Source organism: Corvus moneduloides, chromosome 6 (genome assembly GCF_009650955.1).
Source record: "Corvus moneduloides isolate bCorMon1 chromosome 6, bCorMon1.pri, whole genome shotgun sequence".
NCBI classification, from domain to species: Eukaryota; Metazoa; Chordata; class Aves; order Passeriformes; family Corvidae; genus Corvus; species Corvus moneduloides.
This window is the reverse complement of record NC_045481.1, coordinates 8,151,452-8,222,227: the sequence shown is the minus strand read 5'-3', so window position 1 is coordinate 8,222,227 and position 70,776 is coordinate 8,151,452. Positions and strand designations below refer to the sequence as shown.

At 43.0% G+C, this 70,776-nt stretch overlaps 3 protein-coding genes and 1 pseudogene across 17 annotated transcripts; 1 reads left to right on the top strand and 3 right to left on the bottom strand.

Moving 5' to 3' along the window:
• Positions 1–10,913: 10,913 nt before the first annotated feature.
• Positions 10,914–24,084, top strand: CLBA1 (clathrin binding box of aftiphilin containing 1). 6 transcript variants are annotated; one of them, XM_032112860.1, is made up of 6 exons: positions 10,914–11,058; positions 14,978–15,662; positions 19,089–19,237; positions 20,730–20,859; positions 22,197–22,310; positions 23,291–24,084. In XM_032112860.1, the coding sequence occupies exons 2-6, from the start codon at positions 15,204–15,206 to the stop codon at positions 23,456–23,458; spliced, it is 1,020 nt and encodes a 339-aa protein (XP_031968751.1). In that variant the 5' UTR covers positions 10,914–11,058; positions 14,978–15,203; the 3' UTR covers positions 23,459–24,084. The 6 variants fall into 6 exon arrangements, with proteins under 6 accessions (XP_031968751.1, XP_031968750.1, XP_031968752.1 ...); XM_032112859.1 differs by lacking the exon at positions 10,914–11,058 and adding an exon at positions 13,202–13,421; XM_032112857.1 differs by lacking the exon at positions 10,914–11,058 and adding an exon at positions 14,110–14,404.
• Positions 24,085–28,842: 4,758 nt separating this feature from the next.
• On the bottom strand, positions 28,843–43,324 carry LOC116445515 (SERTA domain-containing protein 2-like). Of its 6 annotated transcripts, none has more exons than XM_032112164.1 (5): positions 43,208–43,324; positions 41,826–42,025; positions 41,242–41,652; positions 40,161–40,279; positions 28,843–32,420 (listed from the first exon to the last, which is right to left on the bottom strand). In XM_032112164.1, exon 5 carries the CDS (start codon positions 32,414–32,416, stop codon positions 31,565–31,567), a length of 852 nt encoding a protein of 283 aa, XP_031968055.1. In that variant the 5' UTR covers positions 32,417–32,420; positions 40,161–40,279; positions 41,242–41,652; positions 41,826–42,025; positions 43,208–43,324; the 3' UTR covers positions 28,843–31,564. The 6 variants fall into 6 exon arrangements, with proteins under 6 accessions (XP_031968055.1, XP_031968056.1, XP_031968059.1 ...); XM_032112165.1 differs by lacking the exon at positions 43,208–43,324 and having other exon boundaries at positions 41,242–41,340; positions 41,547–41,652; positions 41,826–42,892; XM_032112168.1 differs by lacking the exon at positions 41,826–42,025 and having other exon boundaries at positions 41,242–41,340.
• A 5,911-nt stretch (positions 43,325–49,235) lies between these two features.
• On the bottom strand, positions 49,236–58,910 carry CDCA4 (cell division cycle associated 4). 5 transcript variants are annotated; one of them, XM_032112322.1, is made up of 6 exons: positions 58,786–58,910; positions 57,961–58,135; positions 55,214–55,294; positions 54,890–55,042; positions 53,083–53,360; positions 49,236–52,926 (listed from the first exon to the last, which is right to left on the bottom strand). In XM_032112322.1, the coding sequence occupies exons 5-6, from the start codon at positions 53,083–53,085 to the stop codon at positions 52,171–52,173; spliced, it is 759 nt and encodes a 252-aa protein (XP_031968213.1). In that variant the 5' UTR covers positions 53,086–53,360; positions 54,890–55,042; positions 55,214–55,294; positions 57,961–58,135; positions 58,786–58,910; the 3' UTR covers positions 49,236–52,170. The 5 variants fall into 5 exon arrangements, with proteins under 5 accessions (XP_031968213.1, XP_031968214.1, XP_031968215.1 ...); XM_032112323.1 differs by lacking the exon at positions 54,890–55,042; XM_032112324.1 differs by lacking the exons at positions 54,890–55,042; positions 57,961–58,135.
• A 2,036-nt stretch (positions 58,911–60,946) lies between these two features.
• On the bottom strand, positions 60,947–64,039 carry LOC116445908 (annotated as a pseudogene).
• Between the last annotated feature and the right edge of the window lie 6,737 nt (positions 64,040–70,776).

Genomic DNA, 70,776 nt, shown 5'->3' with positions numbered 1-70,776 from the left:
TGGAAACAATTGCAAATTGACTTTTGGCAGACATTTTTGGCAGAAGTGATATGAAATACCAGAGAGAGCCTCACAGGATTGGGATCTGTTTGCTGCACACAGCATTTGCCCATTGATTCCTGGAGAGGCCGAGGGACAGAATCACAGAGTTGGTAAGGCTGAACTGTCCCACAGAGATGGACTGTATTCCTTTCATGTCTGCCAAGCACTCACTTGCTCTTCCTTGAACTCACTTCTGCTGCAATTCCTTCAACCCCACACTCTGTGCCACATTTCCTTCCCACATTTCACAAGTTAAGTTTCATTACTTGTTTAATAGGCTCTCTGGCTGCTTTACCCTTGTGTAATCCAAGGACAACAATTTTAAGTGCCTTGCCATTTCAGGTGCTTCTTGGAATTTTTAGGATTTCAGATGAAGATCCATGAAAAAATTCAATTCCTTCAGTCTTCTCATGCTCTGAAGCCTTGGCCTTCTGATGCAGTTTGCATTGTAGGTCCCAAGTGATTTGCTGTCTCATTAAAAAACAAAACAAAACACAAACAAACCAACAAAACAGGAAAAAAAAAAGAGAAAGGAAAATGATATTTATGTGTCTAGGCAAGGAAATGACACACATCCACCTCCTTTCTCAAGCAAACAAACAGCTTCAGAGTGGTTGTTTGAGTCACAGCTGCCCAAAGAGAGCTGAGTGCTGAGCTTCAGACTTGCTCACTCAGGACATGAGAGAGATGCTGTCCCTTGTTGTAACCAGCAAGCAGAGCTGAACCAGTGGCAGTCTGACCATGCAGAGATACAAATCTGTCTGTCACTTAGTTCTGCACAAGCCCATATTTTAAGTAACTGTACACAAAAGCCACTGCAGCCATAGCAACACTTTTTAAACAAACTGCTCCTCAATATAGTTTTTTATACATTTACGTAACCCCTTCTTAGGCAAATGTAGGGGGGTGTGTCTCTCTAGTTAGAGTTTAAACATGCATATATACCCATTGATAAACATATAAAGATACAGATACATACAGGTACATACATGTAATGCAGAGTTATGGCAATGCCCTGTAAGTCAGAGTTCTGTGAAGATGCTCAGTGACTCAAAGCACTGCTCATCACCCTGTGAGAGGGAGGCCTACCTAGAGAAGGCCAGGTCACCCCATTGCCAGCTCAGCCACCAGCCTGGCAGCAGATTAACCCAGCAGAAAAACAGGGAATCTTTTTCTTCAGTGTTAGAAAGCTGATCTGGCTGGTGGGAAAGCCCAGAGAGTATAAGAGCAAGCTGGAGGGAGTAGACAGACTGGAGGAAGAGACGTTGCTCTTTCAGCATTTTTTAGTGAGATCAATTCACTGAATCCACAGCCCCAGTTGCTCTGCTGGAAAGCCTTTTTCTCTCTCCCTTGGCTGTGGAAAGAGCCCAGGGAAACAAGTCTTCCTTGTCTAGGCCTTACTAAGTATCCCTCATATTGCTTACATCAGGATTTATGACAGCTTAACTAAACAGATCACGGGACCGATTAAAGCAAATCCATGGAATTCAGGACACATGAATTTCCACACTTCAACCACATCTGTTGGCTTTAATTTCTTCTCTGTTCTTGTCCTCTTTTGCAACATGTCCGAAGGAGCATTGCATGGCCCTGAAGCTTGAGGGTTCTTCAAGCTGTTTCTGTTATTTGAAGACAACTTGTAATGGGAGGGTTTCAGAGGAACAGCTCAGAGAGAATATTAACACACTTCAGAGTGGAATTATGTGGCTGTGACAGCGAGAACAGCTTGGACATTTCACCCCAGGCCTCTCACAAGTCGGAAGATAGGAACACAATCCCCCCCAAGGCAAAATACCATAACATTTCTTACTTGACACCCTGTACCCATGAAAAATGCCTTTCAAAATTACTCAAATAATAGCAAAATAAACATTAAATGTTCTTCAAATGTGTTTTCTTTAAGATTACTATTCTGTAATTTTATATATACACTGTGAATAACTTAGTCTGATTATTTAAACTGCTGCATACACACCTACTCTTTAGCACAATAAATCCACCTCAGAAATGTAAAAATCTGGATTAATTCATGCAAAAGCTCACCTTGCAAGTCTATAAAATGACTCAATTCATTTTTATATTACAGAAAGATCAGCTGGGGAAAACTGTTGGATCAAATGGAACAACCAGATTTTGATGTGAATTTATCATATTGTGCAGTTATTTCATATGTTATATTAGAGTAAATTGCTGCCTAAGAGAAGGGAAGAATATTCTAGAATGGACTTTGCAAATCTTTTTCCTGATCTTAATTATTCCAAACTCGTGATTATGCTGGTGGAAAATCTGAGCAAATGAAGGAAGGATTTTTACTGAAACACACAAGGAAGAGCTCTGTAGCCACAGAACAGACACAGTATTCTCAAGTCTGTTGCTGAGCCTTATTTTTTAGAGAGTCAGGGGCTTCAGGACTGATCTCTAGAAAGCACAGTTGTAAAATCATGGATCCTATGTCTTGTTGAAAAACTTCCTTCAGTTCCTGTGAAAAGCATAGAGACGGAAAAGGGTACAGTGCTAGAATCACGCTTCACTTATGTACACGCATCATTTTAATTGATTTTAATTGATTCAAGACTCTATCCATGCTATAGACCAGACATTTAAAATCGGTAGTTTTGTCTGGTTCACTGACTGCTGAAATCCTTGCCACGAATGAAGCCAAATCAGCAGATTTTTTTGAGTAATAAAAGAAAAGGGTAAAAATAAGAGCAAAACCAGGACAGAAGAGACAACTGCCTTACACAGAGTACTCAGAATGGCAGACTGCTGGCATGGCTTTCTGAGGAATGAGGTGCAAAGCATCTATTTATGCCCTTGGCTGAACCACCATCTCACGGACAGCTAAGTTTGAGAAGAGGAGCAAGGGACGGGTAATCAGGTTTTTATCCTCATACCAGTGGGTGAGAAAGGAAAGAATCTCTTGCAGCCCATCCTCAGGGTGGACGGACACTGAGGGACACCGGGCATGGCTGGGCTCACGGTGTCCTTGTGCAGAGCTGGGTGAAACCTGAGCAGCAGATAACAGCCCTCTGCACAAGGAGTGATCCACCAGCAGCCACCTGCTGCTACTGAACAGGTGGAACACAGATCCTCTCCAGACCTACAGCTCATGCTCTGCTGGGTTAGCAAAATCCCCAGTGTGGGGGCAAAACAAATACACAGGCTCCAGCTGAGCTAACCAGTCTGCCCAGCAGCGACCAAGCCTCGTTCAGTGTATCAGCAGGATGGAGGGATGGCTGCTGGACCCAGCTCTTTGGATGCTTGTGACCTAAGACCAGCAGATTTTGGCATGTGGCTCACAGCACGAGAGGGTCAGAGAGCTCCCACCACGATGGCTCCATGGCTAAGCTGGCATTTCCCTGGTACCACTGACATTTCCCCTGCAGCACCAACATTTCCCTTGCAGCACTGTGTCTGAGGATCATTTTCAGTCTGTGGAACTACCTGGGATGCTTTTTCCTATATTACAGGCTCTACTTTGCTGCTTTTCTCTTCCCCCAGCACTATTGGCCCTTCCAATACTCTGCAGTCCTGCAATGAGATTTTCTAGCCATACTTTGCCCCATTGGGGAGCATGGAAAACAGGATGCTGTAACACACACAAAATACACCATCAGTCTCAACTGAGGGCTGATGAAAATTGCACTGCTGTCCTCCACGAGGCTCCAGCCTGGAAAACAGCAGCTTGAAGCTGGCTGTGGCCAGGAAGGGCGCCCTGCAGCAGAGCTGTTGGGATGTGCTGATCCAGATGCGCTGACTGCGAGCATTTCCTGTCTAATGTCACTGACTTCCAAGCCTCTCCTTGGGACTCTCTGGAAGTTGCTTTGTGCTGCCATAGCCCTTCATGCAGATGTTGCCAAATGAATTCACAGCCCTTACTTAGTAAGGAGCTCCCATTAACTGGAACTAAATTTAGCCCAATACTTCTGTGTTGAAAGATGCTGCATATAAATGCAAAATGAACACATTAAAAATTAAACAAGGCAAAGATCTAATACTAACCTTACTACAATATATTCAGTTCAGTCTTCCCTGTATTCACAATATTTTTGCCAATCAGCCCTTCCATATAAATTTATTTAAATATGGAAGCCTTGGTGTCATTATTTCAAAACAGAAGATCCAATCTTTTTTCCAATTATAACTAATGAACTGATCTCACTGACTGTAGGGAGAACAACATCCAGGTGTTAGCAATTAACTCAGAAATCTGAAGTGTTCTAGTCACCTTATTCTGCAAGGTTCCACTCCTAAACAGCTTGTAGGAAAAGAGCAACTGGTGAATAGACTGACAGGCTAGTGTGTATGGTTAGGTATTTTATAAAATTTAATGTCTCACTAGATTTACTTTGAAAGAGGGTGTTATATAATAAAATGCCTTTTCTTGACATGTTCCTATCCATACATAACTCGTGTTTTTCCCTGACACATTCATACCCTTGTAAATCATGTCTGTATTGAAGCTAATAATAAATTTAAGCACTTTTATATAATATTAAAAAATGAAAATTTTTTTAAAGTGCGATTGAACTTCTCGACAAATGCTTTTTTTTTTTTTAAATGTACTATTGGTGTGTCTGTGCATCTCAAGTTTATATTTTGCTGTATTATTAATTGACACGAACTGTGTGCTTTGATGTCTGAATTGAACAGCCTTTTACTGCAACTGTTTCCTTTAATGTAAAATGTGTGTGGCATAATTCTCATTGCTAATTGCAACCTTATGATAATATTCTGCAGAGTCCTGCTGACCTCATTTACAATAGCATAAGAAGCTGAGGCCAGCTGCTAATAGATGCGTGCTAAGCCTTTTTTCTTTGGTGGGGTTTTTTAGCATAAATAGAAATGAACATCTAAATCTTAAAATGCAAGTCCTTGGGTACTTGGGGAGAGTTTGGACCTAGACCCAAACTTTGAATTTCCAGGCCAGACCCATGTGCTGCAGCAGAGGTTCCCTGCTTTTGCCTCTGATTTGTTTTGCTCTCAGAAATGTGACCTCAGCATGGAGCAGTATAAACCATTAAATAAAACACATGCTGCCCTCTTCCAGCTGGAGCTGTGATAGCGTTGTTAGCGCAGGAGGGATTGGCTGTGTTCACTCCTCTGCCCTCTTTTGATTTTGCTGTAAGTTGTCCAGCCTTATATTTATGGTGTTACGGACATGGAGCTGGGAGCAACTGCCTTTCCCCAGCCAGCTCCTGGCTGTCAGCTCCAGCCTCGGAAGTTTAAACAGTTTTCTCTGCAAAAACAACTACCTTGTGATCCATTTAGCTGTGTTTAGTTTTACCACTTGCAATACAGACAAAACGAGGCTAAAGCCTGCCTTCTTATGAACTGTATGCTGCAAAGAGCATCTGGAAACACGGCTCAAGGAGGTGCTTGAATGAGGCTTTAATGCAGTCCATATGCTGCAGGCACAGTTCTAAAACAATTGTGGTGTGGCAGACACTGTGTTTTTAGCTGTGAGGGGAAGGGATAGACAAGGTGAGAGAACATGAAGAAGTAGCAAAGGTGGGAGAGAAGGACTTGTTCCCATAGACCCTTCCAACACCCTCAGACACATGGGGTGTCATTCCTGGGGTTGTCCTGTGCAGAACCAGGAGCAGGACTTGATGATCCTTGTGGTTCCCTTTTATCTCAGGATACTGTATGATTCTATGGTTCTGTGGCAGCCTGCCTGGCTGCTTTGGGCTCACCTGCATCCCAACGTGATGGAGTTACTGCAGCTTCACCAGCTGCCATCTGTCACCTGTCCTAGCCCCAGGACACACATTGTCAGCTCACCCAGCTATGTTTGAGATAGCACATTCCCACCTCCTAGGGGCATAAGCAGGCAGAGCAGGGGTTTGGAAGTACAGGGGGCAGTTCAGCTTCAGAAATTGTCACCTGTTTTATTTGACAGCTAAGCCCTTGCCAGCTGTGTGTACTGCAGCCATGCTGCTTTACTGGAGAGGTGGGACTATCTGGTAAGAAAGGCTGGTGACTGTCTTACATATGCAAAACTCAAGCCAATTCTTTTTGCCATTTCATTCCACGTTTTTATTTTCTTTCAAGGATCACAGAATCACAGAATGGACCACAGTGGGTCTTCTGGTCCAACCTCCCTGCTCAAGCAAGGCCATCTCAGAGCACATGGCACAGTAGTGCACCCAGGTGGTGCTTGAATATCTCCAGTGGGAGGGACTCTAGACCCTCTCTGGGCGACCTGTTCCAGTGCATGGTCACTACACAGTAAAGAAGTTCTTCCTCATGTTCAGGTGGAACTTCCTGGGCATCAGTTTCTGCCAGTTGCCTCTTGTCTCATGGCTTGGCACCACCAAGCAGAGCCTCGTCCATTCTCTTGCCACCCTCCCTTCAGATACTGATAGGCATTGATGAGGTCCCCTCTCAGCCATCTCCTCTCAAGGCTGGACAGGCCCAGCTCCCTCAGCCTTTCCTCGTAAGAGAGATGCTCCAGTCCCTTCATCATCTTTGTCACCCTGCTGGACCTGCTCCAGGAGCTCCATGTCTCTCTCGTCCTGAGGAGCCCAGAATGGACACAGCACTCCAGATGTGCCTCACCAGGGCTGAGCAGAGGGGCAGGATCACCTCCCTGGCCTGCTGGCGATGCTCTTCCTGATGCAGCCCAGGATACCATTGGCCTTGTTGGCCACAAGGGCTCACTGCTGGCTCATGGACAGCTTGCTGTCCACTGGGACACCCAGGTCCCTCACCACAGAGCTGCTTCCCAGCAGGTCAGCCCCAGCCTGTGCTGGTGCCTGGGATTGTTCCTCCCCAGGTGCAGGACCTGCTGTTGCGTTTGTTGAATTTCAGCAGGTTCTTCTCTGCCCATCTCTCCAACCTGTTGAGCTCTTTCTGAAGTGTTGAGCTTGGATGGGGTACCCTTCTTTCTCGGACTAGGGTAAGAGAGCAGAGGAGGCTGCTGTTCTGCTAAGTTCTTTATTTGATAGTCTCACAGCTTTCTTTAAGGCAGAGTTCGAAGGGGGTTACATGATAAAGTCAAGCAGCAGCAGCAAACAGCAGGCAGAAAACAGCTGCTTCTTCTAATTCTATATGCTCTATATTTTTTCTTACAGAAGTGTGGATTATATTTGTTAACTGACAAATAAGATTAACACACGATTCTAGTTTATCTTTTCTTAACTTATCTTGGTTTAATTCAACAGTCGTAAGCCTTACACCAGTGTTACATAGGTATTACACAGATTTGAGTATACAGTTTCTATCAGTTCTTATTGTTTATATGAACACTCTATCTAAAAAATGTAAACAGTATAATTCTATCTATATTTTGTCTAAAATAAAAAAATTCTGCGAAAAAGTAACACTGCTGCAGCAAAAACTGTATTTAAAGTCTCAGCTGCAGCTTTTTAATGTTTAAAGCACTTAACATATATTTCTACTAAAAAATTTTAAAAATTATATTTTTATTTCACTTTAATGTGACTTGATGTATCTCAGCTTATCCAAAAGTTTTAATTCAACCTCTGTACTTTGACTTCCCTCTAAGCCTAAGTCCAAAAAAGCTTTCCCTATAACACAGAAGGGCTGCACAGCCCTCTGGGGCATTGGCCACTCCTCCCAGCATGGGAGGATAGCATGCATTATTCTTTCATACTGCAGTGCTACATTTTAAGCAATAAAATGACACCTTTGCTGACAATTTAATTTCACAGGGTTTGGGACATGGAGACATCCATCAGAGATTTTGTGTCTTCTTTTAGGGGCAGATAACTTAAACTATCTTTAATTGTGTTTTCCACGGTGCAAGGCAGAGCAGTGATGTTTCCCCCTGTGCAAAGTGCAGTGATGACCACTAGTGCACCAAGCTTATGGCCCCTGCAGAGCTCACTTGGAGAGTGAAGAAGCAAGATCCTCGTAATTAAGGAGCTAAGAAGATGCTAATTATCATGATTTGGGATTCTTTCAAGTGCTGCTTGAAATGGGGAATTGAGTTTTTAAAATATTTTTATGCTAATGCTTTATTTGATTCTTTTTCCTAGAGATTTGCTAAGTGTCAAATGTAATGACTTCAAGTTGAAGCACAGCACTTCTAATGGAGTGTGTGACCTTTCTACAACCTCACTGAACAGCACCGATGAAATCTCCAGGCAAGCTAATTAATACACTGGTACAGCACCAGGCGGGTGTACCTCTAGCAGCTTAACTCTCAGCTGAGAGGATGAAATCCTCCTGCCCTCCCCACACCCACATCTCTCTAACAATGATGGATTTGGGACCTAATCAGGCATTAAAACAGAGGATTAGTGAGCTGCAGACCGCAGAGATCACGGCTTGGTTTACAGGGCATGCAGGGGACTGGCAAAAATTGCCAAGCATGCTCCCAGTAAATTAATGTCTACATACCTGAAAAACCTCTGTGGGCAGCAGAGACTGTTGAGCTTAATATATACATGTGATGATTTTGAAAGATCAGCAGAAAAAGCGACACAGAACAAGAGCTTAGTGGGAAATTTTAATAGTGGAGCAGGTATAGGTAGGTGAGTGTGAAGCACCAAACACAATCCAAGTGTGGCACCACACCCTACTGTCTTACATTTAAACAACTCCCTTTTTGAAGATGTGGCTTATGTAGCAGGTTCGGGGAGTGTAGGGACCACTTTCACCTGTGTCCAGAAAAGGAAAATATATGCTACTAGTTTTTCTGCTTTGACTACACTCAAGGCAAGGGGAAATTGAAGTAAGAAAAGAATACAGCATTAAGAGAAGCAGGAGTTGGAGGTTTCAGAGCTAAAAGAAATGTGTAATTATCTGCTTTAGGATCCTTTTCTTGGCTGAGTTGATCATAAGAAGCAAGACATTTAGATGGCCAATGCTATCCATACAATTACAAGTCATTTGGTGGAATAAGTGCTGGGCCTGCACATCAATCATGGAAGGTGCTGAACTCCCTCCTCCTCCTGCCACAGGCCTTCCTGCAGGATGTGTGTGCAACAACTTGGTGGCCCTGGAGGAAGACACTGCTGTGGGGCTGTGCCACCTCTCCAGGGCCTCTAGAAGCTGGTCTGGCACCTTGGGTAGCTGCCAGCCCTGCCGATTGAGGGAAGGAGCCATCCCACCATTTGTTTTACACAAACATGGCAACGTTTGCTGCATGGCTTTGAGGCAAAGCCGTCCATCCTGGATCAGGGCTGGGCAGGCAGATCTGATCATTGTTGGTATTTTTCACGTAGCTGCTTTGTGAATTATTTCTCCTGCAGCTCGTAGCCCCTGTGGAATTGCTTTTAGAGGTGTGCCAGCACTCCTGGGCAGTCTGGTGATATTTATCATTTCCCTGCAGATCTGAGCCCAGAGCTGAAATTCCTTCAGAAGGTTTGCCCCCCTGCCAAGCAGCCTGTATAGAAAAGCAGTACTCACTGTGTTTGAAACAGGAGTGTGGATACACTTGGTTCCAGCCAAGGAGGGGAGGAGGTGAAAAAGGCATGTTACAGTATGGCCTTGAAGGAATCTTCTTTGGGACCCAAGAATAGCACCCTGGAGCCACATCAAAGCACTTCTCCAGTCATTTCTCCAGGTCCTGCAGCATGGTGGCAGAGCCCGTGTGAGCAGCTGCTGCTGTGTTGTGCTCTCATAGTAGGTGTGTGTCTACGGTGCCCTCAGTGCACTGTAATAGGACTTCAAGAGGATCACCTTTATTCTCTGAAATCTGCTGCTGGCCAGTGCTCTCATACCAAGAGCAGTCATTAGCAATCTCCTGCTTCTACCAGCAAATTATTCTGCTACCCAGGAAACCTTTGTCCCTCTCATGTCCCACTCACTGAATAAAAAGCGCCACCACTTCCATCAGGGGCCCAAGTCACAGCTCTCTGAGTTTTCAGGAGGCTGAAGGCAGAAAAGAGAACAGTTGGCAAATGGATAATAAGAAAAAGATCTGATAAAATGATTGAGGGGTTCAGCAAGTGGGACTGACAACAGAAGGGAAAGCAGCTGAAGAGAGGAAAGGATTTCACCCCAGAAGTGTCAGTGGATGATGAAGTGGTGGCAGAGTGGAAGGCAGGCAAATACTGGCAAATGGGAAGGTGCCTGTGGCAATTGGCCCTTTTCATATAGGCACAAAACCCACTTTGGGATCTTGTGGGGGCTCTGATTGGTTTGAGAGTCTTCTTATAGCACATGTGCTATGTGAACTGCTGGAAGATCCTAAAGTAGTGCTGCCCACAGGATTTGAAAGACAATGTTTCCATGAAGTGCCAGAGTGGAATGGTGTTTCGTTGCCTTTCCCCAGTTTGTGCTCCCCAAAACCACTCTGAGAACCAGACTAACTGTCAAAGCAGATGTTCGGAGCCACACTGATGGGCAAACAAAAGCCCTGAAGGCAGCCACTGAACCCAGGGCGCTGATGCCTCTTGCACATCTTGCTTTTTTCAGAGGTGGATTACAGCTCCCTTATCTTCCACAGCTGAGACAAGAAGAGAGGGACCTAAAGTACATCTTACAGCTCCTGGCTCAGGATGTCACTTTCTTTATGGGTAGATCCTTCTACACTGACAGCCCATCAATGAAGGGGTCCCGTGGAATGGATTTTCTGTGTTCAGCACATAAAGTAGGAGGTCCAATACCTTTATAATGTGGAGTGTAGAGGGGATTAATTACTTCCCCTGCTCAGGAGAGCTGACAGATGTGTTGTGTGCACGAAAGAGAGACAAGGGAGAGCTGCCATCTGCTGTTGGAAAAATCTTGGTTCGTCTTTTAGCCCAGGCACTGCTAAGAGCCGCAGGTGGTTCATTCATGCCAGCAGCTCCCATCACACTGGTTTAGCACACAGAGCAACATTCCACAGGGAAAACAGGAATCTGCACCCGCCCTGAACTGGGGAGGAGTAAAATTTGCCCTGAGGATCTGCTGTTCTCGTGTGTAAATCAAGAAAAAGACAACGGATTTACCGACCTTTCGAACCACCTATACCAGCAGCAAAGCAAAGAGGGAGGAAGGCATGGCAAACCCACTGTGCCTCCAGGAGGGACTTCAGTGGAAAAATCAACCACATCTTCAAATGTAAGCCACAGATAGTTAATTAGATCAGTATTTAGACCTGGTATCTGCAGTGGATTTTCAAAAAGCTCAGCATTCTGTATTACTATGGAAACGAAAGAATTGATGATGTCCTACACGTCTAAAATCTGGGTACTTAGGGTGAAAAAAAAATATTAATCATTGACTAAAAAGGCAGTTAATTTATTGAAATGTCATTTTGAGTCATTCAAAGTAATTTATTTGCTTCTGAAAACATGTTTACTTTTGTTTTAAAATGACATTTTACATCAGTTTAGCTAAATGTAACTGTAATATTTATACAAGAAAAGGTATCCAAGTATTTAATACAAGTTAAAGAAAATATTTCAGTCCTTTAAATAGCAAGGTAATCTTGTTTAAAACTTCAATTAAAAAACCCAAACAAACAAATTTGAAAATTCTGTACACAAAAGCATCTCTTGCTTACATTTTTTTTCCAAAAGAAAAAATGAATGAAGAAAAAAGGTATCCATATCATCCTGGTCATTTACAGGGGAACCACACAATTCAATAATCCAGGACCAGATCTTTCACAAGCAAACACAAATTCATAATACAGCAGCATGGTGCTGATTTGACCTGAAAGTACTTTTCAGTTATTATGTTGAATTTTTTCACAGCAAATTGATATTTTTCTGAAGGATAAAATGAAAAAGATAATAATTCTAGAGTATGTGTACTAAGCTCAAATGATTTTCCAGTAGGAATGCTGGGAGGAGCAGTAATAGTAGTTAAAGATGAGTGTTCAGTTACTTCAGTTGTTTGCATTGGTGAGTTTTTGAGTAATGATATTCTGCTCTAGTAAATTCATATATGTGTGCCTAAATATAAGCTTATAGTCCATGTCTGAAACTTTTGACCTATTTACCTTTCAAGTAATGATTGAGTTATTTTTAAAAAAAAGACAACTCAAAACCCCATGGTGATATTTCAAAAAGAAAATATTGATTTAATGCAGTAATAATGCACAAGGCCTGGTCTGACAAAATTGTAAAATTCTTTTTTCCCCCCAAACAGATAACAGGAATTTTATCCTGCTATACTTCAGAGGGCAAAATTCTTAATCCACCCGTGTTGATGCTTCTAACTTAAACCGGTGTCATTTAAAACAGGAGCTGGTGATCACACGCTCAGCTGAGTCCAGAGGAGCAATTTCAAGTGGGGGCAGGTGAAACCCACTGTGCAGGGTGGCTGTACTTTGCACTGATCCATTTTGAAGTGGAAACATTCCAAAATCATGGCAGTGCAGGTTTTTCTTGTGATTATGTGGGACTTCAGCAGCGTTTGCCTGAGAGCAGAGGCAGCAGTGGGTAAACCCAGCAGACGGTGCAGCCAATTGTTCCTCTGCAGGGACCCAGGACTAGCAACTGGTTTTCCCAAGGTGGGTTATAAGGTGTGCTGGAGAGACACAAACAACAGTGTTACGTGGCCCGCCCTTAAGAGTTTCTGATGTTACTCTGGGAAGAAGGTGCTAGAGTTTCCTGCTGTTCCCACACTCTGGATTCTAAGGCCGTGGCAGCTTCTGAAGCTCCCCAGCTCTCCCACAGCTCTTTGCTCTGCTGCAGAGACACCTTGAACTTGGCAGAGTTTGCAGAACCCACGTACTGCTGTCCCTCTGGATGCAAAGCGTGGTAGAGAGGAGCATCTCAACCTTTGTGCCATCTGTTTGTGGCCTTTTCCTTCGGGAAGACAAAGGTGAAAATGTAAAGCTGACCAAAACAATCTCAGTCGCTGAAAAAAAATGTTGATCTCCCCTCAAAACTGAAGAGAGAGCTGGAACCCCTGAGGTCCCCACGGCACACACTGACTGCAGCGTGGGATGGGGACGCCAGCCCAGCCAGTGTCAGATGCTTTGGGGCTGAATCACAATCTCACCGAGCCGGTTGGATATCCTGAGAGCTGCAGGCTGCCACGGGATGGCCATGCAGGGCAGGAAACCGCTCCAAAGCAGAAAGAAAACAAATTAAAAAAACCTTCCAGACAGTTGCCAATAAAGTTTCTTTGGCTCTGCGTCTGGGCATCGCTCCCAACTCCAGCCGCTTGCCCTTGGATAAAGCACTACAGCCTGGAATGAGAGTCAGATGCGTGGGAGGAGTGCATGTGTCTGTGTCTGGGCTGGAAAACATGTGTGCCTAGAAAAAGCTTTTTACTTTGGGCCTTGCTCCAGAAAACCTCTCCTTGCTTTTACAACTGTCCCCTGTTCCTTGGGACTACCCAGATGTTCAACCCAGCCTGAGGACAGGGAGCTGAGGAGTTTTCTCGGCATCATTCCCTCTGACCCCCAGGCCTGAGAGCAGACAGCCCGGGGCAGACAGCCTCCAGCCCACACATCTGTTCCTCGAGAGGTGGGTGGATGGTCACCCAGGCTATGGGGTGACCTGTAAAATTTAGCACTGGACCCACAGCTTCTGGCTTTACCTGTTGGGAGGGGATCAAGACTCAGCCTCAGCAGAGAGGGGGGACAGCCAAAGACGTTGGGGAGCAAAAGAAGAGAGGGAAGAAGAGGATTGTTGCTGGTTCATTCCTACTATTTTATTCTGAGATTATATCAGTGGGTGGACTGATTGTCACTTTTTTAAAAATCCATATCCTGGAACTTTGCATTTACGTGGGAGTTCTAGCTAGTCTCAAATGCAAGGCAAACTGGAACCACCACCATCAAACCGCGTGTCCTTAGCCTGCCAGGCCGCAGCAAGAAGCTGGGCGAGGAAAAAGAGTGAATACTTCTCTTTTTAACATCACAATTTGAACCCCAGCCTCCTCCCGGCCGGCAGGGCGGCTGTAACCCGAGGGATGCGGGTGCGGACAAGCGGCACGGCCGAGGCCCGGGGGCGAGGATGGAGAGGCGCTGGTCAAAGCAGAGCGAGGGGACACACCGCGGGGAATGAGGATGAGCTGAGGCTCCCTGCCCTCGATGGGGCGGAGGGATGGAGGGCTCGGCTGTCCCGGGCGGTGCCGGCCCCGCCGCCCGCCCCGGCCCGCCCCGCACACCTCGGACCGCCCCTGGCGACCTGCGGGCGGCGGCGGCGGCGGCCCGGGCCCGGGACCGGGACCGGCGGGAGGCTGCTCCGGTGAGGCTGCTCCGTCCCCGGACAGGTGCCATCGCGGGCGGAGCAGCCGCTGCCCCGGGAGAAGCGCCCGCGGCTCCGGCCGCGCGTCCCCCGCCCTGCCCCGCCCCGCCGGGGCAGCTCTCCGTGTCCCTGGGGCGGGCGAGGGACCTGCCGCACCCCTGCTCTGTGCCCGGCCCGCCTACGGAGGAAACCTGGGGGAAAACCACACAACATTCGTTCTGTTAAGCACCGCGGCAGGCCGGTGAGAAGCGCGTTTAGTGAGTGTTTTTTAATCCACCCCCCAAAAGAGCTCGGGAAAATGCTTGAGGAGATGGGGTTGATCTAACATGGTAAATGCAGCACTGCCTGTAGCATTTACAGATGCTAAACAGAACTCATTAGATCTGCCTCAATTACCTAAATAGTTGGAAATACTGTATTTTTACAGGATTCTAGTCGTTGGGATGGGGCAGCCTGTTCAGGCAGAAATAGCATTATTTGGGTGTGCATGAGGTGGATGAAGTAGTTACAGAAAATATTTTCAAAGTGTTGGATGTTGACTATAGTTACTTTGGTTTGTCTCCAGTGTACTCAGTCAGTACTGAGTTAATAATCCAGCAACTTCTGTTATGTATTTGCTGAGTATTGTTCACTAATTTAATGGCTTTCTTGTGGTGTGGGCAGATAGTTAAGAGTAAATTTTAAATAATTTTGCCCACAGCAATTTTCAGTGGATAATGCTGGAACATGTTTATTTTAACCCAAGCATTCTTTCTCCTACCTTACCAGCTATCTTCATTCCTACATAGCCCTTATCACAGAGGTATTTATTTATAATCCTTTCTTCGCAGGCTTAACATGCCACACAGAAAGTGAGGCCGAATAACGTGCACATGCTGAGTATGGGAGGAGAGGCTGAAGGACATCCTGTTTTGTTTCAGCAGTGTTGTTATTCTTTGGGGTGAAATGAAGAATTTGATTTTGTTTTGGAAGCACTCATATTTCTGATGCAACTGAACTTCAGTAACCTTTTTGTGGTACAGATTTCAACAAATTATTTTTTTCTCTCTAACAAAGATGCAGAACTTGTCAGTGGTAGAAAGTCTTGCTCGCACAGACATATCACACCATGGGTCTCCAAAAGACCTGGCAGCTGAGGCAGGTGGTGTGTTTCTTGATGAAAGTGGCTGTAACTGGAATGAAAGGACAAATAATGAAGAAATTGCTAATCTTGAAGTAATGCAGCAAAGCCTCCCTGTAATGGACGGCAAAGGTAGAAGTTTTGAGGGGTTTTCTGAGAGCAGCTTTAGTACCTCAGAACCCAGTGGTTCCTGGGGTGATTTTGAAGGCTTCAAGGAGCCCTCAGACAAATCAGAGAGATTCAGTCATAACCTTGAAGTTTTGGTGAAGTCAGCAAAAACTTCTGGAGCCGATCTGGACCTAAGCAACGGAGGCTGCAGCACTTCTGCTGCCCACTCGTGTGCTGAGCCATCTCTGTGCCACGGGATACAGGAGGCTTCAGGCTCTCTGAACGAGGTATGTGTTCACAGCAAACCAAGGACCAGAAATGTTTGTGTTACTGCTTCCTACACCTCTGGATTTGTATCCGTCTCCTCTGCAGAGGGTAATGCTGTACGTGGAGAGAAACTGTCCAGCCACTTTGCAGCTACCTCAAGTGAAACAAAAGCAACTTCTTTACAGCGTTGGACAAATACTTAAGTTGTCCTGCTGGAGAGCTTTAAAGAATGTAATGCGCTACTTTGCTTCTAGGCACTAGGAATAAGTAAGCATGTAGGCACCATAAACCTTGCCCTGAAGCACATGCAGTTTAAAAGCTGGATGAGAAAGAACATAGGAAACAACAAATCGGGAAGGTGGGTGACAAGAGCAGGGTGGACAGAAATTCTGTGAGTTGCCTGAAAACTTATTGAAGTAAACCCACATACCATTGAGTTAGAATTTGACAAAAACAATGACTTCTGTTATTTAGTATGCTTCCTGAATAACATCAGCATTTTTTTCTGGAATTTTAGACTGATGGTGACATGCAAGAAATTAATAGAAATAATTTAATATAATTCATTTTTGGCAGAGGATATTACATTCTCTCTTACAATGTTAGAGCTAAAATTCTGAGTTAATAATGCAATGAATCCTTATTAGCACAAAAAAAAGAAGGGTCAGGTAAAGGGTTATAGCTTGTTGGGATGAACTTGTTTCCATGTGGACCAAACATGTATCAGCAAAGGGAAGGAAAGTAACAAAAGGGAAGAAAGAACATAGAAATACAGAACAAAATCCCCTTGTTCTTACTACTTTTATCCTAAACTACAGCATTTGAAAAAAGAGAACAATCAGCTAAGACTTCCATGGGGTTAATCTGTAGCAGTAATAACTTACTGCTTGTAATCTGTTGGGTAAATTTTAATATGTGTAGGGAACTGAGGGTTTTCTGGAGACAGGATTTCTTGCCCTTGCCTAGGAATTTTACTTGTTGCAGAGGTATTACTAGGGGAAGCAGAAAGAAGTGGGTGGGATAAGGTGTCCACACTGACTGAGTGTAGATACACAAAATACCTGGTTATTGGTGTGCACAGAGAATTCTAATTTTTTGTAATGCTGGAAACAGGGGACAAGAAGTCTTCTGTTGGATAAAGAGAATGTTGTAATGACTGAAGCTGAAATGGAGTATAGCAGGTTGCTTGTTTCTTTCCAAAAGCAATAGCTCTTAATCTTACTGAAGCCTTTATTTTGCATTTGTTAAGGGTAGAAGGAAATGTCCAGTACGAGTTGAATAAGTTAACCATGCTTAGAGTTTCAAGTTGTCTTTTCTCAAGGTAGAGAGACACAGAGCTGCTGCAGATTTCTTGGAGTGTAGAATATATGTGTAGCTTGTCTTTTATCCCTGTGCTTTTTCTGTTAGTTTGAGATCATAAACTCTTTGGACTAGAGCTCTGTCTTCTGTATGGTGAATAGAAGAAAGGCCAGGTGGGTTGGAAGGGACCTCTGGAAATCATCTCAGGTCAGAGGTCTGACCTTCAATGCTTATTGCTTTATTTAATTGAATTATGTCAATTGGGATCAGAATCATGTGTTTTCAGACAGAAACAATCATTAATTTCCTTGCAGTAGCTGAGTTTTTTGCCTACATGATTGAACGCTCTGAGGATGTTTCATGTGCTCTTTAAACACTGGCCTGTGAGAGAGGGACTGGTGCATGTGTTTAAGCCATGGGGTATTTTGATATAATAGGATATAGAGGATTTATTAAGAAAGTACTGATGTGAACTTTGTACACTGATTTTTTATAGTTAGCACAAAACCACAAGATAAATGGAAATATACCCAAGCTTTGTTTCAGAAACACTCGCTGAAGTAGACAGTAACAAAGACAATAAAAAATCTCTTACTTTTTATCTGTTTTGGCTAAACTGTAATTCAGTGACTGGTATGTGTGTTGGAGCAGCACCAAGGCTCTGTGGAGGTGCTGCAGTTGTGCAGAGCTGTGCTTCCCTCGATGCACTCCCTGGGGTTGTAATTTCCCCATCCCAAAGCCAAGAGCAGCTGCCTGGCTTTTCCTTGATTCCCATCCCATTTCAGTTTTGGTGCCTACCTGGAAGTTGGTTTTTTTCCTTGACCATGTATGCTTTAGCAAGTGTTACTTCACAGAATTCTGCTTTTCAGGCATCTGTCAGGATCCTCCATGTTGTATCTCCGGTTGAAATAATTTACAAATTAATTGAAATTACCATGACACTTTGGGGAAGATTCAAAGGAATTTACCCAGGAGTCTTTGAATGTCCCAGCAGTGAATCATCAGGACAGGCATTTTAGCGAGGGTTTACTTCAGGAGGGAACAGTGTGGGGCACAAATTCTGTTCTTTGGAGCATGGTCAGAAGAGCAGAAGCCTTCTACCAGCTCTAGTGATTTTGTCCACTTATCGTTAGATTAAATCCATACTCTCTCAGTGTTCACCCCACTTCTGAGTTCAGTGTAATGAGACTCTGGAGCTATTTCAGCTGTTTGAATTACAATTAAATGAAACCATAAAAATATGGATTATCCATGATTGGGGTTTTCAGACCAAATTGTTGATTGCTGAGCAAAAACCCCAAACTGACTGGTTCCATTCTTCAGTTTTCATACAACGTTGCTGCGCCTGGATTGCAGTCCCTGGGCAGGGTGGTGAGTTGATTAATTGCTTTTATTTGGAAAATTGCAGTAATTCCTTCTTTGAAGGAATAAAAGGACACAGCTTCTGAACCAGATGGCATACTAACATCCCTCTAGGGTAGGATGCAAATTATGCATGTTTTTCCTTGTATATGTATTTCTTAATCGTCAGATAACCCTAGTACTTCCAGTAGCCCTGTTTTGATCACTCCTGTGGCTGCGGTCAGTCCTCCAAACCTCCTCCTTGTCACCGCTGGAGGAGGAACAAGGATTTAAATTAGGCTCTGATTTTTAGCATAGGCTGGAAAAAGTTTGTTGCAAATGTGAGGATACAGAAGCATCCTCACCCCAGCTTTTTTGCAGGCTTGCACAGTGCAAGTATTTATTGGTAACTGTAGCATTTAGCAGGTGTGTTACATTTGGTTGAATTAGGAGTGTTTGAATTCTGAGTTAGCAAAACAAGCTTTTGAATTGATGCGTGCACCAGATTTGACCTGGACTGAATCAGCTGAGCAGAAGGAGGAGTCATAAGCGTTAAATATGCAAACCAGTCTATGACCAAGAAGCTGGGAAGTTAAAGACTAAGGTTCATCAGAAACTCTGGGACTCTTGCTTCCTCTAGTTCTAGGTAAACACTCAAAACACTGAAATATGAGCTCAGTCCCTCTGCTGTTAATAGTAATTCAAAAATCAATAAGACAATCTCTAGAAATATTATAGTCTTTGGACTTCATGAACTATGGGCATGGCCTGTATGGTGTATGTAATAAAACTCTCCTTTTTTCTAGGCAGACCACAGCTGTGAGGAGGTATTTAGGTTGGCCTTTCCAGAAGTCTTTGTACCACAGTCCAGAGAGAGCATAAGAAGCTTAGAGCAAGTTCTTGATGAAAATAATGGAGATGTTGGGATCCCTGAACTTTTGAAGAATCAACTTTGGTAATGAGCTTAGATTAACAGTTTAAAAACAAAAAAAAACCCAAAAACCAAACCAAAAAACCCCAAACTGAAACAAAACCAAAAAAAAGGGGAAAAAAGGAAAAAGTTCCTTTGCAATTACACTATTTATTTCATAATTTAAAAATCAGTGGTGCACATAAAAATCTTTTTAGTGCTATGCTTTTCTGTGTATAGATCTTACCAGTTTTGTAGCACGTTGTTAAAGGAAATGGAAGGTGTTTTAGCCATTGGAAAACAATGAAGGGTATATATCAAAATTACTAATTCCTGCTTAGGGTTTTTCCTGCTGTTGGTGTGCCTTCTTATGACTAAGCCTCTGGAATGCCAGAACCCAACAGGCAGCCTGTTCTTCCTGTTTGCTTGTCCTTTCTTTACAGCACATCCCACTTATTTCTTCATCATCGGAGGCTGCTGCTTCTACTAACAACTTACTTGCTGTTTTTTTCCTCCCACCGAAGTTTTCCCAGCTGGTAACTTCTCCTCACGTTTAACCTGATGTGCTTCAGAATCTGTGGTACATCTGGCTTCTTTCTTGGGCTACATTAATAGCAATTAGTATCATTAACTAAGCTTTCTCTTGTGACAGCTGGAACACGTCTAGTTTTGTTACATGTTTTTTAAGGATCAGCAGCTTCTTAGCAGTATTGTAGTTACCAAACAGTGTTGCAGTTATTTTTTTATAACTCTGAGGCTTTGTGTCTAGAAAGCTGTGTCAGACCATACTTGAGAAATGTCCTAAGACTCAGAAGAAATGTAGGTAAAACTTCTAGTGGGGGCACCCATTTGGCCAAGTTCGCTGCATATGTGTTATATTTTAATCAGCATCAAACTTGTGAAGAAATATAATTGTAAAGGGGACTGCACTATTATAGCAGAGCATGAAGTAAAGACAAAAATTCCCTCATCTACTGTGGTGAATAATTAATGTCAATGACAAGTGTAAACTAAGTAAAGCCCAAGTGAATTTTTATATGTGATGAATGCAGTGTAAGAATCCAAAGTACCACAGTCGAGGGAACTCCCTGCTTCTCACTGTTTCAGCAGTGAGTGCCTTTGGCTTGTTTTGTAGGACAGGTGCTGCAGAGGTGAAGTGTCACCTCTGGGGTGGAGAAAGACTTGAGAGGCAGAAAAGGCAAAGTGCAGAATGCACAGGGCTGAACTCTGCCCACATTTCGCAGAAGCACCTGAATAATGTGAGCTGTGTGCATGTAGCAGTCTCTGAAACGTGCTTCCAATGCCCTTCTTATCTGAGGAGCACAAACAGTTATGTTGACTTACTGCTTCCACTAATTGTCATGCCAGCTAATTAGTACACTGGGTTGATAGTTTGGACAAGTGTAGAAAGAGATTTAAAACAAGTTGCTTGTTAGATCAGGGTTAGTACAGAGCTGTATGTAATAATGTAACTGTTGCATACGTTCACTGGAAACCTCATAGAGCTCAAAACCTCAAATTGTGTTTTGTTTCCTAGCATGGATTCTGGAAATGTATGGAGAATGCTCAGAGACTTTGATAATACCCTCAGCTTAAGACATCCCTGGAGTAAGTCCCATTGCCAAGAAAACCTCCTGAGTGTTCTCGGGATAGATGCAAATAAAAAGGTAATTGAACAATGGTTTTCCATTCTGCCAGCATAAACACTGTGCTGGGAACCTGATCTGTCAGCTGTACATGCAGATGAATGAGGGACCAGATCTGGGTGAGACATGAGGTTTTTTTAACAGGGAGCTTTTTAAGATGATATCTTAGTGTTTTCTCATCTTTATGTGTAACTAACTATGAACTCGTGCAGGACCCAGCTTCGATTGTCTTTACATTGAAGTCTGCCAACACAGCTCCCTATTAGGTGGTGCACTCAGCTTTGGTGTAGATGGACAAGTAGCTTTCAGGTGTTAGAGGTGGAGAATCAGCTCCCAGGTGTGTTTGCAGTAGGATTGTTTACTTTTTTTGCTTGGAGTGCAAGAAAATTGTTAGCCTCTAATATCCTTCTGTTAAGTGAAAATCAGATCTGAATGAGATAGGCTGTTAGAGTAATTATTGGATGTTTTTACTGTATAGGAACTGAAAGCGTATTCAGCTTCCCCTTTCCTCACATTATTCCTCTGTCTGCTTTTGCAAGGCTTGAGGAAGAGTATGTTTTAAATTGGATTGAGGCCAAACCAACAGTACTGAAAGATCTCAAAAAGAAATGTCTCTGTTTAACAAATACTGAAAGATCTCAAAAAGAAATGTCTCTGTTTAACAATCTCTTGTTTTGAGGAGATACAGGGGTCAGGGACGGTTTAGTATTCAGTTATTTAGTTGGGATTAATTAGTCACATGTAGTTTTCACAAGTAATTGTTTCAATTGATTATTTGAATGCTGAAGCACGGGGTTGGCAAGGTACTGATTTTATGGGCGTATTTGACCTTTCTTGCAAGTTATATGCAAACAGAAGGACAGTGCTGCAGGTAGAAACCTATTCTGCACTTGAAAGTCACTTTTATAGAACTGTCATTTAACAGAGAGGGAATGGGAGACATTTCTCCAACACAGCTAAACTCCCATTCTGTTCCTTTCTTGCCCTCAGCATCAAATCAATGCCCAGGCAGCTTTAACTTACATCATTACTTCTTGTCTGTTAAAGGAAAATTGTATTGCTTGTAATAATACAGATTAAGATGGATTTCTTAGCAATGCATTGGTGTTAATTAAGGCTAATTCTAATTGGAAATGGCTTTTTTATTAATTGAAGTCACAAATTCATGTGTGTAGGTAGAACTGGTTCTGGCATAAAATTGTTTTAATGCAAAGGGAGCACATGATAAAATACAGCTGCAGAAAGTAAAATTTAGTGGTTGCTATTTGAGTGAAATTTCTCTTTAGGTATTATGCACTGAAATCAGATAGAAATGCATAAATAAATTCATAAATAAAACGTAAATTATGGTTTTTTAGGACATTTCAGAGAGCCAGGCTGATATTTTTGAGGAATCAAATGTCAAAGATAATGAGGACTTTAGATTTGATGGATTCAGTGTTAATGACTGCAAAGCATTGATCCAGACCAAGGTAAGAATTGCTCTGGGAGTGAGCACTTCAGAGAACCACAGAGTGTATTTAGCATGTTCCTCTCTGCTGTTCCAGCACATGTTCTCATGTAATGGTTTGGTCCTGGTATAATTTTTGGATGTGGAGTAGGTTTTTGCTCTTTGAAACCTCTTTGACAGCTTCAGAAAAGGAAGCACTTGTTTGTTTCTTGTTACAGCAATGCAAGTCGGAAGGAAAATTGTGTCATCCTCCATTGCTGTAAAACACCTCAGTCACCTCAGTCTGTTTTTTAACAAGGTATTTTGGAGGAATATTCTTAACACATGGTCTCTTCCTCAATGGAGAATAAAATTGAGCAGCTGTTGTCACTGTGGAGACAGTTCGAGACACACTTTCATTGCTCTGTTTTATTCTGTTTACTGCCTTGGACAGTGAAGGTGTACAACATTTCTAGGAGCTTCTTACATAAGAGATGATAGGCTGGAGAATTCAGAAATAAAACTTTAAAAGAGTGCCCAGCTTATTCCTTCTTAACTCAGTTCTCCTTCCTTCAAGTGAGCACATGAGGGGGGGATCACAGTGGCTGAATCACGTTGGAAATGTGTAAAATACAGGAACAGGGTTTAGACAAAGGAGAAGTGGTTTGAAACATGAAGAAGGAATAAAAGTGAAAAGAATTGTCATACAAAGTTAAGGTAAATGGACACTATTTTTCTGGAATAGCCTCATAAGGGAAAGAACAAACCCTGCAGCTTGGTGTCTGAAAGACAAATTCATTACAAAATATATGTTGCTATTTCTAATTTAAAGTAAGTCAGATCATATAATGGGATGTTTTCCATTTATCTTCATAGTTATGTCTTTTCTTTTCCCTCTAAAAATTTTAAATAAATTTAAAAGATTATTTTAATGACAATTTTTACCAATTAGGTTGGCATATGCAAAGTGATTAGCTTCCTGTAGTACGGAAAAAATTAACTGAGTTTTTCTTTTTCACTCAGCTTTCTGTGTCACCAGACTCCAGACATGGTCATCTTTTCACCTGCAACCTCTTTTTGAAGACCACATCATCAAATGAAAACACAGAGTGTATAACAATGCCAAGGAAGAAGCAGATTTTTGCTACACACAACCTAAAAATGAAATTTTTCAGTAATGATGTTTGTTGAACTAAATGCACTTTATAGTGTTTTTTTGTTTTTGTTGTTGTTTGGGTTTTTTTTGAACTGAATGCAGTTTACCTTCATTTTGCTACTGACTTGGTACTATAGACTACAGATGTTCTTTAGGAAAGTGACATATTGCTGTATATGAGGGAGCTAAGGCCACGTTATTAGAAGATATTTCTCCTGCTAAGTTGTGAAGTGAAATTTTGTAATTTTGTCCTGCCGAGTTTTGCCGCAGAGTTGTGTCCCTTACAGTAAATGCTGCAGCTGCAAACACACTTCAAGGTAACTCTGGTGGATTCTCCTGAACTACTGACCTTTCAGGCCTTAATGCCTCTTCAATCAAAACCCTCCTTTCCGTGACAAAATCTGTTTAGCATGTTTAACATGTGCCTTGTCACCATCTCTCCTACTTGCTCCAGTTTGGATCAGCTGAGATCTGTTGCTTTGCCACTGCTGGATGTAATGAAAGGAGCCTTCTTCATTTGGGGACTTTCAATGGGATTTAGCAGAATAAAAGTGTTTTAACTTGTCTGTGAAGCCTGCTGCGGTGATAGGGGTGGAGGCAGCAAAATGCTTCGTTCTGGCGTTGTTTTCTGACTGAAATAAATCACCTCGTTGAAGCTGATTGTCACAGGACATGTTGGGTTCATGCAGCCACACTTACACCATGCATACCCTGCTTGTAAAAGCTCAGCAGCGTCGTAGTTTGGGACTTGTGATGCACAAAGGTGTAAATTCCTGCCCTTTTAAAATTTTATAGTAACTATCGACTGTTGCCCATCTTCCTGCATGTTTGAGTGCCACAGGGGATGTACTTCACTGTCATTCAGGGAATCTGTGTTGGTTCCCTGCCAACTGCAACAGCTTTATTTATCCATCGGCAGTAACTTCTACGCGAGTTACTGATCTGTTTGCTGCTCTGGCCATTCTGAGTATGAAAATTTTATATGGCTTTTTATTTTAAAGAGTTGCTAAGCACTGCAACTGATATTTTATGTGTTGAAAGCAGGGAGCAAAGTTGGGTGTTCCAAAACTAAGTCAGTTAATTATTTAATACCTGCCTATTCTGTTCTTGGAATTAAGAATACTATAAAGCACTGACAGACTCCAACCCTTAATCTAGTAAACTGTTCAGCAGTGACATTACAATTGCTCTAATAACTTCAGTAATGCTTATGATACCTCAGTGCTATTAGCATGGGATGAAATGTGTCCTGCTTAATCAGCAGATGGAACAGGGAAAAATGCTGTTTTGAAGTGGCTCTGTAGCTTCCCTGATCCTGGAGGGAGTTCTGCAATGACAAACTGGAAACCCCATGTGGATACAAGAGCAGGGTTAACTTTTTCAGTTAACCCTAGATTTGAATTAATTTTCAGTTTCCCTTGTATTCTTTCAGAGCTCTTAAACATGTATTAAATAGGTTGTAGTCATAAGCTCACAAAATGTTAAATTGCCAGTAAATGGTGAATGAATAGTTGAGGTTGGTAATAAACCTTAATAAAATCAATTATAAGATTAAAATCCCATTTTTATGCTTTCATACAAGCAGGGGCCTGCAGAGGGGCTAGGCTAGAGAGGGCAACTTGTAGTGTATGTAACACTCATGGATGCATCAGAACCCTCTTTTCATCTGGGTTTTCAATTTTGCCTTTGCTTTTTGCGAACATCGGATGAATGTATCAAAAAATGTTTTGCACTGTAACTCTGGCAGAAGGATGAATATGTCATCTTTCCCTCGTATTAGCAGATTTTACAGCCCTGTCCAAGGTACAGAATGGAAAGAAAAAAGGGTTCAGCCCTTATGATTCAGCAGGGAAATAAACCCCTGGGGTTCCAAAGGTGATGGGCTCCACCTTTCAGGTCTTTCTCTTTTGGACAGATGCTTTGGGCCACCTGAGCCCTCACTACCTGTAAGCACTGGCTGCATAAGGCAACTGAGGGACCTTGTAACTCCCAGTTCCAGTCTGAGATGAACAAATTCACCTTCCCAGAGGAAAAGTCTAGCAAAATGGGAATGACAAAGCAATTCAGCTTCAAGACTGGGGAGTTCTGGCAACCCTCCAGCCCCCATCAGAATTTGTACACAGCCAGCACATTTGGGGGGGTACCCACAAAGACAAAACCGGACTCTCTCGACTGACAAGAGATCAGGGAGACAAACCAAAGTGTAGCCAACCATCTTCAGGCGCATTTCGTAGTAAAAACGTAGCCTCGCCTTCCGTGGCTTTCCCGGGAAATGAGGGGCGCCGGAAGCGCCTCTGACGTGTCCTGCACAGGCAGTGAGCGCTCGTTTCCTTGAGTCATTTCCTCGTTCCTGCTGTCCCTGGCAGGCGGCCCGGGGTGTCAGCACACGCTGTGTCCCCAAAGGCACGGCTGCACCAGGGCCCCCGCTGCCCGTGCTCCGGGACTGCTGCACTGAGGAAGTAACACTTTGTGCCTCCGCACGTTTTAAGCTACCATTTTCACCGTTTCTCATCTTAGTTACGAACTCTCAGCTGTGAAATGCTGAGTTTTGATGAACTAAACGTGCCACTGTACTCTGTGTTTGAGGAAAGCAAATACCACAGACTTCTGACATTTGCTTAGGATTTTGAAAAGGTGCATACGAGAGCAAGGCAGGAGTTTTGGACAGCAGAGCTAGATAGGAATGCCTCTTCCTTCTGCTGGGATTAGAGGGAAAATATACCCATAGAACAAAGTTTTACGAAGTTCCAATCAGCAGTGTAATTACTGAAATAGCTTCCTTTGTGGAAGGAATGCTGTAAACAGCTTTGCAAAAAAACCCTTCAAACCAACTTCATTGTGAAAGACTGAAAATTTTTCAGTGCATATTCTAAAATGTGGAATTTAATTAATTATAATAATTTTTAAAAGAGTCAAGAAAAGGAGGGGGGACAGTCAGACTCCAGGATGATTTCTAACTATACTATAAGCCCACCATTGGTTGTATATGCAGAAGATGGAGTCAAAAACAAATGAAAGAAATCTTGTAAAAGCATAAGATTTTTTCAAAACTTTTTCAAGTTTTTTTCATTACAGGATTTAAAAGCACTCTGGCATTTTTTAATTATGAAGATCAGCTCTAACAGTTTAAAAAATGGGACTTCCTAGAGTACTCCTACTCCAGTTAAGCCAGCAGAGGGAATTTGGCTAAAACTGAGCTACCTTCAAATTAATTGTTAACCCCCAAATTTCCCTGCGGAGCCAAGTTTAACTTTCCAGATCCACTCTGGAAGATCCAAAGAGAAAAAGTTTCTGCTCCTTCTACTGAAATATGTCTGAGATCAATCTCCTAAATTGCCTCCCACAGCACAGCCTGAATGCCAGAGCACAGCCAGCCTGGCTTAGTGCTCTGCTGGGTGGTATAAACAGGCCCTGATGAGAGAAAAATGTATGGAATGAATTTGCAACATTTTTTGCTTTTTTCATTCAAGGCGAGATGCCTCTGAAAGCTGGGCAAATCCTGAAATGCCAAAAATCCTCCCGCTTCCCCGAATATCTGCTTTATTAACGCACATTTCTACAGACACACTTCTACGTCTTCAGACCTTAAAGCCTCACTTCTATAATCAAATCAAAATCAAAATACTGATTTTGAATAGCTCAAAATTAGTTTGCCACTAATTTATAATGCATCTTCCTCACAGACCTAATGGATAGGTTATTTAATTTTGTGTATTTTACTGTTGCTTGTGCTGGAAAATTAGTCTTTTAAAGTGTCACTTCCAGCACACAGATTACAGAGCTGGACAGAGCACTCTGTGTAGCACCCAGACCTCCCCAGCGAGCTGTTTGAAGCAGCACTGCATTGAGCTGTGCTGCTCTGAATGCTTTTTAGTTCAGATCTTTCAGCACGGCTAAGATCGATGCAAGTGTATGAAAACCTACACCATCTTTAAACAGTCTCAGCTTGCTCTGAAAGCATCAAAAATATTTTCTTAAAACACTGAACTGCAGCACACCCTCGTAAGGCAGCGCTTTCTGCTGCCACGGGCACAGGCTCAGCTCTGTGCTGCAGCATCCGTAGCGGCTTCCTCAGGAGTGAGTCAGTCAGAGTGCTGATGGCACGGTGGTCACACCACCGGATTTCTGTGCAGTTCCTTCTAAACCTGTTGCTTTTCACACTGTGGTCAGCAGGCTGCAGGACAAAGGGAGGAGGAAGTCTGTAAGCAGCAGCCACTGCAGTCTCATCAGTGAAAGCTGCTGGAGAGTGCTCCGTTATGCCTCAATGTGTATGATATGAATGCTTTTTTCCCCCTTAAAATGGAGGGAATTTGATGTAACTCTTAGAATGGCACATAAAGAGGCTCCGCTTTATGGAAATGATTAAAAATGAGGGGAAATGGTGATTCTGCCTCAATTTAAAATAAACCTTGAAGCTCATTTTACAAGAGTCAGGATCTCGTTTTAAAAGTCCACAACAGGAAGAGGATGGAAACCTCTAAACCTGAAGCTGCTGGATTGATTTGTACGAGCAGCCTTTCACTAGCCCAGAGTGGCAGGGCTTTTGTCCAGCCTGACCAGCATGCAGGCCTGAAGAGTCACCACTCCACGTGTCAAGGACACTTGTATCTGACACTTGCTTTCAGGCACAGCAACCCTTGAAGGCACACCAAGAACTGCAGGGGCTGCGAGCACCTCACACGGCACTGGAGACAAAGCCCAGAGGACAGCTAAGTGCTAAGAACACGTGGCACCTGCTCCCAACAGGAATGCCCCCGCCCCACCGGCTGGAAAAACGCTCTGTGAGCCATCCCTTGTTTGGTTACAAAGGGGACGTGAGGGTGTAGTGTTTTTTAGGAAAATTAAGAGCAGGAGCAAAGCTGCAGCTTAGATATTAATAGCTGATACAGACAAAGCCTATGGAGTGTGGTAAATGAGTATAATATTATTAGAAGATTCCAAATTCCAAACTGCAGACTCAGGCTCCCAAGCTGGGAGGAGACGATGCTGTGTAAGACAACGACCACTGAGCAATGATCATGAAGATCCCAAACTTTAACGTTATTATGGGTACTATTATTATTGTATAGGCAAAACTGCCCAGGAACTTCAGTGTTCACAGTCCCTCACTGGAGGCACCCAGCTCAGGCTGCAGTGCTTCCCTAAAGGAATCCATCCTTCAGGGTTTGTGGAAACCTCATGTCCAACACTGTTATGCTGCCTGGCATGTGTAAGTTCTGTACAGGTTTGTAAGGTGTCTAGTATTCCTACAGACAAGGCATGGGGAAGAGGGCGTGTGTGGAGAAGGAAAAAAGGTTCAAAAGCCCAGGGACAATGTTACGTCTTTGTGAGTAAAAGACCAAAGGAAAGGTGGCAAGGTGCCATAGATTTTTTTTATGCTTTGGTTTTAAAACAGTCAAATACTGAAGGCTCCAAAATATAACTGGTTTAAATGCAAAACTGTGGCTTTTATTTCCAAACATACAATAAATAGGTCCACCACAACTAGCCTCTAACTTCATTTTACATGGAAGGATTTTAAAATTAGTTTGTGCATATTTAAAAATTAAACTTCCCTTTGCACATAATTCCAAACATAACCGAACTGCATTACACACCAGCTCATGGTCTTGGCACTGTGACACAAGCAACCAATTAGAAACAGAGCTCTGTAGCCAGGACTTGAACAAAAATTGCATTTCGAATTGTTGATAAAAGATCTACCAACAATTTAATATTTTTCTGCAGTATACAAAAAACTTTAGTATGTAAATGTTGAAAAGCAAGTTGTCTTCTCTTCTGTTTCTGTAGAGACTGCAAGGTAAGTGGATTTATTAAGTGTTCACTATTTGCTATATGATACAATTTTCATACCAAAATATCTTTACTGCATAGTAACATTCCATATTTTCAAATGCTAAAAGAGATTAGATGCAGTCTTTTTATTTTATCCCTCATCACTGAATTTAAAGACATTTTTAACCGCATCTCTGTTTCATCACAGTGCAGAAGGCCCTTAATATTTCAAGGATTTATTCAGTCATATTTTTAATACAAAAGTAGAGGCTGAGGAAAAGCCAGAGTAGTCTATACACAATGCACAATCTGTGTACATTCTGAAGCTGTACCTCTTCAAGAACTAGTTATACACTCTTCAAACAAATCCCTTTATCCAGCAATTCAAAATACTTTAGATCAGAAGTTTTATATTAGAATCAATACAATATATGCATATAAATACATTTATACCCTTCGGTTGCTAAACAACCCAGATGGCTGCGAGGATGACCTGAAATGGTTCTCCGTTGGCCTGGGATACCAAATTATGTCGGCAGCTAACTGTTAACCAAGAGAGTCACAGTAAGTAATGGATATCTCTGCACAAGGTAGGTGTGCCACAGCATCAGTTAAGACTAGAAATACCAGGTGACATCCTGGCCCCTTCAACAGGGCAGGATTTCAACTTTTGTGAGATGCAACACACAGGCAACATTTTTTCCCTCTGCCGACGCTCCGTTCATAAAAAGTCTCAGCAGAACAAAAACCCAAAAAATACAACAAACCAAAGCAAAGGTTTTAAAACTGCAAGTTTCCAAGACAGGTGCTGCAGCTTTCAAGAACAAAGTAAAAGTTTTATAATTAAAAAACAAGGAAAAAAAAATAACAAAACCCAAACCAAAAAGCAATGTGCAAGTGTGAAACTCAGAAGACGATAGCAGGGATCGATTTACACCTCGGTTCAGGCTGAAACACGGAACCCAAAATGCCTTATGGAAAAACAGTTCTCACTGCAAATCTCATCTCCAGCTGAGGAGGGTGTTTGTGTATCTGTATAAAAACACCCCTGCTCCACCCAAGACAGCCTGGGCAGCAGCTCGAGGGTTCCAAAGCCCAGGTGGTCCTAGCCCCTGGGAGGGACAGAGCCACCTGCACCGACTCCCCACAGCCCCAGAGGTGCTCCAGGGGCTGTCCCAGCAGTGGGCACTGCTGCAGCAAGAAGTGTTCTCAGTGTGGCTTCTGAAAGGACGCAGAAATGTTGGCTCTCTGAGTATCCTCCAAAGGTGCTAGAGGTTTTAAGTTTGAAGCGTTTCTTCCCACAATGCCAGGTATACAAATGTGTATCTTTTTAAATAATATTGCACATAAAAATCATCTTAAAATTTGTAGTGAAAGCAGGGTTGAAGGACAGTGTTTTCCAAAAGAGAATAAAAAGCTACCTGTACATAGTAAGTTTTAATTTAAAGAACGCCAAGATTATTCAAAATCTAAGCACATAATACTGACAGAAAAACGTTAAATTGCACAATCTACATATAAATTAATTTGTAAATACTTAAAAGTTTTTAAACATTGAATAACCTCGATTTCACAAATCAGCTAGGTCACTGTCAAAGGATCAACTTACTGAGTTAGAAGTACTTTCCCCCAGAAAAAAACAGAAACAAAAAGATTTGCAGTCTCAGATGAAGCATTGGAAAGTTAAAGCATTTCAGCTCAGAGGTAGTGCTAAACACATCCAACTAGAAGTCCATTATATTTGAACTATGATGAAATAACGTAGTAAAATGTAGAAAGACTATAAAATTTACAAAAATAAATAGTTCTGAATGCTTTAGAAAATGCAAGAGACTTTGTTGGTACGTGTCTTGATCTGCTTTTCTGACCAAAAGAAAGCAAAGCGTGTCTCATTTTTAAAATATACCCATCTCTAGTAACGTGTCTGCAATCCACACAATCTAACTCTGCAACTTGACAGATGCCAGCTTGGCATAGACTCTGATATTAAAAATAAAGTGGAGGCTTTGTAAAAGATCACCTCATATGAAATTTGCTTTGCATGTAAATTCTTCTGTCAAATTAAAAATTGCACATAAAAAAGTTTATTGAAAGAGGCATGAGGGGTGATGAGGGTTATGTGCCCATTGTTCCACATACACCCTGGAAGGAAAATGATGATTGCACAGTTCTGATAAATAAATTTTTTTTAAAAAAATCTGCCACTTTTTTGGTTTATAAGTTTTGGAATTATTTAGAAAATCATACTATGGACAAATTATTATTTAGTTTGCTTTTTAAAGAATTCTTTACAACTTTTCCAGTGGCTTTTATCCTGAAACCAAATGAAAGTGGCAGTTTAAAAGTATCTTTGGGTAAAACAAGTATCAGGATCCAACCAGAATTTCCATGATGTGGTCCAACTCACTCAGATCTGTTCTACATATCTGAATGTTGTTTGCTGAAGAAGAATTACAAGATGGAAAGGTTTTCAATGGTTCTTCTGTAGCAAGAGATGGTGATCTGGGTGGCATTAGTGGAGGGCAACAGAAGTCTGAATCATACATTGAAGTGTCAATATCTTCAAAAATGTCATCTATTGCCAAATCCTTCAAGTAACTGGTTGAATTTGAAATCTCAAAGGAACCAAACACGCATTCAGCTCCCTTCAAATCCTGTCTATCATCTTCTAGTTTCAGACCAGTATTTTCTGGAAACTTTGGCTGGTCATCTCCAGTAGGAACCAGACAAGTAGGTGGGCTGATATCTTCTACAAAGTCTAAATCCTTCAGAATAGATGAAATAGCAGATGACATGTCATCGTCTGAAACGATCAGCAGGCTGTTTTCAATGGGGTCTTCCACAGACCGCAGCTCACAACAGTGAGACTCTTGCTGACCAATACCAGAAGGCAACTGAAGGGCAATCCCAGGTGACTCCATCCCTGTGTAGCTGTGAGAAGCAGGAGCAATGCCAGGGCAGATATTCACTGGCTGCTGGTTACTCTCTTGCCTCATCTCCTCCTGGATCTGCCGCACGGTGTTGGCGATGAGGACAGAGCGGTGCAGGTTCGGCTCCACCAGCATTTTGTACGTCTGTAACTTGGTGAGGCACATGTTGAGCACCAGCTGCCTCTTGAGTGGGTATGGCAGACTTCGACTGGAATCAAAGGCACTCGAGAGACCAGCCATGTTCTCCTCATAGTCACTCAGCTTGCGCTTTAGGCCTCTCCCCAACATGAACCTGGAAGACAGAAATTATGAATAACCCCGGGCAGGCCCAAGAGACAATTCTGAAAAGCTTGTAGTGTACGACGTATTGGTTAACTTAAGACTTTTGATGTCACAGAACATCAAGAGACGGAATGAAATCCTACGCAGTACTACTTCCATTGACAAGATACACTTTCCAGCTATATTGTTTAATGGCAACTTTTTTTCCTAAACAGAAGACACGGAAGAAATACACTAACTCTTTTTTTAAAAAGCTACGTACTTCTAAGTATATCTGACTGTCCACATGAAATAAAATAGATGCTTATATTAAGGATCAAACAACTATACAGAATATTTAATCACTTCCATTTTAACATTCATTCTTGGGTACATCAGGTAAGATTTCAAAGCTAGTTTACAACACCCATTTCGATCTCATTAAGGCATTCTAATGTCTTGCCCAGTGTCCCTGAGAACTCTCTATAGGAATGATTTTTCTCCTTTTTCTTTGGTGACCCAAAATTGTTTTATAGCAAGACCAACAGCAGGGCCTCCCATGGGATCCTTATATCCATTCCACAGCTTGGTAGTTTGGTTAAATGATAGGAGGAAATCTGGCTGGGCCACTGAGCTCACAGAAACACAATCACTGCTCGTGGCTGCTGGTTCACAACCTGCTACTGACCTAAGTAGCCTAAGCCATCAACTTCATACTAAGAACATCCGGCAGGAAGCTAACAAACAGCATTTTAAAGGTGACCAATTTTGGTAAACAGCTAGGAAAAAAAAATATAGAATTTAGTTGCGTTCATTCTGCTTTGTGTGCTCTTGCACTGAAATACAGTAGGTCTAGAACAATGTAGTACAAAAACTGTACACACACACACATCTAAAATGTAAGTGATCCAAACAGATACCTGCTTGGATACTTTGCAATTACCATCCCAAGTGTGAACTGTTTTACTAGGGACAACAAGCCCAATGCAATCACTCATATAAACTCAGAAAAGGAGTATACTGTGCCCAGAAACACTGCTAAAATCTCAGTTACACACATTCTAAAGTGTCTGTGAATACAGACACCTCAGTCCCAAACAACTAAAAAAAATTAAGCAATCATAAATTAGACACCAGTGGCAGATTACGGCAGATCCTTCACACACAATGATCCAGACCCTGCGTGCTGCCGAGGGCCTCCCAACTTCCTTTTCATGTGAGCACTGGATACTGCCAGCAATAGCTCAGCTGATGGCCGCAGCTGCCAGCTGCTAGCCTGTTGCTAGACTTTTGGGGACAAGGAGAAGGCAGCAGGATAAAGCCTCTTTTACTTTCAGGATTTCTCCAGATTTGCAGGAAGCACGGCAGGACTCCATGGCCACATCCATCTGCCCAGACAAGGCTGTTGGAGAACTCAGCTACTCTGGAGGAACAGAAAGCAAGCAAGCAGTGCATCCTCCTCAGCAAGACACACAAGAGAAAACAGACAGCAGCTACAGGAGTTTAACTGTCAGACTTCTCAATTGTACGCACTTTTTTTTTTGAAGGACATATCTGGATGAAATTCAACTTGTCCTATGACTGCATTTTTACTTAGGAGGGAGTAGTCTGGCCTATCATCAGTTCACTAACATAGTCACTCTTGAAACAGCAACAAAGTTTAATTACTTGCAATTTTACCAGTGCTGCAATTTCTTAACTTTGGAACTCTGTTTTTCTCCAAAGTTTTCTGCTAAACTGCCACAGCACCAGCTGAATCTCTTTAAAAACCAGGTGTCTGGATGTGGTGTGCCTGTTCACCTGGGTCATCTTCCCACACTGATCACCTATTGCTCTCCCTCTCCAGCACCCCACTAACAGCCAGTACCGAGCACTCCATTACAACAAAATCAGAACAAATCTGGATACAAACTTCAGGAACAAAATATAATAATGAAGTATTCTGGGGAGGCAGTGTCTGTGTCAGGCATCCTCAGTCAAACTACTGAAAATACTGTCAATAACTGATAATTTTTGACACAATCTATGGAAAATCACAATTATGCAGGACAAGTAGACTGTTGCTAAATATACCAACTCTCATCATGAAGACAAGCATTTATGCAAATCATAAAAGACTCACAAAATTGTGAACTCTCCATTTTAAGTAGCATTTAAATGTTGTGTACTACCTAAGGCATTACCTCATAGCATCACTATAAGAACAAAAATTATGCATCAAAAAGGCTATTCCTTCACTAAGCACCATCATTCCCATGTACTGCCCACTAGTGGGGTTTTTCTGTTTGTTTTGTTTTTATTTTTTTTTCTCTCAATTAATTAAACAGACCAAAATTTACACCCATAAGGGAATGAAGTTATGACCACGCAGGAAACAGCAATTCTGACATTTCATACATTCAGAATGTTTGACTTTGATAGTTTACTGCTTTTAGTATTTTTTTGAAATGTACATTTACACTTTGTTAGGCACACAGGACATACTATTCTTATCTCTTTGAATTATATAAATAACATTAATTCCTAACATCTCAAAAATGTGCTAGTATTTAAATTCTGTAAGCAAGCAGACTATGATATGCAAGGATGTATAATTTCACAGGAACAACTTAAAATGACATGTTTTACTTTTCAATTCAAACAGTAGTCTAGATAGACTAAATACTTCATGCTCATATAGGCAGACACCCTTCTTTTCATTCCTTAAATTTCCTTCATAAAATTTGTCCCAGAGCATTTAAGAAATATGTAACAATGCTCCAGCATGATAGCGCTTGACTATAAAAATGAAGTGCAAGAAACACTATTTGCTCCAACTTCAAAATGTTTCTACTTAATGTACTCCCCACTCTCAAGATGTTTTTTAAGATACACAAACACAGTACTACCTTACATTTTAGAAACTCTAGCTAAATTTGATTTTTTTTTCCTAACAGGAAGGATCCCTAACTCTTCCTCCAGGAGCTAGATGACTTCAAAGGTTACACAAAAATTTGGAAAAGGCTAATAAAAACCAGAGTACCATTGGTACAGGGGATTTAAAAATTACTAGTGTCATGGTTGCTACAGGAGACATTAAATTTCAGTTCTTGTCAAACACACTCAGCTGCTGACCTACAAAAGACACAAAGCCCCTTTGTTACCAGCTAATCTACATTTTATCAGGCGTTTTGCTTTACTTTCTAACACAAGAATTTCTGACGGGATCAGATCCTTAACAAACTATGGTGTATTTTCTGAGTAGCTTGTTCTTCTGTAGTGCTGCGTATCGACATCTCACCCCAAACCCAAAATTCAGTCAGATGCTCTCTTTCGCAGCATTACTTTGCAGCAGAAGATGCTGATGGCATTATTTAATTATGCAATGCTTACTCTAATTTTTGGTAGCAGGGCAAACAAGCAGCTGTGCACACACGAACCCCCAGAGCCCAGACGAGGAGCAGTGTCAGCCCTTCCATCAGCTGACACGAGGGCACAGCCAGCTCAGAGGAGCACAATCTGGGCACACTAAAGCACAATCAATCTCCAGAAACTGCACTCTCCTTATTCCAACCTAATTCCAGGAACCTACTCAGATCTCAAAAAATTGGATCAAGTAGCAGGATTTTGGGATGTGCCAATCTGATAACTCCATAATTTGTAAGTAAATAAACTGAATAAAAATTGAAGTTTATGCCAACTTCAAATGTGAGGTCTGTACATAGCTGTTCAATTAAAAAAGGAGCAAGCTCTAAGTCACCCTCTTCTTGAACTTGAAAAAGTTCCACAACAAATTTTTTTTTTCGTTCAGATGACCTATTTTAGAATCTTTTGTCATGAAAAAAACAGGAACAATGAGGAACAACACATCTCAATTTTTTTTTCTGGCATTTTCTCATTCTCTCTCATTATAGTAATGCAAACTGAGCCATAGGCTGTTTATGGCACAATGCTTTTTAAATTAATTTTTCAGATATAGAGAAAAGAAAGCAAAGTGAACTCAGTATTTGGGAGTACCAAACTCTCTATTCACATGACTGAACTACAGTGGAGTCTACAGAGAAATTATGCCCTGACAGCATGTTCCTCAGTTCCTTCCAGTCCTCCATGGAGGACATTGCATAGCAACTCCTCCCTGCTAAGATGGGAAGAAGCATCCAAGCACTGTAATCCTACACCATACCAGGGTTTGAAAAAACTTGGGAGGGAAGAGGCACATCCCTGGTTGGCAAATCCACACAATACCAAACAAACAGGCCTGGTCAGGGTGCAGCTACTCAGAAGAAACATTCCAGGCTACCAAGAAAAATTCACATTGCAACGTGTTGAGGACAATACAGGGCCCGTGCCACCATTTCAGCTCCATCTGTCACAGGGTCTGACAGTGCAGCTGTCACTGACACATGGTTGGGAAGTACAGCTGGGAACACTCTCAAGGAATAATGCAACATGTGAAAACCCTCAATTACTTCTATCTGGGCAAACTACTACTTAAAAACTTTTTTGGAAGATGAGGGAGAAGAACTGAAGAGCAAAGTTAAACAATGTTTAGAACTCAGGACCTCACAGAGCTTTAATTTTCAGCAGAGAAGAGCTTCACAAATAATGAGTGTATCAAACACAACTGCCATGGTTAGTATTGTCTGAACATGAACTTTCCATGCACAAAACAAGCACTGTAATCAACTACACAACAGTTATTTATTTACCATTAAATATGTTTAAATAGCAAGATAATCAATAAAGTACTTGGCCTTCACTATGCAGGTAAATATAATTTAATTCATAGTGGTTCCTTTTGGCTTTTCTTTTTAGAATATTATTGAATTCAGACTTGCTCGATCCTTTCTGTACAGCCACATTGTTGCATTTTTCAGTCCACGACTGTCTCAAAGTGAAATATTACTTTTTCTTACAGGACAAAAATACCAGCTTTGCAGATGTGTAAGCATCTCATGAGTGAAAGCTGCCTGTCCAGTTTGCAGTAATGCAACTTACGTATTAAAATCAAAATTAGAGACTCCTTGCTATTGTAATTTGGGCAATTCCCTTGCAAAGTCTCCTTTGTCTCACAACTGTAGAAACCATGTAAGAGTAAAGACAGACAGAAGTCTCTCTGGGCTGTAGACTTGTGCTAGTGACTGACCAAAGATGGCTGATAAGCTGGTGTCCTGCCCTCCCCTCTCTTCCACGGACACATCTCACAAGCACACATCTATCTGCAGGAAGTGCAAAGGAAGACAAACATCCCACAGTTACGGCTGTTTCCCAGAATTATTTGATGTATGCTGCACACTATTTCTGATTATAATGCTTCCCCTACCTGACACACATTTTAGCTTAGGCAACACAACTTCATGAATAGTTTTAATTAAGTGCTGGACTGGCTATTGGCTTATATTTCACGTAGAAGAAAGTGCACAAGAAAATGGAAAGGCTGAAGGTGCAGTTAACAGACACAGCACAAATCCCCTCCTCCCATCCGGGCTTAGGGCTGATCACTTGGACATGCCTTACATAACACCATAAGCTGTCAGACCACACAGAACAGTGCCTCTGATCTGGGGTCCCCAGCAAGCGCTGGAGATCCCCACACAGCATCTCAGCTGTTACCAAAAGCAAGTGAGGGAAGGACTAAATGCTTTAGGAAACACCAAAGTAAAAAGCCATTTGGACCTGAAGACACTTTCAAATATACAAAAATGTGTTTAAGTCCATTGGCACCCCACCCCCCCTCTCAGCCCTGCCCCAGTTTAGCCAAGATGAGTAACTGCTGGAGAAGGCACAAGTGACTAAAAGTGTGCATACAGGGAGGAGAGCAGTCCTACAGGCTTACTCCCATACCTAAACTCCTATGCAACAACTTCTTCACAGGAGTCAGAAATCACCAGAAAACAGCAGGTCAAAGAAAGGAGACTTAATGTCAACTTTTTAGTCAACAAATCTTGACCTATAACACACCCAAGTCTGGTACAAAGTAACTGGAACACAGAACCAAGATATGCTACTGTTCAGACTCAAGAAACCCCAACAAAAACAACAAACAAACCCAAAACCAAAAACAGACACACACACCCCAATCCTGAAAACAAAACAGAGAAAGAATCCCACACCTAAGGATTTCCCCACATTTTGAAAGAAAGATTAGCCTGAATAGCATTCATTAGGTATAGGAAAGGAACAAGAGGAAGACTGAGTTTAGCAGAGAATTGTTCTGGAATTAATAACCTTCCCAGTGTAATTCACTATGTGTGGAAGTAGAGAATAAAACTGCATCATACACAAATATTGTAGGAGCTGAAATGATGTTTAGGAAGCACTTGGAAGTTTTACCTTGATTTAGAAGTTAGTTTGAAACCCCCCACAACACCCTGCTTATGTTATGTCTAACTGGATCTGGAAAATTCCTGCACTTAAGGACATCTTTCTAAGTTCCTTACTCCCATTTCATTTCACAAAGCACTGATAAGAGCTTTCCTTTACAAACTATGGCAGCTAAGTTTCAGAGCATGACATTTCACTCTGGAGAAGGAACTCCTCTGTTAGGATCTGTACCTTCCACAGCTAAAACAAATAGATCCAGGCTGTTCCCAAGAGTAAATGAACCACATTCTTAGCAGCTGATATCTAACGCTAGAGTATAAGGGAGAGCTGCTGAGGCAGCTCCAGTGTTCCAGTGCTCAGTAGAGAAACTTTCATGCTTAAAAAACCCCAAACTAAACCACTATCACTCTTGTCTGTCACTTGTGTATCTCATTCCACATTTACTAACAAAGCTCACATATATATTTTCATGACAATGTGTTTAGCAAAGTTTTTTCCAGGAATTTTGGGTGGATTTTTTTTTTTTAGTGGAACAAGGGCCTGGAATAATTTAAACTAAGGATCAATAGTAGCTGGCAAAAGCTAATACATGATCAAGAGTTACTAAACCTAGAAACTCCCATAGTAAAACAAAACTATAATTAAATGAGAATATAAAGCACTCATAAAGGAAACAACAAGAACCAAACCACCACGGTTCCACCAAAGCATCTCACTGGAGAGACAAAGGATCAGCAGATCTGCAAATGCAATGACACACCTCTTCACAGCTTGTTCTAGTCAACTGACCAGTTCTCAATCCATTTTCCTTACCCTGCTTGCTTCAAATAGAGATACTGGATGCATTCACCTACATAACACTGACACGTGTTTTAAGAGTTACAGTGATCTAAAAGATCCACTAATAAAGGAACTTATAGCTTATTAAATATTAGAAACTGGCACGCCCATACTTTAACAGAAAAAAATGGACCATTAACAGTAAAAGCAAACAAGAAAAAAAGCTCTTCTCCTGATAGAGGACTGTGCATTTATTCTTTCAGTTACCAAATCAGAAATCACTGAATTTTCTCTTGTAGCACACAACTTTACTTCAGTATCCCAAGGGCCACCTTCTCACACGACAAGATTGTAACACTCAATTTTAGCAGCTGAACAGTGAATTTCACTGTAAGATTTAAGCCTCAGTTAACCAATTTCCAAGAAAAATGGGATCTTACAGCAATATGCTTTGTTGCATTGTAATAATTCCCCCTTATAAAAAATGGTAATGGAAATTCAGAATGCTCAAGCCAAAGAGTTTATACTATCCAGTAAGTCTAAGCACCTCACTTTATATTACATATCCCGTTTTTAAAAGACATATCTCAGTTTACCATTCTAATCCACAAATAACATCTGCAGCCCGTTATCAGAACGTGCCCTATGCCCAAAAGATACAATTTCATAAAAACATACAAGTACTTACCCTTAGAAAACAGAAAGGAGTCCAGGCAGGAAGATTCTGGATTTTGCATAAAGCGTGGTCATCCAAGAGTCTTAAACTATCCCAGAGGCCAAGCCATCCACCGAGGTAGGATGAGGCGACTTAAGAGGAAAAACAAAACCAAACCAGAGTATTGAATTACGATGTGGTGGTTTTTATTTTTTTAAACCAGAAGTATTAAGCAGACAATTCAATACAACTTTTTAAATCATTTGTGCTAAATTCTATTAAAACAGATAAACATGGGTAAAACCCCCTAAAGTTCATGAATACACTGAAATAAGAGGACTGAACAGTTTCACCTGGGAACACATAAAATGAGGAAATTATCTTTCATAAATTACAGAATGCTGATCCTCTAACTTTTAGGCTTTAGGATAAGGATTTGCACTGGTATTTCTTCAGGTTATCAAACACTAATTTACAATTGTATTCATCTCCAAAATCACAAAATTAGGAGAGAGAATACAATGCACTGTGAAGAACTACATTTCAGAATTATCTCCTAACACTTACAGGCTGCAAAAGCAGTTAAGATTTTAATTTAATTTCCCAACATTCCTCTATTTCAGCATATACAAAACCAGCATGAGAAGATATGTGACAAGGTGTCCTATGATTGTGTCTAATATTCCGTGTGGCACCATTTCCATCAAAACCCTAATATAATCATGGATTAACTCAAGGCATTGGAAACTGGGAAATATGAAAAGGCTGAAGTGACAGTAAACTATGCACTAGGCTAGGAGATGTGGAGGGAATTGCATGATCCATGCTCTTGAGGTCTCACCTCCACCTGGAGAATCAAATAGTTGTGAATTCCAAGAATTAAAGCCCTTGCAGGGGCTAACAGCCTGCAGCCAGGATTGGATGTGACATGCCTGTTTGTGCACATCACACACACAAGACGCCTGACCCAGCTATGGCAAACTGCCTCACAAATGCACCACAGGAGCAAGGATCAGTACTATCCAGATAAACACAGTCCTTCATGATCAAAAATCAAGAGTTCATACATTATTTCACGAATCTTAAAATAATACATAGTGAAAGGCAGTCTTACATTCAGACAGACGGGCAAGTAAACGCCTACAGTGCATCTTACATAGCAACTCATAGCCTGATGCTACCAAAGGGCTCCTCCGCTTACAGAAGCTTGGAACTGTAAAGATGCAGCAAAACAGCAGTAAAATGCCCGTGACCTAAGCAAGCCAAACCTAACCCACAGCAACAAACACATTAACATCTCCCTCCTCCTCCTTCTCCTAAAAGATGACTTCTTTCCCAGTATAAGGAAATCCATGCTATCTGTAAATAATAATAATTTTTAAAAAGCCCCAAACAAAGAGACAAACGAAGATTCATAACCTATTTGCTCTGAAACAGCGGACTTCAGATGGTCACTATTGAGGTTCATTAAAGTGTACTGGCTAGGTCACAGACAGAGGTGTGCAGTCACTGCATTTTCTATTCACTGAATATAAAAACACATGTTTTAGAATTTTAGGGTTTTTTTAACACTAAAACAACTTCACAAAGCTAACAAGCATACTAAAATGTTGAGAAGTTTTAGATTTTAGCACCTTAGTTAAGAAACCCCAAACCCAACAAAATTAGAACCACTGGATAAAAAAATAGTACTGTTACTTGTATTTTAGAAGTCCAATATTTTGCTAGAAGGAGATCAAGTCAAGAAGTTTTCAAATTTAATTTCTTTACTATATACTTCAAAGGATTCCTGCAGAAGTAACTGTGGAAGTTGTGACTTTTGCCCTGTATGATTTCACACTGGGATGAGTGTCAGGAAGAAGTACAGAGGTAAGGTTATTAGGTTTAGTTTTTACAATCTGTTAGGAAAAAAAAAAGACAACTATAGAAGACACAGAGTAGCTGTACATCACTATGAATTTTATGTCTAGTGGATTACTTTTTGTTTCTTCATAAATGCACCCCATTTAGGACCTGTTTAGGGGTAACTTTAGAATTTTGAGATTACAGCATCATTTCAATGTTAATGGTATTTCCCCCATTGCAGCTAAATGCCTGAACGACAGAATTTTAGCCACATCAAAAATAAAGTGGAAAATTACTGCGTAACGCTCCTACCCATGCTTTTAGAAACTAGCATTCCAACACAGTTTGAAAAATTCCAGGCCTAACTAGGGCAGAAATTATTAACTGTACCTATCTGCGAGCTTAATCTGCAATATGCATAAAAGAGACCAATTTTATGCTCCTCCACTCCTATCCACCTGCTGGTAGCCCAGACTAACGCGCATTTACTGAGCCAAACAAAACCTGCTGTTAAAAATGTAACTGCAGCATATACATAAGTCGCAACTACCAAGGGGCAGCGATCAGGAGCGCCAGGATGGAAACGCTGGGATTCAGGGAAAGCCCTTTCCTGCCGCCCTCCCGCAGCCGCTCCCACGGCTCCTGCCACCATTTGGCCTTTGTGGAAGGAGTGTCGGTGCTTCCTGCCGGCGTCCCGCCTCCCCCCCCCCCTCACAGCGGCCGTGGGCAGCGGTAACCAGAGACAACCTTGGGCTTCCCGAGCTGCGAAAAGTTACACTCCTCCCCCTTCCTCCGCCCGGCTCGCTCAGACGCCGGCCGGGCTAATTATAACTGCGCGAACAACTTCCACCGCCGGCCGCGCTCCGGGCGCTCCCCCCGCGCCCAGCCCAGCTCCCCGGGGCCGCCGTGCCCGCACCCCGGCCTCGCTGTGCCCCCCGCACCCAGCTCAGCTTCCCGGGACCGCCGTCCCTCCGCACCGCGCCGCGCAACCCCGGGGCCCGCCGTCCGCTCCACCTGTCCCTGCTGTCCCCTCCTCTCCCACCGCACCACCGGGTGGCCCCCCACCCCTCACCGGCAGAGCCCCCCCCCGCCCCGTCGGGGCTCCCGCCGCGCCCGCCTTGGCCTCTCGCCGTGCCCGGCCGTCACCCCGCGCCCGCCGCTGCCCTCCCCCTGCCCCCGGTTCTCAGCCCCGCGCCCTCCCGCCGCCTCCCGGCGTCTTCCGACCGGCGCCCCACCTGGGAGCAGAGGAACCCCCGTTCCTTCGCAGCCGGCCGAGCTCCCTCCCTTCGGCGGGGCTGGGACTCCGGCCGGGAGGAGGCGGAGGCAGCGCCACCCCCGCCGGGCCCCGGCAGCCTCCGCTCCGCCCTTCCCTCCGCCCGCGGCTCCCGCGGCGGGGCGCGCGGGGGCGCTGCGTGCGGCGCGCGCGCCAGCTGCCCGCCCTCCCATTGGCCGGCGGCCCTTTCAACCTGCCCGGCAACCATTTTCTGACTGGCGGGCGAGCCGGGGGGGCGGGGCTACGGCCGGCCCCGCGGTGCCGCCCAATGGGAGAGCCGGGAGCGCCGGGGGGGCGGGGCCGCGCGCCGGCCTGGCCCAATGGGGACACGGGCGCCGCCGAGTCCCGCGGCCCCCGGTGCGGCGCTGCGGGGCTGGCCCCGCCCGTGCTGGCGGCGGTGCCGGAGCGGCCGGGCCGGGCTGGGCTGCGCTCGGCACCGCACTGCTCCGCACTGCTCCGCCCGCTGCCGCCGCCGCCGCCGCCGCTGCTGCTGCTCCTGCTGCTGCTGCCGCCGCCGCCGCCGCCGTCGCCGTCGCCGTCGCCGTCGCCGCCGCCGCCGCCGCCGCCGCACCTTGCACCTTGAAACCTCCGCGGAGCCACTGGCCAGCTCGGACCCAAGCCCAGAACCACCACCCCCCGCCTTTTTTTTTTTTTTTTTTTGTATAAGCTCGCAGTCCGTCTGTGACCAAAACTACCAAATTTCAGTAAAAGGCACGCCCAGGGCCTCCACAGAGCAGCGTTCTTACAACGCCCGGTGCCAGGGCTGTTGGGAAACGAGGCGCGCACGTCTCCCGACCAGCCCTAGAGCTACGTCAAACATTGCACAATTCTACCATGAATATTCACTTGATTTTTTTTTTTTTTTTCCAAAGATGAAGTGGTTTTAGCCATGCTCAAACCTCGTATTTGCTTTTCACGGGGATTTGCGTAATCAAGTTACATTGGCACGAGTGTTTGTACAAACCAGATTTCAAAATCTGACATTGAAGTATTTGCAAAGATTGATTTTGAGGTTTTGTGGAACCCTGCCATGGGTTGGTTACCTGATGCATCCCCAAAAAGCTGCTTGATCTAAACCTGTCTCTGAAAGAGCCAATCTCTAGGACAGTAAAACCAAACAAAACTCAAGGACATTTGCACATAGGTTCCTACACTGAAGGCGAGCACAGACCAAGTTCACACACAAGGTTCCATGTGAATTTCATAAATACTACGGAAACATTTGCAATTGTCTGGTGGAGATACACTACAACTTCGATGAAAGGTCAGATGCTTTTTGTGATTATTCAGCAAAGGAATAAACCCTCAGGTCCAACAGATTTTTTTAAACCCTCAGGTCCAACAGATTTTAACCCTTGTGTCTCCTGATGGGCACTTCTGAAGGGGTAGGAGTGTCCAAGGCCTGACCCAAATGCAGGGGTGAAGGGAGTGAGACAGAAAGCCAGAGCTGACCCCTGCGGGTCCCTCACTGAGGGCAAAGGGATCGTCTCTCCAGGCCACATCTCTCCTGCAGCGTGGTGCCCCCCATTCCTCAGCCACAGCTGTGCTCTGACCTCACTGCTGGGGGTCACAGAGCACAGAAGGGGAGTGTGTGCTGCCGTGAGAAGCACTAATGAATCCTTTTTGACACGCTGCCGGAGCTGTGTCACCTCCCCAAATGGCTGAGGGGTGACACCCCGACCCTCATGGTCCATCTGCTGCACCAAGTCTAAGTGCAGGACTAGTGTCAGCACTGAGGAGGAGGAGTGGACCAAACATCTCCCCCATACCCCTTCCCTTCCCACCACACCCTGTGGCTTCAGTGGAGGAGTAACTCTGAGATGTTCAGGATTCTTCTGTCTGCTAAAGTCAGCCAGACAACCAGGAGTATTGCACCAGGACCGACCCCTGCCATATGCTTGGGATTATCTCCAAGGAATAGACACAGGATAGGCGTACAAAGGTAGCTGGTGCAGAAGGGACAGATCTGGAATCATTATGTCTAATACGGAATATAAAGGGGTAGTTTAACTAGTAGTACCACCAAGGTGTCCTCATAGCTTGAGCAAAGACTAGGCTTTGCAGACTTGACTCCTGCTGGCCAAAAGTCTGTGACCTCTGGGCAGCCCTGCAGCACAAGTACAGTCCTGGACAATTCTCCCTCTCTACAGCTCAAGGCAATCCTTGAGGCTCTGGTACAGCCATTGTCCTCCAGTCCAGCAGACCTCCCAGAAAGACACCAACACTGGTCATCCTGCTCTCCTCACTCTCTCTTAAGTGATTAACCTAAGGTGGTCAGCTGGTCTGTAACCAATTTTTGTTCTGTGCAATAGAAAAGGGTGAATGTGCCTTCTATAGCAGGTGTTTCTAGAAAGGTCAGTTGTTTTAAGCATGCTCTGACAAAAGCTACAGAAGAAAAGAACCTGGAGTTATTTAAATGCATGCATCAGAACTTTGGATTCATGGCTTAACGCTTGAAGAAGTTAATAGAAATGACAACAAATTTGGTGATTATTTGCAAAGGGTTTGGTCACTTTTTTGCCTGTGTTAACAGTGGGATTCACATAAAAGGACTGGAACCTTGTTTAGCTTGGCAATAGTTAATGTCTCATGTTCTAGAGGAACCATGCTTGTCTCACATGGTGAAGAATTCAGGGGGCTGAGTGAGCTCACATGTAAGGTCTTTCTTGAGAAAAAAATTCCTTTAAAAGGCCCTTATGTTCTCAAATCAGGTCATGTTCTAGGAGTCTAATGCTCTCCCATTTTGACTTGAACTAAGTTTGAGGCAAAAAGAGGATTGCATATGATTTTTTAATGATTTAAACATGCCCTTTCAGTATGACTATACTCACTGCAGCAGGCCAGGATGCCATTCTCACGAGCAGCATATTTGATTTTACAGCGAATTTCACATAAACCAGGAAAAAATACAACCCCCAAGCCAATCAAGGTGTCTATATAACTAATCTGAAAGGAACGCCGGAGGTTTGCTACTCTTCTTACCTTCATACTAGGCATCTGTTGAAAAACACGGTTCCAGGAACACAGGAACTAGTGAAGACTGCTTTCCTATGGATTTATGCCTGTGATTAATTACCTCTGCATCCAAGGTAGGAGCTCTAATTGAAGCTGGTCTCATGCCTGGAAACTTAGGTCTCTCCCTTATCAGGATTACTGGATATCAGTACAGAAGGCTGTTTTCTTCTGATATCTCCACACTTACAAAAATTCTAAAAATGTAGTGACTCTGAGATCTGCCAGATTTGATTGAAATGAATTAGCTGTTCTAAAGCTGAATGGCAGAATGATCCTGTATTGCCATACTTCCATAGGGAAGTGAGAAAGGCACAGCACGCTGCACTAAAGCCTGGTTAGTTTTACAACCTCTGTTTGGTGGTAAAGCCTATGCTTACTCAAGTTTTTTAGAAAAAGCCATGACACAAGATGGTTATTACAAAACCTAACAACACCTTGTTGAATATTTCTCAGAGTAGGAAATCAGCCATTGTTCTCTTTTGTCAAAAGAACCACAATTTACAAGTAAAAGCACTTTCACTCTATACCTTTCGAACAAAGCAGAGACACAAAAGCAAACGATGGTACTGAGCTTCAATGTGAACAATTAACCATTCAACAACTTTGTCTTAAACTTCAGTCAGCTCACTGGACACAAAATAATCCCAACACCCAGTACTTTTCATATCTAGCCTTTTTCTCAGTAATGATTTTAAACACAGAGAAGTTAATTTGTTACAAGTACTATGGTTTTTTTCCTTTAAGTATTAAACTCCTTTGGTTTTTGTGTTTGTTTCTTATCAACATACCTGCTCTTCCCTTTGGAAGTCCTGTTTTATAAGCTTCCACAACACCAGGCTGAAGTTGCATTACTTTTTCTTGATTTCCTCTCCAAATCTTGTCTGTAAATGGAACATGAAAAACAGTATATGCAGTTCCTTTGCTACAGCATTTTACTACTGCAGTACATACTTGAACTTCCCACAAGCTCCTAGGGGACTTCCAAATACAGCACATGTGGGGATACAATTTCTGTTCAATTCTGGTTTTGCAAGAAGTCATGTAATCACCTGTATCTTCAATTACTCTTCCCTAAAAAGATGACAGTTGAAATTACTCAGGTGTTTCCCTGGCAATGCAAAATGGCCTCTAGCATTAGGTTTTCCTGCTGACATGTTTGCCATGCATGAACATCTACCACAATAATTCTTCAGGTCATAAAGCACTCATTTTGGGGGAATGTTGGTCAAGCAAATGAATAATTGTTGGGTTTTTTTTAAGGAAGAGCTACCATACAAACTTATGAAAATCATGTCAGGTAATGAAATTTTAGTATTTTTCACTAGATTTTTTTTTTTTCAAAAAGGCACTACAAACATCTAAAATAAGCCCCTTTCCTGACAAATTATTAAATGGAATTTCACCTCTCCATGAAAATTCCTTGGAAAAAAGTAGGAAAACATATCTTAACTGTCAGCTTTGCAAGACACACCAAAAGAAGTTCAGACAATCCTTGCAAAAGCTTGTGTTTGATAAACCAGATTAACAAAACCATGTGTGTTTCCAAAATGTTTATTTCATTTCTTTGAAACTTGGTGGCTTTGTACTCTTGGTACTAGTCACAGAGCATGAAATCACTCATTTAAGAACTGATGAGCAAGCAAAATTTGTCATCATCAGTCATGTTTTTTTTGCATGTGGGACTATACATCCTAGGTCTGAGACACGAGCATACTTTCAGCTTGAATAGAAGTAATTTTTGAAAGCATTTTTATTTGTCTTATCATAGATGTCAGAAAACAAATGTGTTGGGTTTTTTTCATTCTAGCTTTTGACAGTTTGTTTACTTATAAGGGAATATGGAATAAGTTGCAGGACTGTAAAGCATTCATACAAATCAATATTTTGAGACACAAAAAATCCATAATGGTTAGGTAATTACAATGTTAAACTATACTCTCAGTCAATTTACAATAATGCCTTTTAAAATGCTTACTAAAGCAGCCCAGACATATCCGAGACTTCAAAAAAAGTCTAAGGACAGCTTTGAAAACAGGTAATTCCTGGTGAGTCTGCAGGCTCAGCTCATGTGTGAATCCCTAACCTGCTCCAGGACTGAAACCCTTCACTGCTGCACCTCCAAGGCAGCCTGGTCAGGAAAGGTGCTTTTTCATTCAAAGACCTGATTCTCTCTTCATTGACCAAATTTGTCCTTTAGGCAAATATAGCTACGTTTGTAGAGACAGGTGATGTCTTTTGCTAGGCAAACTCCCAGAGCTGCAGCAGAGAGAGGGGGTTAAAAGACGCCAACAAGCACCACACAGAGAAGCAATACGCAGACAAGCCATTGTTGTGGCAGCCTGGATCCTTGCACTTCTTGCCTTTGCTGAATGCTCGAGCTGCAGGAACTCTGATTTTCTGGCAAGGAAAAAGGAGAAATAAAGCCACAGGCACAGAGGCAGAAGGAAACAGATACTCAATGTTACCTGCAAAGGAAGCAGATTGGATATAAGCTATGTGCTTGACAAAGCTTTCTTTTGTGCAAATCAACAGCCCAGTGCCACCAGGCAGACCAACAGCCTTGTTTCACACATGGCATTGATGCCGTGCAAGCTCCATCACTCTTCCCTAGGAGCACAAGAGAAAAAAGGCTGCTAGGAGTGGCAGCAGAATCTGTCAGAAGCCTTTCCTAATTCAAGAGGCTAAGTTTTTTTTTTTAATTTCCCATTTACATGTAGAAATTTTAAAAATCCCCACCAGCAAGTATCATCTCTCACCATTTGTAGTAACAGCTCACTAATTCAGAATTCATAATCTTACAGGCACCTTTTCATTTCTGATGTCTCTCATTACCTTAGAGGATCACATAGAGGGGGAACTTATTGTATTAACCTTTAAGTGACGCATACTCAACCAATACCTCTTTGGACTAGCAAAGAAATGACCATGACATTTAGAAAATAAAGCGTTCTTTTTATTATTATTCCTTTTTTTTTAAATTTTTTTTTTATTTACCAGGGAAGCGAAGCATGAGAAGCTGAATTAGACTGAGACACATTATTAAAGCAATAGGGAGACAAGCTAATTTTACAGACTGGTCTCTGCAAAGTCAGACCACTTGTAGGTACACATCAGTTCTGCATGGTGACTGTGCAAGTTTCAGCAATACCCATTCTTACATCTGCTGAGCCAAGATATCAGGCTTGTAAAAGCACATAAGATTTGGCATAAGTTTTAAGAATGTAATAAAACAGGATATATATTTCTGTTTAAATGCTTAACTCCACAAATGCCTACTTACCTAACACCTTTCCTGTTAAGCCAAGTAGTCTCTATAAATTGTTTTAACTAGGCACAGCTTCCTCAGTAAAGGAATGCACACAGCTAGATGCTTTGTACAGTAATATAGAGTTATAAATACACACATGTGCATTTGATAGTTTAACAAATGAACAAATTATACTGATTCCTATCTGTAACATGCAGACTGATGCACACTAAGGAGGTGGGGAAGAGCATTTTAAAAATAACTGAACATGAAATTGCTCATTTAATGAAAATGGAGAGTGTGGGGGCAGAGGGGAACACCCACAATTGCTCAAACCTGTGGGTTTTCAACACAGTTCAGAGCAGTTTTGGGAACATTTCCCAGAGGAACAGAAGATATTTAGTTATTCCTATCAATGCTGATTTTGAGAGTTTATAAAACTCTCAAACTGCCTGTTTTACCCTTAGGCATCTGCTGTCCAGTTCAGTGGTTCACACACAGAAAAGCATCAAGAAAAATTACCTGCAGATTTATAATTTTTGAAGGAATCTCTGATACTACAACAAACACTACCACATAAGCCAGATTTATTTCACTGTGAGATATGACAGTTTGTATCTATATTTGGATCCTCCTGAATCAGCATTTATTACTGCAATACCTATGAGTGATCTCTCAATTAAGACACGTAGCATTGGCTTCTCTTTGGTCCAGCTGTATCCTGCAGACTGAACTTGCGAGTGCCTATATGCTATTTTGTCCTTTAACACGAAGTTATTAAGTGAGAAAGCAAAGTTTAACTACTACAGCAACTACAAATTATCTTATGCCAAGTGTAATACAAAGAAACATTTTCCAATTCATTGAAAACTCACACCAAGTGCATGGTTTCGTAAGATGGAGCCAATAAGCATTCAACTGTTGAGTTTGCAAAATTTAGCAAAATGATATGATCTTTCCTCAAAGCAGATGATTCTAAAGCACATAAGCTCAGTGGTCTCCTTATTCTTGAGGTGATACTCAAATGTTCCCAACACCTCCTTAGCACCCCCACCTCCAATCCCCTTTCCAGGTTTGAGAATCTGCATCGGAGGTAAGGTCACTCATGGGAAGGCAGAGCCTGTCAGACACAGCAGGGTTCTCTTTTCATGTTCAGCAACTTGCTTGGTTCAGATCTACAGAAAACAACCACGTTACTGACAGATGTCTTCCCTTGGCACGGCCATGGCAACACATTCCAGAAACCAATCCATATTTTCCCCCTTCCCTACTCCCTGCTAGCTTGGAGCTTTTCCCCAGTAGCAGCTTCTGATGGTAAACATTTGTTATAATAAAATCATAGGCTATACTCTAATTATCCCTTTCCCCCAAAAAAGTTTCCTAGGAAGAAGCTTAGTTATATACACTCTAAACCGAATGTGCTGGAAGAAAAGACCACCATCCCATGTTGTATTACATTTTTTGTTATTTAAAAAAAGCCAAGGGGAAACCCTTGGTAAGAGTGGAGCATATTAATTATGACAAGACATCATGACATACCAACCAGTGAGATTTAAAGGCCGCTAATAACACTTTTTGTAGTAATTAGTGCAAGATAGTTATCCCATAAAAACAAATATTTGATGGTAGACTTCAATGATAAACAATTCACTTGATGACATTTACATATAAATACACATAAATAAAAACCTACATCATTTAGGTTTGTAGTTAACAAAAAGTATGATCTGAAATGAATTAAATGTAATTGTATATAGCTGGATCAGAGCTCTTCCTATAATGATACTCAAGTATGTGGGGTATGAAAAGCATAAATGTACAATTCTCAATTTAGTAAAGTACTACTCTATGAAACAGAATAACGAAAACAGCTCTTACATTTTAATGCCAAGTATAAAATTGTATATTTACATTTACATACACTTTACTGAACTACATGGGGTAGCTCATGGTAAAAAAACATCCCTTTTTGAAAATCTTGCAAAAAATATATCAACTGCAGATATGATCAAAAGTTACTAAGTTAGCAGCTGACATAACATCTGTAGTAAAAAATATATTTTAGGAAAATACCTGGAAAAATCTAAACACCAATAAACACTTTAAAACTATTTTTGAAGTAAAAATTGTAGCAAAACCCAAAGAAGCTAGCAAGGATAACAAGAACTATTGCATACTGCTCTTTAAGAGCCATGTAGCGACTTAAAACAGAAGCAGCAGGTATGGTAGTTTTGTGGTGGAACAAAGTGGAAACCAGAGGAAAATAGGAAACCAGTTATCCAACTTCCCTCTCTGTTATTTCCATTTTTACGGGAGAAGTATAATAATATGAGAGAATCCCTCTCCCTGAGGATATCCTCCACCAAAGGCTAAAACAAATTGGTAAAAGGAACCCAATTTCATGAGCCTTGGATCCCAAACGTAGAAACATTTACCGTATGTACTTACAGTTCAGTGGATGATAAATCAGATTATTACACTACAACTTGCAGGTTAACTTTAAGAGTTAACACTATTTTGCAATATGAAGTGCTTCTGAATATATATATAATATAGAGATATTTGTAAAATACTTGTGCAGATGTGATAGAACAAACCATGGAAATTTCTTTCTCAAGTTTTTTCTTCCTATTAACAGATCTTTACCTCCTACACAAGGAGGTTCAGGATTCAACAAGGATTTCCACAATATGATCAAGGTCATTAAGATCAGATTTACAATTAGAGTTAGAAGCTGTATTTGTTGGAGAAGAAAATGTTTCAAGACTATCACAGTGTCCCATTTTTGTGTTGCTCATCATGCCTGTTAACATAGTATCAAGATCATAGTAAGAATTGTCAACTTCTGAAAACAGATCCTCAACAGAATTAGGACTTTTATTCTCCAGTGTCTCAAATATTTGATCTAAAGATTTTTGAAAGTTTCCTTTATTTTCTTGTGGATTCTCCATTTCCCACATGTTGCTCTGCAGGTTTCTTGGTGCTTGCACTGAAGAGGCTGTTGACATAGTTTCTGAACTATCTTGTGCCTGGTCACTCTCAAAGTCTTTATTGAAAGTACCATAGCCTGGAACATGCTTTCCCTCAGCTTGATCCCGAGATGAACGACAGAGGATATCTGTTGAAACAAGACGATCCAGGGATGCCTGCCCTGTACTCTGTGTATTTATCATTTGCCAAGTCCCATCTTGAGTCATTTCCTCTTGGATCTGCCGTACCGTGTTGGCTATAAGTACTGAACGACAAAGGTTGGGTTCAACCAGCATGTGACACAGCTGAAGTTTAACCAAGGACATGTCTAAAAGTGACTGCCGCTGGAGATTATACGAAGGAATAGCCTTAATACCAGCCAGAGTCCCTTCAATATCTTCTTCACCATCAAAACATTTTCTCTTTAATCCTCGCACAAACATCGTGTCCTGTTAAAAAAACCAAACAAATAAAAAAAATCATGTAGAACACAAACAGCTCAAGAAAGAGGGGGGAAAAAAAGAGACTAAAAAACAGAACAGCAAACTTTCATCTTTTATTAAAAAGCAAATTCTTTTAAAATAGAAACATCAGAATTGTCATACCATGTTCTAGAATGGCCAGTGTGGTACAACAGGGGTCAGGAACATATGGACCGAGTCCCAAAGGCGACATTCGGGAACCAGGGGTGAGCAGGTCCACAAGGCATGGCATCGGAGAGAGGCAGGGGCTCCCAGCTCCTGGCTCCCATTAAGCTCCACACTTGATGGAAGTCAGGAGCTGCTGCCTCGCACAGAAGCAAACATCTCACCGGCTGTATTTCACCTACTGGAGAGGCAGTTTCTCCTCGCTCCTCCCGAGTTTCTACTGGCATGCTTAACCTCTAATTTTGGAAATAAAAATACAACCTGGCACACCATCTTTAAAAGATTTGACCCCTCCAGAACATTAACATGCCTAACAGAGTAATAAAAAAAAAACAAACATGGGCAGCATATGTGAAAAGATTAGCTTATTTTGGCTACAAAGAGAGTAATATCTAGATTTGTTCCATGTAACTTGAGACATTCAGCAGAGGTGCCCAAAGCAGTCCTTCCAGTTTCCCTCCTTGAGTGAGTAAGCGAACTGCGTAATTCCAGTGAGAACTGGGCAAGTCCAGTAAGGATAGTCACAGTCATCCTCTGTATGGGCTTCTGTACTGCTTTCCCAGCTGACTGTAAGACAGCAAAATTCCTGTATTCCTAGTTTAGGTTCACCAGCTAAAAATACACAGGGTCCATGCAGGCTTCTCAGTATTCACACCTAAAACCCCTTGCTGAATTTTCCAAGGGGTGCCTCTCAAGTACCAGCCTCAGCTCTTCCTCTGAATTGCACTAATTTTGACAACAGTGCCCCATGCAAATATTGCAGCTGGTCCCTTGAAATACAAAGTAACTTTTAAAAAATGCAATATATATCACTTCTTTTAGTCTCATAAGAATTAGGCTGCAAATGAAAGCTAGTACCTGATCTTCACATTTATGCTGCTTCTTTATTTCCCTTCTAAGACTTCTGTCCCTAGAATTCTTGCTTGCCCAATATTTGGGAATTTTTTTTTCAAGGTAGTGACCCAAACAAAACAGTCTTTCAACTAAAAGCCGATAAAACCAAAATACTATTGCAGTGTCTTTCTATATCATTTCCAATTTTCCTTGATAAGCCCTAAACTCTGCCTTGCTTTTCTGGTTGCTACGGTACATTCTACATATTTTCAAGGAATTCTCTCTCAGCTTTTTCAGAGACACTAAAAATCCACCAAAGGGCAACAACACTGTTCCTTTTAAAATACATTACACACTTATCTACTGTGAAAACCTGGGGATAGCACAGTAGCTAGATAAACACTTGGTCTGACTCTGTACAACACTTGTTACATTGCTGTATATATCCATGAAATAACCTTCTTTGGGATTTGCTGACTCTTAAAAGATTTCTTTCCACTGAAGGTACAAAACTCTTTATAAATCATAATGTGCACAGACTACAATATAGAATGAACTTGGTCTTGTGGTCATTTTTCGTAACTTCTTAAAAGCTATCCATGGATTAGCAATGTATGAAATACTTCGGATGTTTCTTCTAAAATTATATCCTGAAACCTAACACATTTGCACTACTCTTGTAAAATACAACACACATTGTTGCTTGATAGTTCCTTTTCCAAATTTTAGACATTCCTGCAAACTTCCTATCAGAGGATATCCTATTTAATTTTTCCCACATTTGTATGTACAGTAATTTCTGAACACACCCTCCCCCCATGCGAAACAGCCTCTAGAAACATCTTTTGGGACTGCGTACAAACCACATATGATTACATCATCGAACATTAAACACTGTGCAGAGTTTGAAGCTTCTTTTATTTCAACTTACATTCTTGTGATGAGTAATTAAAACTTCAATTGAACGTTAACCTGGTTTTCATATATCTACAATTTGGCATTCAAATGCCTTCTAAGGCACACCAACAGAACAGAACACAGGAGAAAACTTGAAAACCTCAATACATCACACACACTTGGGTACCTAGAAGCAGAGGAAAAACATTTATGGATTCTTAAAGGTAAACCCTTCACAGCATTCACTGGATTTTTTCTAAAACTTGCTTTCAATTAGTATCTTACATCATAAAGCCACTTCTTTGTCATCACAAAGTACCAGGTTACAGTTTCATTTAAGAAGCAAAAAGTGACTTACCAGGAATTGTGCTTGATGCAGTCCTTCCTGTTCTCCCATGCTACTGAGCAAGAGTCCATACAGTAAAAGTGAGAGCACCACCTAAACAAGCACAAGGAAGCAGGATGTCAGGCAGGGACAGGAGATGCAGAACAAAATAGTTTTGCTTCAGTATCTCTATCCTGTGTGATGTGAGCATCATTCCCACAAACATGAATAGTGCTATTAAACCCAGTGCACAGTTGGAGCACAAATGTGATTTGGCCAACAATACCCCCAAAATATGCAGCAGAAGGAAAATGCCAGTTTAATTCCAAGTCCTAGGCTATTGCCCCGACCTTTGGACCAGCCTCTCCCTTATGCCTTACACCACTGCCATTTATAGAGCAAACAAAAGTTTTTCATATGAGCATTAAATATTAGGTGCGCACAAACAAAAGGTAATGAAAGCAAGTCATCCTTACTTTTATTACAAAACTATAGTTTTCACCTTTGTTATACAAACCCATGTATATCTCTGTAGCATCTAGAGAAAATGAGCTGGCACAAACACAAAACTGAAACATAGCAAAACATGAGAGAATTTTCCTTTACCATCACAGAAACTTTATGACTAAGATTCACTTTGCAAGATGACAATAACGAAAGTAATGACAATAATTAAATTGCTTTAACTATAAAGGCTGAGTTTTTAAAACACATTTAAAGCATAGCAAGATTTGATATATCAAATACAACTTCCCATCACATGCAACAATTCCCTTAACTACTGAAACTAGAAAGAATGTTATTCCAACAGGCTACAGAAACTTTTGTAATAAAGTATGGAAACAATTCAGATACTTTTCTAGGCATGTCTGTGCAGTACAAGAGAGTTCCGTGTCTGCAACTGAAGTGCATACCTAGAAAAGAAAGAAGTAAAGAGGATGCACATGGACATCTGCTCTTATTTTCTGTTTTGTGTAGTAATAAACAATTTTTCAAGATTGCTTGCTCTCAAATGTGGGGTGGAAGAAGACAGCTGACAAAGGACTTGGGGGTGGGAGTGCAGAAAACATGTTTTTCCTCAAGAAGCTCCATACTCATTAAAATACCACAATGGAAAAACCCCCCACCTTTAACATTCTCAAGCCAAAATGTTTTGACTTGATCCCAGATATTCAAACTAAATGATGTTATGTCATGGAAACTGTATTTCAACCAATTCATAGTCTCATTTTCTTTTATGGACTGAGCTCACAGCAACTTTAAAAACAGTATCTTAAGGCATCTGAACTGCAACTTCAGTCAGACACCATATCAAGTCAATAAACTATTTCTTATTTCTGGCAAACACTTTATAACACTATAAAATTTCAGAAGTTTTTGCTCCCCAGGTATACTTTCAAAACATTCTATAAACTAAAAGTGATCTCTTTGAAAGCCTGTGTCTGGTTACTATTTGAATCCCAAAATTTCTGCTTTATTGGAGGGTAGGTGACAAGGGCATAAACCTAATTTTAAAAAACCCAACCAAGCAAAACCCACCAAACATCCCCCCTCCCCCCCACCGCCAATAACTACAGGTAAAGATGGTGCAATCATGAGAAAACCAAACTGGACTCTTTTCTGATGCTATTTAGTATATCTGACAATTTTAGAGGGAGAGGCTGTGGCTGTTAGCCTCCCAAAATAGTGGACAATACAGGAGGTGACTGTTGCCATGAGTTCTTGGTAAAAGAGCCATTATCACATCCACAAACTAAAAGACAGGAGATGCTGGCAGACCAGTCCAGTCTGTAATCCATTTACATATTACAGAAGGAAAGTTTTCTCATGCAATATAATAATGTGTAAAACCTGCTGCATGTGATTCCAAGTTCTTCCCTAGGGCAATAACCAAACCATGTGGACCTCTGTTAATATAAACTTGAAGAATATGCCCATCACAGCAGTCACTTCTTTGGATTCTATAAACTGGCATTATGTGTGCCTCAGAAACCAAGTTCTCAGTAAAAGCATACTAACTTCATAGTTATTATCATATGTAGTTAAAACCTTGCACACAAATGACCTCCCACAGACTTCTCTGCATTATCTCCAATAAGCACTCATCTCAAGAGAATGCTAAATTTGAAACTTAATTAATTAAAATCTAAGTACCTTTTCCTATTGATTTACATATTAACATACTCAAAAAGGCATTAGCCATTGTGTAAAACCTTTTGATACATCAGAGAAAGACTGCTGCTGCTTCAGTCAAGATGTTCAAAATCCCCCGATAATTTCAAGCAGCATCTTTCTCTGTCCAAGAGGCAGTATCTGGACTAGCTACATCATCTCCTTTCTTCCACTGCTACCCCAGTGTCATGAGCCCAAACTTTGTGTGTTCAACTAAACTGCTGTTTGAAACAGCTATGCAAAAAAAAAATGCTGTCAAGGAGACAACAGCTAGCTGCAGCAAAATGCACTAGGAAAAAGCAAATTTTGTGGATTTTTTGTTTTTTAATAATAGCACAGTGTTATATAATTCGTAAGTTTTGCTTTTAGGATAGACAAATTCCCCGTCTGCTTTACAAATAAGGTGCTGGAAATTTGATCCAATTCGTATTAGAGCATCAACTTAAGACATTCCAGGTTCACACTCTATTCAGACTCATATAGCGATATGCTGCCAAAGATACAGTTAAGTACTTAAGGGAAAAAGCTGCTACCCATTAGTTGGAGTAACAGAGAAGATAGGGAATTTCAGCAGTGCTTATCTTTAGGAGAAAGCAGACAAGACCTACCTAGGCCAGTGCTGGAGGTTCAGTGAAGCACAGCACTGCTTTTTGTGCAGCCGTAAGTACAGTGATGATGGTTAACAGAGGAAGGCAAGAAGGGGCCGTATCTCCCCTCTGCCACTCTAATCCTTCTCCACTCCAACACTGGCTTTTCTAAGAACCGTGGGAACAAACCAAAGCTCTGTGTAATAGTGGAGAAAAAGACTGAAAGACAGCTACTCCTCTTTCAGACACGCACGTGTGCCCATATGGTGGTGTCGAGGTACAAGGTGGGATGCGGACACAGCAGAGGGCTGGTAAAGCCAGAAATATCGCTATTCGGACTGGAACAAAGGCCCCTATAAAGCACTAGGGTCTGCCCACCCCCGGGGCGCAGGGAGCTGGCAGGCACCTCTCCGGCACTCGAGAGATTCGGGAAGCGGTTCCAGCACCCGGGGAAGGGCAGGCTCGGCGGATGGGGCAGGAGCTCGTGAAAACGCAGACGGGGCCCGGGAGCGCTCAACGCGGGGGAGGCCCGCAGAGCCGGGGGGAGAGGCGGGACCAGGGCGGGGAGCGAGGGGGAGCTCCCCGGCGGTGGGAGGGCAGCGGGGTGCCCGGGGGAGGCGCGGACGATGAGGGAGCGCGGCTGCGGAAGGGACCGAGCAGAGGAGGAGTGCGGAATGGGCCCCCTTGTCCAGCCCGCCCCGGCCCCCTCAGCGCTCCCAGCGGTTACTCATCGCCCCGCGCTCCCGCCGCCATTTTGAATCGACTCCGTCCCCTCCGCGGGTTCCGCCGGCACCGACTTCCCGCGGATCCGACCCAGCCCAGCCCGACCCAGCCCACCGTACTCACCGCCTTGCCGCTGCTGTCGCCGGCGCTCACCCGCGCAGGAACCCCACTCCGCTCCCGCCTCACCGCCCGCTCCGCGCCTGAGGGACGGGCGGGGCCAACCGGCCCCGCCTCCCCCCGCCCGCCATCTTATTGTCAAACCCCACAAAGGGACCGGCGGTCGCCGGGGGCGGGCCTTCCCCGGAGACCACGCCCACCAGGGAGCGGCGGCGGCTGCTATTGGCTACCGCCAAGCCGTGAAGGCGCCTCTCGCCGCTCCGATTGGCCACGGCGCCCTTCTGTCCCGCCCCCGGGCTCCGCCCCTGGAGGCTGTGGGGTTGCCATGGCGGCCGGGCCCTTCCCCTCTGCCGTGAGAGGCTGAGGGAGGCGGGGGCGGGGGCGAGGCGGGGCCGCCCCGATTTCAAACCGCAGCCAAGGCCCCGCGGCGCGTCTGGGCTCCCGGCCACGGGTTCCGGCGGGAACAGGTTCAGACCTGGCCGCACTGCAGCCCGCGGGGAGCCGTGGCGGGGGAGGGGGAGTCTTGGCCGCCCTGGCCCGGGCGCTCCCCGCCGTCAGGCGCCCCTTCCCTCAGGGCTGGGGAGCCCCGGCGCTGCGCCCCGCGGGGGTGACAGGAGGCCTCAGGACTCCATTAGCAAGGCCTGTGGCATTTCCTGTTCGGGCCCGGCCGCCCAGCCCCGGGCCTCGCAGTCAGAGCGAGGAACCCGCGTCCTTGGGGCGGGTGTCTCACACCCCGCGGGGAGCCGCTGTCTGAACACGAGTCAGCAGTGAGTGCCCAGGTGGGCAGGAAGACCAGTGGTATCCTGGCGTCTTGTCAGGAATAGTGCGGCCAGCAGGACCAGAGAAGTGGCCATTCCCTTGTACTGGGCATGGGTGAGGCCACACCTCGATGCTGTATCCATTTCTGGGCCTCTAAATTCAGGAAGGGCGTTGAGGTGCTAGAGTGTATCCAGAGAAGGGCAACAGAGCTGGGGAAGGGTCTGGAGCGCAAGTTTTATGAGAGGCAGCTGGGGGTGTTTAGCCTGGAGAAGAGGAGGCTCAGGGGGGACTTTATCACTCTGCAAGTCCCTGACAGGAGGGTGCAGCCAGGTGGGGGTTGACCCTTTCTAGGTAACAAGTGACAGGACAAGAGAACATAGCCTTAAGATGTGTTGTAGCGGGGTTAGGCTGGACATTAGCAAGAAATTCTTCACAGGAAGGGTGATTAAGCACTGGAAGGGGCTGCCCAGGGAGGTGGTGGAGTCACTGTCCCTGGAGGTGTTGAAGGAAAGACTGGATGTAGCACTTAGTGCCATGGTCTGGTGGACAAGGTCCTGTTTGGTCACAGGTTGGACTCGATGATCTCAGAAGTATTTTCCAACCTTACTGATTCTCTCCTAAAGCTGCTGCCACCCTGCTGAGCAAAATCCCCTCCCCAAGCCTTGCTCGCTGCCGTGACCCCAGCCCGATGCAGCTGCACATCTGCAACCACTTAGGCCGCCCCAGCGCCTCTCGGTCGCTCTCCCGGCCGAGCAGCTACGTGCCGGCTGCTCCGGAGCAGCCCGAGGGAAGGAGGGGCGGCTGGCCCGGGCTGCCCGAGAGCCGCAGAGGCGGCAGCTGCTGCCTCCCGCCCCCGGGGCGCGGCGGGACGGGGAGGGGAAGGAAATGGGGACAGGATGGGCTAGGCAGCAGGAGTTGGAGGATCGGTGAGGCTTGCGGCTGAGGAAAGGCTGGGAAACAGTAGAGCTGTAGCTTCATACAGTAAGGCAGGAGGAAATAACACTTCCATAGCAAAGCAAGATCTGCATTTGGGACAAGACAGGTTGCAAAGCGCAGTGTTTCTCCTTGTTTAGTTTCTTGCACCAGTCTTACGGCATCATGGTTAAAAGCACGAGTTAAAGCTGTGCAAGAACGATGCCAGAAAGAGAGATGTTCTTGTGCTCTATTCACCTTAACATTGAATGTCCTGAGTTGGAAGGGATCCACAAGGATTATGGAGGTCTCAGCTCCTGGCCCTGCACGGGACAATTCCAAGAATCACACCATGTGTTTGAAAGCATTATGCAAATGCTACTTGACCTCTGTCAATCTTGGTGCTGTTGATTTTTTTGTTGTTTTTATTTTATATATATATATATATATTTGTTTTAGCCCCAGTCTTTAATAAGGATTTGACTTGAGAAATAAAGGCGTAACATCAAAGCACAAAACATAGCATGGGATCTGATTAATAACTTAAGAAACTCAACTAAAGCAGTCTTAGCATTAGGCTTTCACTTCACTCGGGTATTTATTTCAAAATCACTGTATGGGAAGCATTTAGGTGTTCTCTACCATATTACCCATGCTTGCAGCAAGCAAGCAAAGTTTCCACATGCAATATATATACTGTTAATACATATTTGTTGCATTTTAGTAACATTCTGGGAGGGTGGTGGAACATTTCCTTGGAAAGCAGCAGTGAAAAGAATACCTTGTGCAAATCTGCTACTGCAATGCCAGTAGGAGTCAGGACAGTCAGAAAAGAAAGGTACCAAAACTTACTTTCCCATTCTATTTGAACCAGTTGTTCTCAGCAGAGACAAACATTTGCTGTGGTGTTGCCATCAGCTTCTGTAATTCCCAGTTTGCTCAGTCATTTCTTGTCACTTCATCTGGCTCTTCTTTGTAGAAGTAGCCCCAAGTTCATTTGCAATTTCACAGTTGCCTTCAGTTTGCTCAGAAATCTTGGCTCTCTCACGAAGCTGCACATTCAGGTAGTTGTTCATGCCTGAAGCCTCTACACAGGCTGGTCATCCCCCAACTGGGTGGGCTGTGTGTTCCCTTTTGTTCTGGCTGCTGAATCATCTTTTACATCAGAGAGCATCATTGGTATAACCAGAACCACACCATACCCTTCATGATTATGGATCATATTCTTGACCATGGTTACCTTGGCAATGTCATAATATTCATCTAAGAAGTTGTAAGTATTCCCTCCTTCCAGCTACATGCCATTGTTCAACAGAGTGCATGCACTACCTGGCATCACACAGATCTGAGTTTTTTATTAATAGCTTGGCTGATGTCTACACTGTTATGCCTCTGGTTTCACATTGTAACACACAATTCTCCAGGGTGTTTTTCCCGTGATGGACACTTTAAACCACCTTCACAACGTCATGTTGCACTCACTTCAAACTGGAGATCCTTACATTGGCTTCTGTACAGTCAAGAATGGTATCTCCTTTCTCTTGGTGTTTTTTTAAATCACAGTATCTTCTCACAGGCCATAGCCTTTGAGTTCAACTGGATCAGCACTGCAGAACAAGCCCTCTAGAACACAGTGACCAGGACAGATGATGACTGTGTATGCTTCCTAGAAGGCATTTACAGCTGTCAGTGGATCATGGTGAAACTATATTTCTAGGTGTTCACCACAACCAGCTACAAGCCCAGAATCACAACACATTCTGGGATGTCAGAATGCAACCTCATCAAGGCTCAACACGTCACACAAAGTAATCCAAGTTATCCTTCTCCTTCTTCCCGTCCCAGTCCTCCAGATGCACTGGTAGAGGAGCCTGAGATGCTGTACAGCTTGTGATGTCTGGGTTGAACTCCCCTGACTCATCACACACAACCCACAGCTCCTGCATTGGTATCTGGTGTCCCTTAAGCTTCAAGGGTTCCTGCTGTCCCATGACTCACACAAGAAAAGCTGAGTTGCACAGCTGCTTTTCAGAGCTGAGTTCTCCATTCCAGCCACTCCCACAAGAACCTCAGACAATTTGTATGCCAGATTTCCTGCCATCCACATGGTGCAAAGACTTTGTACAGGTACTCAGCTGTGAATTCTGTCACCTCAGAAGTTTTGCAGTGTTAAGGAAAAGTTTGGACCTTACGTTCTGAGGCAGAGTCAGTCTATTTCAGCTCGAGCTGGTGCCTCTGGAGAGGGATCCTAAACAAAGAAATCCCTGGGCCTTTATATTCTCACAGTCTGTGCACCTGATCTTCATGTGCTCTTCCTGTGCCCAATGGTGGTTTATGGTCTGGACTCTTCTAACACCTCATGGAATTCTTCCTCCATGTCCACGTGGGCAGGCCATTAATTGATCTTATCTTCCATCCTGGAGCCCTTCAGGATCTCAACCCTTATCTGAAGATACCCAGTCTTTCTCTGTTTACTCCCCTGCTCAGCTGTCCATGCTAACAAACAGTTCATTTAAAGTTCCTTGACACCAAGTTTTGAACAGGACCCACTCATGCTAAACTGTCAGCAAGTTACAATTAAATTTAACCCTAGACAATTAATTTCTAATATTCTATAAGTGAACTTTATGTAATCCCCAACGTGCAGTCAGCCAAGATGCAATCCTGGTAATCTCCAAATTGCTCATGAAACAAAAGATGATCAGTGTGAAAAATATCTGGAAAAAGTACATTCCTGTTGGGCACAGTCTTTACTAAAGCAGTGGCTGGTTTGTCAAGACTACCACAATCACTCCAGGAGCCAGCTAGCTGTCAGGAATGAGGCCACACTCCATTTAGAATTTTCATAATATTATTTATTTCACCAATAGGCCAAATTCTTGTATTCCAATTTAATTGCCCGGAGCAGCAATGATTGGACCCTTACAGCCGAGCCGTCTATTTACCCACGATAAAAACCTTCTGCACAGACCGCTGCCACGCTCTCCTGTGCAGGAGCACACCTTTCTCTGATTGTGCATCGAGTTTTATACCCCTTTAGCCCCTCCCAATTCTGCCTATTGTCCTGCCCCCAAGGTCTGGGGTGATTGGTGAGGTTCTAATAAAAGTCTCTTGAGTTGGATCGGGTCTAGGAGTGAAGTATTAGGACACTTCATTGGTTGTATTCTCCGTCCAATAGCTTGGTGGTTGTCAGGGGTTCGATTTCTGGGCTGCCCCTCCTTTGGTGACATCATCTGGGTCTTTGGCGGGATGGCTCCTCATTGAAATTCAGGGTTGCCATGGAGCTACCTGCAGTCCTAACAGTCGGTGATTAAATTTAGCTCTAGGGCAAGCACTTCCGGGGCTTCTCCTGACTTGATTTTTAAAGATTTATTAAAAGAGATATAGTTTTAAAACACTATTTTAAAGTCTTTAAAGTCTTAACATTAATAAACACATTTAACCAGTAGGTAACTCTTATCCTGAACATTTAAACATTATTATAAGTGAAACTTAAGGTTGAAGTAGAACTTGGAGTGGGGGTATGAAACTCGAAAAGGGGAACAGAACATGAAAGAGGTTTACCTTGAGTTTCATAAACAAAATTAACACAAACAATTAATTTTTCTTTGTTGATGCGGAAGCCATTTATTTCACTTATGACACATCACTCCAGACACTTGGCATCTTCCTGGAGCAGATCTGGGCTCTGCTGCCTTGGCTGCTCCCGCAGGCCACCGCCTCCCACAGCTGGCAGCAGCAGGGCCTGACTGTCCTCCCACGCCCCCCCGCCAGCCCCAGCTCAGCAGGAATTCAAATAGGTATTCCCACAACAAATCTTGCGAGAACCTTTGAGCCTCCATGGAGGCCCCTTTCGAGGCAGTATGGGGGCTGTTCCCTGGAGGATCATAGCTTGAAGAACTTCATTTGCATTGCTCTTTCTAGTGATAGCATCATCTATACAGAGTAAGATACTTACGTCCCCTCTCCTTATCCTTTTTTCTTTTGTTTCTGTGTAGCTACAGTGAGAGGATCTTGATGTCTTTGTGGTTTTTTCCCCCCAATAACCTCTCCAGTGAAGCTGGAGGATGTCTATGGCTTAAGAACTACATCATCTATGTTTCTGACTAAACAAGTGAAAGAAAAATTGTGAAAGATCTCCATCTTCTTTGAAAACCTGAGAAACTAGCGATGTCTCATTTGATTATTCTCAGCACAAAACAACTCTCACATCTGACATATGTGAGAAACAAAACTCGAAAACTCAAAATGGAAAAATCTGGACAGACCTTTGCAGAACAATACAGCCTGAAGTATTTACTAGAGAGCTCGAAAGAGATGTCTGCAAAACAATCTGACAGAGGAAATGAAAATGAAGAAAGTAACTGCATACAAAGAAAAGGAAAAGAGTGAGGGAATTACTGGCCAGGATCGTCAGGAGAGGTTTAAATCAAAAGGTAATTTAGAGCATGTACCCAAAGCTTCTAGACGATTGGGAGGCATTACACCTAGTAAGACACTGCAGAGCAGCCTGCCTGCTGAGGAAATGAATAACATGGGTGACAGGGAAAATAGTGCAAATCAGCTCAGCAGGCTTCTCCTGGGAAGCCGGGTCACCACTGACACGCAGCAAGATTTCCAGAGCGAGTGGAAGTTCTGAAGGGATTTAAAAGCACTGGCAGCCTGTATAAAATATGACTGGGATGCTCTCTTTGTCTGAAACAGGAGGCACAGGGCTGGCTTAACATGACAGGAGCAGGCATTGCCTCGACCCTTCCAATTAGGTCCAAGGCATAGATCCATCCTTAGCACATGGAGGGGGTTATTTGAGCTGCAGCCCCAGCCTCAGAGCAGGAGGGCCGGGTCGAGCGGAACTGCTGCCCTGAGCCCTCTCCCTTGGCCGGGCAGCGGCTGCCTTGTGCTCGGTGGAAGAACGGGCTTGGCTTCAATCCCGGAGAGCTGCGTGTGCTCCCGCCGTGCCGCCTCCCCGAGCGGAGCATCCGCGGCTGCGGGAGCTGTGCCGGCAGCCAGCTCCGGCTCTCCCATCGCACAGTCCGCCTGCTCTGCCGGGAGCCCTGCCTGCCTCTTCCTCCGGCGGTGGCTGGTACCGGCTGGTGTGACCTGCGTGCCATGGGCGTTGGAAAGCAGCCACTGCTCCCTCCCGCCCAGCCCCCTTCCTCCCCTTCTGGAGCAAGGCTGTGCTGGGCTGTGCTTGATGCCTCGGGAGCTCTGCTGCTCCTTTCTCAAAGCTGCTCAGCCCCTGCTGGGCTGGCCAGACTTTCACACATTGGCTGTGACGGGAAGGCTGTTTAGAGCTGGATAATGTTTATAAAACCGCAGAAATTAACAGAAACTCAGTGTCCAGGAGCAGGGCTGAAACTACCCTTTTAAAAGACAAAAAACCCCCAATCCTAACAAAACCAGACATGACTCAGCCCTGAACTGGAAGCTGTGAGCTGTCGCCAGTGCAGTGCTGTGCTCTGGCTAGTGACTCTTTTTGAGAGACAAGGTGTGTTAGCTCAAGCTCTGTGCATTACCAGCACAACTGCCTGTGGTTTGGAAGAGCTGTTGGCTGGGATCCCACTGGTTCAGAACGGGGACAGAGCTTGCTTGCCTCTGCCTGTTAAAGACAACGTGGACTTGTTCTGAGTCTGTATTGTTTCTCTCATAATTACTGTTCGATTAAAGCGTTTAAGATATGTTTGTCTTTTTAATTTGGCTCTAGAATAGGGCGGGAAGCCCACTCCTAGTATACATAGTTTCCTTTAAGCCCAACCGGGCAAATTCTGATTACCTCTGAGATAGACAGTACTATGAATCAGTCCTGAGTGCTTCTGCAGACAAGCACATTCCTGCAGCAGAGCTCTCCTAAAAAATCCAGAGGCAGATGGAAAAACAGCTAAGGAGTAATTAAATGTGGCTGTTCCTTAAGAAACATGCCTGTAGTAGCAGCTCAGCTGGGCCCCATAAGCCAGGTACAGGATACAACCTCACTGCTGCAGTCTGCAGTCACAGTGCACTGGATGTCAGAGAAAGTGTTTTTGTATTGTTGAAGTGTGTTATTGTGTGGATCATCAAAGGTGGCTGGAAGTTCTGTTCAGCCTTCAGTGAGGATAAGCTGCTCCTTCACTGCTCTGAGCCTGGATGTTGCTCCTACTTGTAGGAGGGGTTAGACAAAGAACAGTGGGCAACTGGTGCCTGTAAAATAAACCAAAAGGTTTGTAGTAAGTGAGCAAACATTTGTGGGCTAACTGTATCTTGATGTTGGATGATAATGATGCTGGCATAAAATATTAGTGGCTTCCAAAATGAGAATAGCACAGTCAGAGCACTCATCACCCCAGCTAATCCATGCGCCGGCTAACACGTCTGAACATGGCAGTGTTGGCTCAGCTGGGGGTTTGAAAAACTGAACAGTGGTAGTAGGCAGGTGATGGGAGAGGGATGTGGCTGTCAGCACAACAATGGCAAAGCATTCCGTTCTTAGGCAGAAATCTCTCTGCCTCAGGCCACCAGCCTCAGGCCTTAGGTTTTATGGCTGTGGGTATCTGATCTATCTACTAGGAGGCCATGGGGATTAGAAGTGACATGAGCCAAGAAATGAGTTCTTTGTTAGAACTTGTACAGACTAAGATACTCCATGAGCTAAAAGCTGCACTGCTGTTTTTACCCAAGCCAGCTAGTAGCTTCATGGAACCAATAATAAATTGTGAAGAAGAGGTATTAGACTTTTGATTGCAGGAAATAGAGTGGAAACAGGACACAGGGAAGCAGTTAGGCTTGCACTAGTCCACTAACTCTCTTAGTCTGCCTGGCTAAAGTGGTTTTGTTGGAGTTAAAGACCCCTCACAGACAGGTAGCTGTTGAAGTCAGTGACCATCACTTTCCTCTTACAGTGGAAAGGTGCTGAAAGAAAGTGCCCTCATCGCAGTATTTGTTTATGCTCTTCAATCAGCAGGGTGTGACAAAATAAAAGTAAAAAGAAGTGTTTTCAGCAAGATTTACAGTTGCCAGCCAATTCAGAGAAGATGTTTTCCATGGCAAGTGAGAAGTGTTGTAGTGGACATCGGCAGGGAGGAACAAAGCCTGCATAATACCAAGTTAATGACAAAAGGATCCGCTAGTGACAAAGAACCATGCACTGGACCAAACAGCAAACGTCTCCAAATAATGCAGCAGCAGTCAGCAAAGATGGATTTTAAAGTGCTGAATGTTGTTTGGGCCTTTATTTTAAGGTAGCTCATTGTGATGGTTCTGGTTTACGTTTGTGAGGGACAAGATTGTTTTGTTGTTGCAAAAGTGCTGCCTTAGAAAGGATTTTTAATAACTAGAAGAACACAGCTACTTGTTAATAGGGATTTTTTAAATGTATGTTTTGGACACTTGAGTGCCATGTTATCTGGTGCTGCTTAAAATATATGTTCTGTATCTAAGCATAAATACCATAGGCTATGACAGTTGCTATAGTAACTAAGCATCTACTATTAAATAGCACCCACAGGCTGAAAAACCATGTGCAGCCTGTCAGTACACAAGGTATTCCTTTCTTTGCAGCCAGCTAAGTACAATATTTTCATCTCAGGAGCTAGTCTGTTTCTAATTAATGTGTTTGTGCTGGTCATATGAAGATCTTTTCTCCCCCATCAGCTCTACCTTCCTTTGAAACAGCAGATACTGTAAGAACAAAACAGCCTGAAGTGGTTGCAAGCTGAAGAAGTTAATGAATAATTCCTTTTTCATATATTCTTGAACATACATTAGAGAGTGACTTTCAAATCTTTTATTCCAGATTTGAGCTTGCACCTTTGCTGTTCTGCATCTTTTGATATTACAGTGTTTTGCTCTTGAAACCAGCCTTTCAGAAGGCACCGTGCTGTTCCTAGAAGCCATATCCTTGAAAATTACAATACCAGTGGGAAACTAATTTCTGCAGTCATGGCAGACTGGAGAATTATAATTCAAAAGCACAGCTAAAACTAAAAAAACTTTTAGGAATATGTGGTCCAGTTATTTCTTTTTAAGCTTGCCTTAAAGTTGGTAAGCATTTGGACCATGAAATCTAAGGGGAAAAAGTAGAAAAATATAAACACTGAGGTTCATGTGTGATAATAATTCTGGTGGTTGAGACTTCAGTAACAAGCTGTTGACAGCATTAGTTGTTTTACATTTTCCAAACCAGAAATGTGATTTTCTTCATCAATAACAAGGAGGATAAAATTTAACATCAGTAAGAGAAATACGCTGGTTATAGAAATGAATGCTTTGTCTGCAAGTTAGAATGGCCCTCTGTGAGCCTTAAAGAGTAGAAGAAGGCTGTGATGGCTTATTGGAGTGTTTGGATTGTTTCCAAATTTTGTTTGCGTCTCATGAATCAATAGGTTAAAAGGAAAATGTACTGTAGCCACAAATTATTGCTGATGTTGATTTGCTGATAGCTTATCAGAATTACATAGTCTATAAAAATATAAATTATAGTAGGACCAAAACAATTATAGTTTAATAAGGGTATCAAAAAGTGAGGATAAGGAGTAGGTAAACTAGGGCATGAAAAGGCATATTAAAAATGTGATTTTTTTTTCCTAAGAGAATGATTGCTAACACCTGTGTGCCTTCTCTGTTTAAAGGGTTAACCCAATTAGAAGCATGGCTATGAACACAGGTAACAGACTGTGAGCTGGTCTTGTTCTCTGCTCCAGTCCTGCCCCTTGATGGAAATGACAGCTTTGACTTTTGTAGCAATACAGGAATGTTAACTCCTGTCTCCTGGTGGTCTGCCAGTAGCCAGTGGTTTCCCAGCAATCATTTCAACTTGTCTAGTATTAATGGAATAATAAATCTTTAATTTGTGTTACTTACAAATAGCACTGAATGCCAACAGACTTGGGATAAAGTCGCTGGAGCTGCCGTGAGCAGTGGTGCAGGATGTTGTGGAGAGTGGTTTGTCAAGGCAGAGAGGAAAGTGGGGCTCCCCAAAGAGTTGTTTAGAATTTGCTGGGTGTTTAGATACTGCATGGGGCTCAGATGAATGCCTGCCTGCCTCCTGCCACTTACATGCTCTCCAGGGAATCATGGATCCAGATCCTGGGAAGTTCCATCATCCTCCATTTTTTATTTTAATGCAAGGGAATTGTCTCTTTCTCCCCATGATTTCCCTGTTTGTTTTCAGTTCTCTGGGTTGGTTTTTTTTTGGTGGTTTTTTTTTTTTTTTTATTTTTTTTTGCTTCTTGTTTTTCAGCCTATTGGTAGCCATCCTTTGAAAAAGGTTGTGTGTTTCTGCCATATTTGGATAAACGTTATAGCCTGATCTTGTGTCTGGCTGAACAGCTATTTGTATGGTGAGGATGAGCACACACACACACTCTGTACAGACTGTTCTACCTAACAGCAGCACAAAGTCTTACAAAGTTATGTTTACAGGACGTGAACTTTAGGGATATAAGAGGTACTAATGTTTTTTTCTTCCACTGTGAGGTCCACCATGCCCAGCAGGAGAAATAGGGTAGAGTCTGGTGCCCTCTTGTGACTACTTTAAACTCCTGGAAAAACATCATCCTGTGACTTAAAAGCGGTCAGAACTTGAATTACACTGGAAAACACAAAGAAATTAATCCTAAACAAAAGCTGGAAATATAGAAAGGGGGAATTAACCTCTCAGTGTTATTTCTGAGATGAAACTTCTGCGTGGTTCAGAATAGAGGCAGTAGACTCACAACTAATATTTGACTGATGTGTTGAATATTTCAATGATATGTTACTTTCATGAAAGATTTTCTTCATGCTATTCAACTAGATATGATCCTAAAGGATGGACAAGTCAGGGTTATACATTAATATTGCGGTACATCATGGAAGATTATGGCCAAGATTGTACATTTCTAAATGAAAAACTCCCCAAATTCTCCAAATTCTGGGGGGTTGAAGTTATTATGATCTGATGCTATGGTCCAACAAAAAAAGTTCAGATTCACATTTAATTTTCCCACAGCCTTCAGGGAGGAGGAGGATGACTATTTTCATGGCCTTGGTTTAATTTCACATTGATTTATTTGGAATGGGTTTCAGTATCTCTAGAGGTATATAAAAAAAGATTATTTTCTGGGATTTCCCCTTGTACAATGTTACTTCTTATCTTGGAATTTGACTAAGAACTTGCTCTAGTATCTGGAACTGAGTACTAGGAAGACAAAAAGAGAAATAGTTAATATAATTTCCAGCTTCTCCCCTCTCATGAGAGGGGAATATTTCTGGTCAGAAGAGGGAATGACTCATCCTTTAACAAAGCAAGGAGGTCCACTCAGCCTCTCATTAGGGAAAGCCCTGTGCTGAGTTATAAAATCACACACACCT

Excerpts from the sequence above, each read along its gene's own strand:
- CLBA1 (XM_032112860.1), top strand. The coding sequence starts at position 15,204 with ATGCAGAACTTGTCAGTGGTAGAAAGTCTTGCTCGCACAGACATATCA. Across the intron at positions 15,663-19,088 it reads CTTCAGGCTCTCTGAACGAG|GCAGACCACAGCTGTGAGGA; the intron begins GTATGTGTTCAC and ends CCTTTTTTCTAG. Across the intron at positions 20,860-22,196 it reads GGATAGATGCAAATAAAAAG|GACATTTCAGAGAGCCAGGC; the intron begins GTAATTGAACAA and ends ATGGTTTTTTAG.
- CDCA4 (XM_032112320.1), bottom strand. Across the intron at positions 52,927-55,213 it reads TGCATCAAGCACAATTCCTG|GACACGATGTTTGTGCGAGG; the intron begins GTAAGTCACTTT and ends TTTTTTTAACAG.
- LOC116445515 (XM_032112164.1), bottom strand. The coding sequence starts at position 32,416 with ATGTTGGGGAGAGGCCTAAAGCGCAAGCTGAGTGACTATGAGGAGAAC.